The 72089-nt window shown below is 43.6% G+C and overlaps 2 long non-coding RNA genes across 3 annotated transcripts; both read left to right on the forward strand.

Moving 5' to 3' along the window:
- The first annotated feature begins 20797 nt into the window (after positions 1-20797).
- On the forward strand, positions 20798-42210 carry LOC106007422. 2 transcript variants are annotated; one of them, XR_001182158.2, is made up of 4 exons: positions 20798-22254; positions 33376-33558; positions 40901-40984; positions 41919-42210. It is a non-coding gene; the product is annotated as an uncharacterized LOC106007422 (long non-coding RNA). The 2 variants fall into 2 exon arrangements; XR_006601647.1 differs by lacking the exon at positions 33376-33558 and having other exon boundaries at positions 20844-22254.
- Positions 42211-59404: 17194 nt separating this feature from the next.
- LOC106007430 lies at positions 59405-66961 on the forward strand. Its single transcript, XR_001182172.2, has 3 exons — positions 59405-60388; positions 61356-61879; positions 62316-66961. It is a non-coding gene; the product is annotated as an uncharacterized LOC106007430 (long non-coding RNA).
- The last annotated feature ends 5128 nt before the right edge of the window (positions 66962-72089 follow it).

A 72089-nucleotide genomic window follows, 5' to 3' on the forward strand; every position in this document is an offset into this window, starting at 1 on the left:
TGGGTTAAGCCGCTGCCTTCGGCTCGGGTCATGATCTCAGGGTCCTGGGATCGAGCCCCGCATCGGGCTCTCTGCTCAGCGGGAAGCCTGCTTCTCACTCTCTCTCTCTGTCTGCCTCTCTGCCTGCTTGTGATCTCTCTGTCAAATAAATAAAATCTTTAAAAAAAAAAAAAAACAAACTTGGAGACTCGGTATTTTCACTAGCTCTACACTCAGGAAATAATAAAATCATAAAGCTTTCCTCCCAAAGTTGTTTGAGGCAGTGTTGTTTGTGATAGTGAAAACTGGCCTGTTCGTAGGTCTATCGGCATGTAAACTATCGAATATCTATTCAGCTATTAAAATGATGCTTATGCAGATTTTGTAATTAAGAATAATAATAACTAATGACAACTTACGCTTTTATAGCATTTACTAGGAAGTGGGCTCTGTCCTAGGGCTTTTCCTATATGTGTTAATTAAGCCTTCACACACCCTGTGAAGTCCCCGCTGTTACTGCGCCCAGTTTATGACCAGGATGAAGTAATACGCCCAAGGTTACAAAGATGGTCACTGTGGGTTTAAACTGAGGCGGTTACTTTCAAACACCACAGATTCTTCCATAATCACACTTGGTGTAAAAAGTGGAATATGAAGTTGAATATACGGAATACTCGTCCTCGTGGTTTCAGGGCTTTTTTTTCCAGTGTTAGTGACAGAAAAATCCAAATCAAATTCATTTAAAAAGGGGGGGGGCATTCAGTGCTTCAGTCATGGACAAGTCTAAGGGGGCATGTCTGCAGGAGCTGCTTTCCTCAGGTGCTCAATGTCAACCCCATCAAGGTTTTCTCTGACTTTGGCTTTGTCCCATTTTGTGGTGACTTTCTCTTGAGGTTTTTCAGTGACATGATGGCTGCCAGCAGGTCTGAGGCAAGATGGCTGCCAGCAAACTCTGGGTCTTTTAATTTAAAAAAAAACAAAGAAGAAGAAGAAGAAGGAGAAGCTTATTTAATGGCTTGAACAAAAACTCTGGGCCTGAGTCTCATTAGTTCAAACTGAGGGGCAAGGAATGCGTGTTCTGTTTGGCCAAGCCTGAGCGCAAGGCCACCGTCAGAACCACGGGTAGGATCAGCTCACCTGAAGCACGTCCATTAACAGCAGAGGAGGTGGTCTCCTCTGGTCAAATTGACAGTGGATCAGGAGGAAAGGGAAATGGGTGTTTTTGGTATACATTGAGTATCTGCAACAACAATTTTCTTACCTATAGGATAAACATTTAACACTGTAACTTACAAGTACCTTGAAGTTTTCTTTTCTTTGACCTTGGTGACACTATAGTGTCACACACTTTTGGCGTCCCCCTTCAGTCCTCCTCAGTCTTCTAGTCTTTCTAGGATGCTTCACAGTGGGCATCCAATTTACTACTACTTTTTAGCCCTCTCTTCTTTCCTGACTTTTTTTTTCTTTTTTAAGATTTAATTTATTTATTTGGCAGAGATCACAAGTAGGCAGAGAGGCAGACAGAGAGAGAGGAGGAAGCAGGTTTCCTGCTGAGCAGAGAGCCTGATGTGGTGCTCGATCCCAGGACCCTGGGATCATGACCCGAGCTGAAGGCAGAGGCTTTAACCCACTGAGCCACCCAGGCGCCCCTTCTTTCCTGACTTTTAATTCCACACTTTCTAACAAGTGCTTCCCCCTTGGGTATTTGTTGCAGATTGGTTTCCTTGGGGAGCAGGCTTTGGGATGGAGGGTGATTTTATTAGAGTGTGCTTTTGGAATCTCCTGAAGGGAGGAGGAATTTGGGCAGAAGGAGAAGCTGAGCTGTGATGCAGGCCCGAGATAGGCCTTAGCTGATTCTCTGGAAACATTCAGAGCTGGATCGGCCCTCCAGCTTGGGAAAGGGAGCTGTGTCTTTATTCTTTCCACCCCCTTGGCGGGTTATTGGATATGGGTTGCCCTTGGGAGGAAGAGTAATATTGGGGGCAAAGCAGTTTTTTGTTTTGTTTGTTTTTTTGTTCCAGTTGAGACCTATCTGAAGAGGGTTGACAGCTAAGGGCTATTTTCTGGCCGCAAATATGGGCTCTAATCCTAGAGGTAAGACTTTCTACCCTCAAGGGGTATTTGGGTAGCTCATCATAGTAGCTTCCTTTTGTTGTCCCTGGCTGTTTGTCTAATTCTTTCACTCTATTCCGGTAATTTTGTTGACATTTTTACTTAGATATTTTGAGGCTATAGGTGCATACTAGTTTAGAATTGTTACACCTGTCTGGTAAATTGAACATTCTCTTACTATATCTTGAGCCTCTACTAGTAATAACTTTTGCTTTGAAGTTTGCTTTGTTTAGAATTGCCATAGTCACACTGGCTTTCTTTTAGTTTGTACTTTGGTGACTTTTTTTCCCAAATTTTCTTTTTAATCTTTGGGTTTCCTTAAGTTCTAGGTGTGTCTTGTAAAAAGCACAGAGCTAGGTTTTTGTTTTGTTTTGAATTGTCTTCTAACTGGAGCGTTTAGTTCACTTATATCTATTGTGACTTCTAGCATATTTACTGATAATTATCATTTATTTTTATCACGCAACTCTGTACCTTCTGTTTGTCTTGCTCTAAGGAGTTTCTTTTTTCTTCTTTCTTGTTTTTTTTTTGTAGTTGTTACATTTTTTTCTTTTCCCATACCCCAATTTAGAAATTATATTCTTTAGTTCTCCTTTTTAGTCATTATCTAGAAATTATGACATGCATACTTATCATAATAAAGTCTAAAGGTAATATCTTTATCCTCCTAAAAAATACAAGGAACACATTTAAAACACGTTAACTCATATCACTGCCTTCCAAATTTTATTTTCTTACCTAGAATTCAAATCTCTCTTTAGCACCACTAATTGGACATTATTTATTATTATATATCAATACAAATGACCCTTGAACAACACAGTTTGGAAATATAAGTACATGGGTCCACTTATACATGACTTTTTTTGATAAATACAGTACTGCAAATATATATTCCTCAAGATTTGTCTTTCTTTTCAAAAAAGATTTTGTCTATCGATTTGAGAGAGAGTGTGAGTGGGAAGAGGAACAGAGGGAGAGAGACAAGCAGAATCCTTGCTGAGTGCAGAGTCCAATGTAGGGTTCAACCCCATGTCCCTAGGATCATGACCTGAACCAAAGCCAAGAGCTGGATGCTTAACCAACTGAGCCACCCAGGCCCCCTCTTCCTTAGGATTTTCTTAATAACATTTTCTTTTCTCTAGCTTTCTTTATTGCAAGAATACACCACATAATAGATATAACACACAAAACATTTGCCAATTGACTATTTACATTACCAGGACGGCTTCCAGTCAACAGTACTATTAGTAGTTAAGTTTTGGGGAGTCAAAAGTTATACACAGAACAACGCCTGTGTTTTTCAAGGGTCAACTGTATTCACTTAGTCTTGACCATCTATCATAACTCCTTCTTGTCTTTCAGAAATGATCTTTAGGGTTACTTTTCGATCTTCCTAAAATATGTTTGTTTTGAAAGTTCTTTTAGGATTGACACATTGTTTGAAAATTCTATCAGTTTTTATCTGCTTGAAAATGTCTTTTTTTCATCCTCCTTCTTAGAAGATCATTTTGGGTATGTACAGCTCTAAATTGTTGATTTTTATCTCAGAACTTTGAAAGTATTATCCCCCTGTCTTCTATGAAAGACTGATGAAAAACTAGTTGTCAGTCTAACTGTCCGTTCTTATAGGTATTATCTTTTCTTTCTATCTTTGAAGACTTTCTCTTTATTTTTAAATATTTTATTTATTTATTGGGGGGGGAACAAATGGACAGGGGGTGGGGCAGAAGGAAAGGGAGGGGGAGAAGCAGACTCCCCACAGCAGGGCTCAATCCCAGGACACTGAGATCATGACCTGAACCAAAGACAGATATTTAACTGACTGAGCCACCCAGGCGCCTCTAAAGCCTTTCTTTTTGTTGGTGCATTGCAGTTTACTTATAATTAATTGGTCTGTGGAAGTTCTTTCATTTATATCTGCGGACTGCTGTATTTCATTAGTTCTAGAAAATTGTTGGGTATTATTTCTGTTACCTCTATTGTACGTTCCCTGTTCTTTTTTCACTTTCTATACCTTTGATTAGATGAATAATAGACCTTTCTTCCTTTGTCCTTTGTGTCTCTTAGCTCTTTTTAACTTTCTATTTTTGTCTCTATGTGTTGGATTTTGTGTAATTTTTTCAGATCTATCTTCCAGTTTGTTATTAGTGTCTATCTGTATATGTTACTTTAATGTTAATTGACTTTATAATATCAATTATTATATTTATCATTTTCAATGTTCTATTTGGTTGCTCTTAAATATGGTTGGTCATTTTTGATAATCTCTTTTCTTTGGTGGTATCTTATTTCTTATAGTAAATAGTATAGTATAGTAAACATAATATTTTATATTGGCATCTAATAATTCTAATATCTATTTTGTGGGTCTCATCCTGATGTTTGTTTTTTTCTGCTTTGTTTTACTTCTACTAGTGCGTTTACTCATGTATCTTATGCTTTTTGATTTGAAGCTTATATTTTTTGGAACTTCATCTGTGAGAATTCAAAGATTGGTGTTTGTTTAGACACCAAGAGGCAATCCCAAGCCAGGATTACTTGGATAAACCAAATTTTTGGCCAAGAGTTTTTTGGACCCCCATGCAGATATTGTGGGTTCTGACATGTACAAGGATGGGCTAATGGTAAAGAAAAATTTCGCTTCCTTTCTACCATAGCCAAGACAGGCAAGTAAGTATCCTCTCCATCTCTCTCTTCAAACATTTTCCTAATCCAGCTACTGGAAGTGTCACCTTTTAAGGTCCCAATTTTTTTCTCATCTTTTCTATGGCATCCCACTCTATGCAGACATCTGGCTTTGTCTCCCAAATCCCACGGGCTCAACCCCTCAAAACTCAAGGCCAGGAGTCAACAAACTCTTTCTTCATCAATATTCCAGGTTTTGCAGGCCATCTGCTCTCTGTTGCAACTGCTCATGTCTACCATCGTAGCCTGAAATCAGCCATTGACAATACACAAAATGAACAGATGTGACTGTGTTCCAATAAAACCTTCTTTACCAAAGCAGGTGGCTAGCTAGATGTGGCCCATGAGCTGTAGTTTACTGACCTCCTGCCCTTGGCCATCAGGAGTTGGCGGATGACAATTCATCCTTTTCTTACCCATTTGGAGTCATGCTTTTTCCTATGTCAGAGAGCTGAGGATTTCACCTACCATTTTGCCAACCCAGTTATGTATTTATAAAGATGTTCTCAAATATTGTGCTTGCAGCTGAGTTGCTTCGCCACGAGAAGAGTTTCTCTGGAGAGCTAGTCTACCTTGTTCCCACAGGGAAAGTCAGATTCATCTTGTCGGTACAGATTTTCTCAGATTGTCAGACGAAAGACTGCTCAGAGACCTTTAAGAACCACACTTGCCTAACATATGAAGTCCAGATTTCTCAGATGGGTATTTAAGGCTTTTTGATCTCTGTCTTTAGCCTATCTTTCCCAGTTCTTAGCTCATCCTACTTCACGCTTTCAGCCAAATCAGAAAACTAATGCTTTCCCAAATAAGCCTTCTGTTTATCATCTCTCCTCCTTGGTCATGCTGTTCCGTACCTTATCCTTACATGTCTCGTTCCCGGTGTTCCCTGTGGCAAAAGAAACTGGTTAAAAGATGACTCCATTTCATCTCAGACACTGCTCTCTCTGTTGTCATCATAACCGGGCGTGCTCCTTCCCTCCTCCATTGTTCTGCTTTATATCACAGTCATTTGTAAACCTGTTTGGAGCACCCGTGTTAGACTGTAAGCTCACGGAGGACAGAGAGATCCCTTTATCAAACTCGGTAGACTCCTCTCCTTTCCTTGTAGAGCACCTAGCATAATATTTTGAATACGGTGGGTACTTAAATATTTGCAAAATGAATGAATACATAACATTTTTTAAATTTGGGAAAACTCAATATTTTATTGTAAAGTCCATGTCATTTTCCAGAGTTGGGTCTTTAAGCTTATCAATTGCTTACTGCCACCATTGCATCCCCTCAGAAATAGAATCACCCCCGGGCTTATGTCCTACAACCCACGCGGAATCTCTTTCCATGGTGTCTGAGGTTACTGCCAGCGCAGTGGTGACCCCGCCCAAAGAGAACTACTATTAACAGTGGATATATTGTTAACATTTCCCACTGTCAGTAAGCACTCTTTCACGATGTGATAGTATCACAGCTACTTAGTATCACGGCTCTTAGTAATCTATCATACGGATATAGCATGATTCACCCCTGACCGGTTCCAATTGTTAAGCTTTTTACATAATATTATTACAAATCATGTTATAATCAACTGCCTTGCATGTTAAGTTTTCTACCTCTCTGCTTATTTCCTCAGGATAAATGCTACCAAGTAAAGGAAATACTGAATCAAAGGGATTGAACATCTTTAGAAACTTTCATGATTCCCAAATTACAACCAGACTATAGGACGAGTTGGGACAGCCACCAGCAGTACCGTGCTCATTTAATGATACGCTGTCCAACTTTGGATTTTTTTATTAGTTTTAGGGTTTTTTTCTTTATTTATTTTTGAGGGTCAATTTATTAGGCAGAATTTTATCTTAGGAAAATGCACATTTCTCTTATTGATACTGAAGTTGAGAATATACGTGTGTGTCTCTGTGCACACATATACATGCACTTACATGCATGTTGATTGGCCCTTACACTTCTTTTGTGATTTATTTATTTCTTTATCTTTTCTACTGTGGTATTGCCTTATTCCTATGACTTATACATGGAGGAATTAATTCACTGTCTATCACATATGTTACAAATATTTTCCCTGTTTAGTATATGTCTCTTTTTGTTGTGGTGGTTTATGGCAATTCTTTGCCTTCGTGTTTTTTTTACTTTTTTTTTTTTTTTAAGATTTTATTTATTTATTTGACAGACGGAGATCACAAGTAGGCCAAGAGTCAGGCAGAGAGAGAGGAGGAAGCAGGCTCCCTGCTGAGCAGAGAGCCTGATGTGAGGCTTGATCCCAGGACCCCGGGATCATGACCCGAGCTGAAGGCAGAGGCTTTAACCCACTGAGCCACCCTGGCGCCCCATGTTTTTTTTTTTTTTTTACTTTGACATAGTTTCAGATTTACAGGAAAGTTTCAAGATGAGTATGAAGAATTCTCAGACACTTTCACAAGAGTCCTCGTAAGTGAACATTTTTTACATTTATCTTATTTTCTTCCTGTTTCTTTCTATATTATTTTTATTTGAGCCATTTACAAGTAAGCTGCAGACACAAAGCTGGCATTTTAAACAATAGCCATAAAGATTTTAAAAACTGACGTTATTTTTTAGGACAGTTTTAGATTTAGAGAAAAATTGAGAAAGCAGTCCATAGTTTGTCTGTACTCTGCATCCAGTTTCTCCCAGGTGGATATTACTTGTGATTAATGAGACCATATTGATACATTTTGATACATACTGATACATTATCATAATACAATCTGTATCATATTGATACATTATCAGCTAACGTCCATTGTTTATTTGGATTTCCTTAGTATTTTGCCTGATGTCCTTTTTCTGTTCCAGGAGACCAGCCACAGCAGCAGATAACAATAACTGTCATGTCTCCTTTTGGCTCCCCTTAACCGTGGCAATGTCAGACTTTTCTAGTTATTGATGACCTTGACAGTTTTGAGGAAGACTGACTGGTCAGGTGTTTGGTCAAATGTCCCTCTATTGGAATTTATCCAGTGTTTTTCTCATAATGTTATTGGTTTAAAAGAGGAAGACCATATAGAGATAAAGTGCCGTTTTTATCACATCATATCAAGGGTATGTGCTATTAACATGATTTGTCACTGTTGATGTTGACCTTGACCTGAGAAATACAAGAGTTATTTAAGGCCTCTGTAAACATAATCAGTGACATTTAGGTCAGGTCACCGATTCTGAAAAAAATTTGGGATGATCAATTATTTTTGAATCACTGTGAATATTGTACAATGGACAGAAAGTTCATTGCAATTTATAGAGCTGACTACGTTGATGGGAATTCCCTAACTTTAAGGTTAATTTTATATTTATGGTGTGTTTTGGCAGATACTATGAACTAGGAGTCACTGTTACAACAGAAAGTCTTAAGTTTAATTTTTTAAACGTTTAGCATATTTAAACAGCAAAGATTTTTGCATGTGTCCATATGAAGCTAAGAACATCTATCTGTATGTCTGTATCCCAGATGTAGCCTTTGATTTTCTAGAACTGTTTTAGCAAAGAAACATGTATTATCTAAAAAATGATTTAGCTCTCTTGTTTCCACTCTTCTTGGGTCCATTCACTGAATAAACCTTTTACTTGAGCAGTAAAATTCCCCACATCCTACATTTGATCATTTCCAGGAACCAATAAGAGAGTTTAGTAAAGTGAATTTGAATGATTTATTTGTACAGAAAGAATGAATTTCCTTTTAGTTGTACATCCAACACCCACACGATACCTCATCTATGATGCTGGGAAGGAACATTTTCAGAAGAAATTTGATGCCCAATTAGTGTGTTTTAATTTGGTCAGTGGAATTTCCATCTGGCTCTGATGTGTATTCTGGAGGGCAGAGAAGCATGGGGTTAGACAGTTTATTAGTTTGTGAGATGGGGCCAGGAGGTACAAAGAACATTTCACAGAAGCAGGATTTTATAGATTCTGGGTACCCCCCCCATCCCCTGGCACCCCCACCCCCGGCTTTTGGTAGCTACAGGATGCATGGGGACAAAGAAAGCACATGCTACTTATTTTGGATTGAATACACAAAAGTAGATTGTAGATAAATGTCTTCTCTTCTAAGGAAATCAGAAATTTACCTATCCAGTGATATCTAGTAGAGAGGTAAGCATTTCCTTGTTCTAGGATATAAGGCACGGATCTTTACTTTAGATAAACATGTTTTGCGAGAACAACAGGATGCTTTTACAGTTTTACTGTTCCATTTATGTACGGGCAGGAGGAGAGCGAGCGAGGGAGAGGACAAACTTGCTCACCTTTCACGACTTCCCCATGTTGGATACATTCAGATACGAACACTGACCTTCACAGCTAAATTCAACCACCCCAGAAAAGTCCAAGATAAAACAAGCCTGTTTTAAAAGTAAAGTTTTCTCTGAAGGCTTTGATTCCTATTACACTGGAAAACAGAGGAAATTCCAGACCTAAGGGATCCTGGCCAAAATGCTCTATTTTCTATTTTTTGGAATGTATCTTTTTTGTCCATGTCAAGCAGGCACACAGTTGTTTTCTGTCCTTTGTGGTTCCATCTTATACACGTGAGAACGCTCTTAGCTGACAGTGGTCATGTTCTTTGCTGCTGTAAGAATTGTGCCCACGTCCTGGGCCTGGTCTCTACAGTGTGGTCACACTGGGGAGCAAGGTCCACACTCATCTCTCAACATGGTCTCCATTCTTTGTTTCGGGAGCAAGTTAGCACTACTTCACAAAGGTGTAATAATACAATCTCAGACTTTTGTGGGATGTTAGTTTGAATGGGAAGGTCTAAATGTGTTTCGAATAATAGTTCGTGACTTCAGGTGATTAGAAATTCCTTACCCTTTGGAGAGAGGGCCGACTGTAGGTCCCTAAGACTTAAATCTTGAGTTTTACTAATGCCCAATTCTGACTGTATTTAATCATGACTACTAAGATACGATCAAACAAGCCCCAGGCAGAGAGGTTTACTGAAAACATTCAGTCCTTCCAGGAACAGGACCAGAAATTTCTCCATATGTCTGTAGACTCTGGACCTCAGGATGTCTGTGAACTTTTACTGTGTTCCATTCTCCCCTCAAGTTTGTTTCCCAGCCATGGAAAATGCCCATGAGAAAGAATTGTGCAACGCTAACTGTTAGTCACTTTATATTTCCTGAATATTCCCTATTTAATTTTCCTGGTAGCTGGCAATAACATCTAGGATTTAAATTGCTGAAGGGAATTCGGGAAAACCCACATAAATGTCTAAGATGAGGTTTGGCAAGCTCTGTGTCTTGGTGACATAACAATGTCATAACTAGAGATTTCATCCAACACAAGAGGCAGGAAATCCCTGCTGCTGCCAGACACCCACTTCTTGAGTCTGAGGATCCTCGTTTGTTAAAAATGGATTCTACACAGTTTTTAATCTGATTATCAGGCTACTGGATGAAAAATTTGGACCTGGAGTTTAGAGGCAATGAGATTTCTTTAAAAATGGGCATCTTGAAGGGACTTGTGAGAAAGACAAAAGAAAACGTAGTAGATATTTTGTAAGCAGAGGCAACAGCTTCTCCGCAAAAAACCCAGCCTGCTCCCTCCAGGTGGGGCGTGAGCTCCCAGGGTGAGGGGTGGGTAGGGGATTCTGCCAAGACGACCCCGCCGATCAGACTCAGATGGGTGACGTCCTTCGCACACAGTCTTTTCTCACACCCCAGAGCCCAAAGGACATGATTTTTAATTTAAGATGTTATCTTACCAAGTGAGGTATCATACTTATTTCGATCACTGTGAGAAGAACGGTCTGCCATGTTCTGAATTTTATTGCATCCCCCATGATGTTTCAAGCTCTGTGAAGTTTGGATGATTTCGAGGTACCTTTTCCTTCTGTTCATTTTTTTCTTCTTATTGTGGTTTGGATCCACACATGTGACCAACATCTGCTCTAAAATTTGATGACATTTTTTGGGAGAGACCCGTCTACTCACAAAGGAAGTTTATTGTTCTGCTCTTTCCTGTTCCCCATTTCTATCTGTTAATTCTGTCCTACTGACTATATCGTTCTGGGCTACTTCCTTGTCTGTTCTTCGATACTTAATTCTGTCACTTTGGTAATTGTTGAGGTCACTGATTACCACTACATATGTGCATTGGCTGCATTTCACCATTTAAGAAATTTTTATTATATTTATTGGATCATGAATTCTGTGTTATGGTTTTATTGTTTAATGGTCTACCATTACAGAGGATTTTATCTGCTATGGCTGTGGCATTGATTTAATCTACCAAGATGGTGATCTGCTTGGCTTTCTTAAATTTCTACAGGCGTCTTAGAATGTAGGCCACCTTGTTCTTCCAAAGGCTGGCATCTGCTCATTCCTGTGGATAGCAGATTGTTGGATTTGGCTGTAGAGTGAAGTCTAGCCTCTTTGCTCATCATGTTCTAATTATATCCCCCAATTTATGTTTTTGGCCTCAAATTCTCCCCTCAACTCCAGAACTTGGATGTCTAAAAGGCATCTATATTTGTTTCCCAGATCTGCCATCAAAGGTATGACAAACCGTGAGGCTTGGAACAACAGAAATCTATTGTCACCCAGCTTTGGAGGCCAGAAGTCCAAAATGAAAGTGTCAGCAGGGCCACACCCCTTCTAAGACCCTAAAGAGAATCCTTCCTTGACTCCTCATGCTGGTGGTGGTGACCACCCACCCTTGGCATTCCTGGACACGAAGTTGCATCTCTCCAATCTCTGCTCCATCTGCAAATGACCTTCTTGTAGGGACATGGGTCATATTGGATTCAGTACATATATGTATACAGTAAGACCCTGCAAGACCCTTTCCGCAAGTAAGATCACATTGTAAGGTCCTGGGGCTTGGGACTTCAGCATATCTTTTGAGGAGCACACAAAATTTTAATACAGCTTTCACATCATTTTTTTAAAAAGATTTTATTTATTTATTTGACAGAGAGAAAGATCACAAGTAGGCAGAGAGGCAGGCAGAGAGAGAGAGGAGGAAGCAGGCTTCCTGCTGAGCAGAGAGCCTGATGCAGGGCTCAATCCCAGGACCCTGAGATCATGACTTGAGCTGAAGGCAGAAGCTTAACCCACTGAGCCACCCAGGCGCTCCTCACATCATTTTTTGACAGCATTGTTGACAGCATTGTCTCTTCTTGTGGTTTTTAGAGATAGTTTCTGCCTTGGGACCTTTGCCTTTGTTGTATCTTTGCCCCAGTCTTCTCTTATGTAGATCATTCTTATGATTCTTCTCTTACGTAGATCATTCAGGCCTCTGTACAGTCAAAACTTCTTCAAAGGGGTTTCTTCTTTATTTTATTTTATTTTATTTATTTGAGAGAGAATGAATGAGAGAGAGCACGAGAGAGGAGAAGGTCAGAGGGAGAAGCGGACTCCCCAAGGAGCTGGGAGCCCGATGCAGGACTTAATCCTGGAAGTCCAGGATCAATGACCTGAGCCGAAGGCAGTGGCTCAACCAACTGAGCCACCCAGGCGCCCAAAGAGGCCTCTTCTGATCACTCTTTCTCAAATAGAAACTCCCACAAGGTTCACCGTCTGACAAGACACTGTCTGTTTGTCCATTTCCCCAAGTCCAATGGAGGACCTAGAAGAGCAAGAGATTCGCTTTGCATCTAACCAGATATCCGCAGGGCCTAGAACAGTACCTGGCACACGGACAGCAGTTCAACCAATGTGTGTGGAATTAACGTGAGAATAAATCTAGTTCTAGCCTCATTCATTGCCTTATTCCTATATTGGGTAGAGATCTGAATCAGAGTAAGTAAGGAGATACATGGGAATGTTTAAGTGGAGCACAGGAAGATAGCACGTGCAAAGGGCCTGAAGCAAGAGCATGCTTGGCACATTCAAGTAACAGCAGGACTGGCCAGTGTGTGAAATAGAGCAATAGGAGAGATGATCAGAGAAAGGAACCATATCAAGCAGCTCTCCCCTTTCCCACCATGTTCTGGTCACCTCGCGTTTTTTCCTGGCTATTCTAATAGTAGTCTTCTCATTCTTGGGTTGTGGCTTAAATATCACTTCCCTCTCATTATTCTATTGCCACAGAATCTCATAGCGTTTATCACCAGCAGTAAATCTATTTATTTCTTTATTGTCTTGCCCCACTGCCCCAACTAGCACAGAAGGGCTGTGCAGGTCAAGACCATGTCCATTTGGTAACTGTTATTCTCCAAGAGAACATCTTGGGATCCAAGATGGTGCATGTTCCCACAAGCAGTGGTTTGTTCAGTTGAGTGAGTGAATGGAGAAGAACTTCTGTTGGAAGTTGAAGAACTTCTGAGCTCTCCTGAGTTGTTTGATTCCGTTTATAAGAAACACATTTCTCTTTTCCTGGGAGGAGAGGAAAAGGAGAAGAAGGAGAAAGGTAGCCATATCTAAATATGTCCCCACCTCCCGTATCTATCACCAAATAATACCGTTATATTCCTGGCATTCTCCTGTGTGACATTTTTCTATTCCCATGACCTTAAAGCATATCCCTAATGAATTCAAAGGCTCTGTTTTCTCTCTTGCCACACGTATCAAGTTTTTACCCAACATATTTTCCCAGTGTTTCTTGGTTTTCTTTTCACATATTCTTCATAACATTAACCTTATAAGGCATAAAAATATTTCTAGTCTGAGTTTAAACAAGAAAAAAATGAAGCTAATTATCTAGAGTTCCTAAGTCCATCAACGAGCTTTTATTAAGTAGTTTGTTTACCAATTCCACATATTTTTATTGTGCTTGCTGGCTAGGAGACATTGTGTTAGGCTGTGGTGGGGGGGGGGTGTCCCTGAGATAAACTGGGGAGGAGAGACATGAGTCTTGCCCTCTGGATCTTATGTTCTGGTATGAAGCAGATACCAAACCTTATTTTCTTTCTTTCTTTTTTTTTTAAAGGTTTTATTTATTTATTTGACAGAGAGAGAGATCACAAGCAGGCAGAGAGGCAGGCAGAGAGAGAGCCAGGAGGAAGCAGGCTCCCCGCTGAGCAGAGAGCCCGATGTGGGACTCGATCCCAGGACCCTGGGATCATGACCTGAGCCGAAGGCAGCAGCTTAACCCACTGAGCCACCCAGGCACCCCCAAACCTTATTTTCATAAGAAATTATTGAATTACAGTTTACATGTAAGTGACACAAAGAAGGAGTATATGACGCTATGAAAGCATCTTATAGTGGGACCTGAGCTAGTCTTAGGAGTCATTCTTCTCCTTTTTGTTAAACAGAGCCCTGATTTTGTCTGGGTTGGTGAAGAAGCCATTTCTGTACTTCTCTTGCAATTAGGGATGGCCGCCTGACACGGCGTTGATTACTCACAGGGTGGGAGTGGACTGGCTGGTGCCTGCCGAGTATAGCTTTCCTCCCGCCCCCACCCCTTCATACTCAGTCTTTCCTTCCGCTTCCTCCTTGATAGGAGCCTGGGGTCCTGATGATATCCGGGACCTGCTGCACCTGCCCCAGGGTGTCAATCCTGACTCCTCAGGAGGTGCTAACAACGAGCCCCTATTTGATTAAAGCCACAGGCGATGGGTTTCTGCTACGAGCAGCTCCTAGTTCATACAGCTTACTTGGGGATGTGGCCTTTGAACTGGGCTTTGAAGGGCATGAGGGGCAACCAACTGAGAAAGGGGCCCAGAAAGGAGCACTTCCCACGGGTTCTGCTTAGACCCAGGCTTTTTGACTATCAGCGCCTCACCACCTGCGCTAAAGGATCTCAGACCACAATATCCCATATCCTAAATACCTCTACGTTGGACTTGAGGATGAACATGAACCTACTTACTGGAGGAGAAAAGTCTAATAACAGCAGCTGGCCCTAGCAGCGTGAGAGGCACTGTTCTTTTTTATTTGTTTATTTTTTTGAAGATTGATTTATTTATTTGAGAGAGAGAGAGCATGAGCAGGTGGGAGAGAAAGAGAGGGACAGAGAACCTCAAGCAGACTCCACGCTGAGTGCAGAGCCTGATGCTGGGCTCCACCCATGACCCTGAGATCCCAACCTGAGCTGACATCAAGAGTCGGATGCTTAACCCACCGAGCCACCCCAGGTGGCCCATCGAGGCACTGTTCTAAGGGGTTTACACGAGTGACCTCATTCGGTTCTCCGGACAACCCTTTGAGGGAGGTGTGATTGCTGTCCCCACTTAGACGAGGGAGCCGAAACAAAGTCAGATCAAGCCAGTGGCTTAAGATTGCACAGCTAGTGAATGGAGGAGCCAGGATTTGAAGGCTGGTCGTGTGGCTTGGGAGCCTGAGCCCATTAGCTCCTGACAGGGCAGGGCTTGACCCAAGCTTTGGACGCACTCCCGTCTCCTTCCCTTTGATGCCTAAGAGGACTCCTGAGAAGTGTGCCCAAGCAGGAGATGTTGACTGTTCTTACCAAAAAGTGCACTTCTGAATTCTGTTCCTCAATAGCTGATAAGCCAATTAGGCGATGGTTTTAGAATACCTTCAGGAAGGTTCTCTCCTTTACATTGCTTTTGGGACCCCCTGAATGAACTGTTCCCTCGCATCATGAGATATAGAAGTTCTTGATCCTCTTTTTTTAGACCCCAAGTCTACGGATTTGTTCCAAGTCGTGATAAAAGTACTCAATCCAAGCACCTGAGGGCTTATTCTAGCTTCCGGGCGCTCCCTTTGTCTGTCCTCCGCTGCTCCTTCTGGGATGCCCCTGGAAAAATGGAAACCCTACCCCATTAGGTCCGGCTCAGGATGACTCCGAAAGTGGTCTACAGATTTACTAGTTTAAAGCTGCTTCAAAAACTGTTACGGGTCTGCAGCAAGTCGAGTAGGGAAATGAAGAGACTTTGGGCAATTTGGCATCACCACAATGTCTACGGATGCGGTCCGTGAGTTAGTCTTGGTGACAAGGCATAGTCCCCTCCGGGTGCCGTCAGACTCAGAGGGTGAGCTGGAGGCAGCATGAGCTGTGTTGCAGGCATAGGCAATAGGACCCCTTGTTGGTTCACGATGGGTTGGAAACGAAATCAAGAATGGTTCTTTTCCACAGAGAGTTTGAGAATCCCACTAGTGTGACTCACTGTGGCAAGTCAGCGTGTGTCATGGAATCTGGCACTGGAGCTTTTTTTTTAAACTTGATTCTGGCTGTTTCATTTGTGGAGGTCTTACCTCCTTGCTCGCGTTGCCAGACCTAGGATGGCACAGCCTGTCCCTTCCTTTCTGTCGAATCCGCCACGGCACTTAGCAAGATGCCGGCCACACACAGTAAAAGAACGCAAGTGTTTTGTTTTGTTTTTTGCCACGATTCAAATCAGGAGATGAGGCGGGCTGGGTAGGCAGGAGGAGAAGGGCTGACTTTGCCTCACTTGGTGCAAAAGGGGAAAACAATGTCTCATAACTTATGTTTTAGAAATACAAAGTCATGGAAGAAGCTTCAGGCATGCTACTGTGATAACCATTCATGGGAACCTCTCACATACCAGGCACTGTGCTAGAGGCTGTGTTTATTTACACGTATTATCTAATTTAATCTCTATGCCGACTCATGAAAGTAGATATCTTTACCACCATTTTGCAGACGAAGGAAATGAGGTACCAGAGAGGTTGAGTAACTTGCCTGAGGTCGCACAGCTACGAAGCGGTGGTGGTCTGTCTGACTTCAGAGCCTGCATACTTTTCTTATTCCCATTATTACTTAGTGACAGCATTTATTGCTAAGAGGGAATGTTACTGGGTTTAGAAAACACTTCAAATGTACTTTAAGTATCATTTGTCCATAAGAGTTTGTTTGGTCATTGTTGCAATGTTCTCATATTTCCATTAAGCTTTTCCTTTACATACTTTGCTTTTACTTGGGAGGGTGGTGCAGAGGCTATGCTCAGTCCAGGCTGCCCAGCAAATGACAATTCCAGCTTTATCTTTGCACCTCCTGGGAGAAGAAAGACAAAGCCTTCTTTTTGGGGTCGAATTCAGCTGTCATTTAGCATCCTAGCCACGGAGGTCGGGGCAAGCAGCTTTCACAGAGATCTGCGTCCTGTCTTTGGGGACAGCAGAGTGGTTTCATGCCTCTGTGGTGTGTCATTCGAACTGTGTCCCATATGGGCTTTTCAGATGCCACTTTCTGGTTCTTTGCACGAGAATTGTTTTCTAGTGTGTTTTTAGTAGTTTTCAAAGTCTTTTATTATTTAATTTAAATGGATAATTCTCAGCTCATAATCTAATCGGTCTCTGAAAATAGTTTCAACCACTTGCTCTCCTGAGTTAGACTGAACTGCGGTGTAGACAAGACAAGGGCACGATTGCCGTGGGCTGGGATACTCAGCCTGGTTATCTAATTATCATCTAGGACCTAGGTTTATAACTGTATTCCTTTAGAAGTATTTTGGAAAACAGAACCGACTACTTTCGGGGAAAAGTTTGAACGAGGTGAAGTGGAGATTTTTATTGTATTTATTTTTATGGTATTTGAATTTCTAAAGCAGAATCCAGGTCTATACTTTACTAACGTTTTTTTTTTTTTTTTTTAAAGATTTTATTTATTTATTTATTTGACAGAGAGAGAGAGAGACAGTTGAGAGCGGGAACACAAGCAGGGGGAGTGGGAGAGGGAGAAGCAGGCTTCCCGCTGAGCAGGGACCTCCGACGTGGGGATCGATTCCCGGGACCGCGGGATCATGACCTGAGCCGAAGGCAGACGCTTAATGACTGAGCCACCCAGGCATCACGTCATCTTGTCTTTGTCTTCTTTGTTTCTGTGTTCTGCCTTGTCTTTTTCTCCTCCTCCCTCAGCCCCCCACCTCCTTCCTGTGAGAAATGAAGGATTCTCCATTGTCGAGTGATATGATCAGGTACATATTTTCGAAAGAGCCACCACCATGACAGCAGGGCAAAAGTCAGATCGGAGAACGGAAGATCCTGGGGTCAAGGAAGACCAAGCGGAGAAGAAGAGGTAAAGTAGCTGTAGGACAGCTGGATTGGAGGGGAAGGCGCAGATTAAGAGTTTCATTTAGCAGATGGAATTCAGGCTTTGATCACCAATTAGATGGGAGGGATTAAAGGAACAGCGATGTGACAGAGATAATTGGGTAAGGAAAAATTACTTAAACCCATACACCTACATTTTAGAGGAACCATGCTGGGTAGATGACTTTTCCGCAGACTGCGTGAGTTCTGAAAGGGCAATGGACTTTCTTCCCTCTATCTTCCGTCTTCATACCGACATCCCGAGTCGCCATCATCTCATCTTCCCTTTGAGGGAGCGGATCCCCTCGAAAGAAACAAAATATCAACAGAGCTAGTTTCTCAGCCATCTTTCCATAATCAAATTCCCTTTGAATTCTTTAGGGACAGATGAACTCACACGGAATGAAGACACTACCTAGTACCCCTGTTCTTTAAAACATAAAAATCGTTTTTAAACTATAGACCTGGGGTTGCCTGGGGGGCTCCGTCGTTAAGCGTCTGCCTTCAGCTCAGGTCATGATCCCGGGGTGTCTCTGTCAAATAAATAAATAAAATCTTGAAAACAAAAACAAATACTTGTCAAGTTGATGTATAAATAACTGAATAAATAATTTAAAAGAAAGAAAGACAAGATGAAGCACAGAGACCTTCTTCATAATCCTCGCTCACCTCGCTTTCCTCACCCTTGGTATTCTAGCTTCAGGACAAGCCAGCGACTCTTAGGTCTGCCCTTTGATCCAGAAAATTCTTCAACGGCCTGCCTCCTGTCCTCAGGTTCTGTGACAGTTTTGGCATCATCATCTTCTCCACAAGCCTTCTGACAATCTCTTCCTGCTCTCCTCTGCTTCTATTTAATAAAAATCCCAGTGCGTTTCCAATACTGATGTGGGTTCCATACATTTTAATCTAATTATTGTATTTTAATACCAGGGTACATGGTGGTTGAGACCTTGGGCTCTGAATCGTGACCACCTAGATCTGGATTCTAATTCTAACCCTCGTTGGGTTATGTGGGCGAATTACTTAAGCTCTCTCTACTTCGGTTTACTCATCTGTGAAACAGGGATAGTGACAGCCCCTACTTCTGGGGACTGTAGTGGAGATTCAGTGAATTAACGCATGTCAAGTGCTTGGAGCACAGGCTGGGACAAGCAGAGTGTTTCACTCATTCCATGAAGAAGCTCTTCTGTGAATTGCATAGACTTTATTTCAGAAAATACTTTAAAAACATTTTATTCTTCTTGTTGTGTTTATTTGTAAGATAACTAAGCGGATCATGTTAAAAATCCATTGCAACGTATCGCTTTTTGTTGTTAGAGTTCTTAGAAAAAGGAAAATCTTTTGAAATAAAAGAGTGTCTTATTCCTGGGCTGAGAAGTTTAGGGCAGTTCTTGGGTTTTAGTAATCTTAGTCAGAGCCTCGGCTGTTTGGTAACTTATCTCCGATTTCCTCAGCTCATTTACTCGGATTCTGAGGAATCGAGTGGGTAGATTAAGTGCCTCATTTGGAGTTTCTTTAACCATGCAGCAGAACCGTGAGTAGAAAGTTAAGACGCCTGGTGTTTGTTCCTCGACCACGTGACTCAGGGAACGGCCGTGTGCTTTCTCAGTCCACCATGGGTGACTCCATCTTTCACCATTACAAATGATGCCGAAATGAACATCCTTTACCTACCCCAAAACTCTTGCGTGCCTTTAATTATTTCCTTAGAACAAGTTGATCAAAGTAAAATGATTGAGTCAAAGGAAATAATGAAGTCTTTGGGTATGAGTGGCCAGCTTACCTTCCAAACAGTGTTTATTCAGTTGTGCTCCTAACTGCAGTGCTTGGAGATGTCCATTTCCTCCACACTTTTGCTACCACTGAGTAGTTATCTTCTCGTTTTAATTTTTCCTACCTTCATTAGCCAAAGGAAAGAAAAGACAAATGAAGAAGGTTCCTTGCTCGTTTAAGGGAGGAAAACTTCACCCTCATTTGTTCTTTTTTTTTTTTTTTAAGATTTATTTATTTTAGAGCGAGAGCGAGAGCGACCATATGTGTGCTCAAGCAGGGGTGCGGTGGGGAGAGACTCTCGAGCAGACTCCGAGCTGAGCACAGAACGCCACGCCTCAAGTTCCACCTCTCCCTGAGATCATGACCTGAGCCGAAATCAAGATTTGGGGGCTTAACCAACTGAGCCATCCAGGTGTCCCTCTTCATTCCTTTAATAATAAAAGATTGATGCTTCAGATTCCATTATTTTTCTAGTCACAGGATTTTTAATAATCCAAACTTTTCATATTCACTAAATTCCTTTTAAATCTTCATAAATTAAATGCAAGAGATCCAAAAACCTGCTAATATTGCCATTGAGTATATTAAGCATGATTAAGAAGAATCCCAAAGACTTTTAAATTTCAGAATCCAAACACTGACTTTTCAAAAGGACAACAGGAGGGGTGCCTGAGTGGCTCAGTCATTGAGGATCTGCCTTCAGCTCAGGTCATGATCCCAGGGTCCTGGGATTGAGCCCTGCATCAGGCTTCTCGTTCAGCGGGAAGCCTGCTTCTCCCTTTCCCACTCGCCCTGCCTATGTTCCCTCTGTCACTGTGTCTCTATTAAATAAATAAAGAAAAGAACTTTAAAAAAAATAAAAATAGAATAAAAAGGACAATAGGAATACCAACAATTGGGATCAAAGGAACTCAGCCTGGAATGAGACTGTGTAAAGTTTAATTAAGAATAGTGAGACTTTACACAATTTAAGAGACATCTGGCACATATGGTTTGTGGACCAATTCAAGATCTCTTGATGACATTGTTTAAAAAATGATCAGAACTGATACTTTCATTCTCTTTTTTATCCAAAAATGTATATGAATTAGAAAGATTGATACACACCTTTGTGATGATTGGTGGTACTATTTATTACCTCGCACAGTTTTCTTGTTAGGTGCTGTTTGGAATCATTATGTGTATATAAAGGAATGTTGATGCAAATTTATAGCCAAAAATTAGTTAACACGAAGAATATATCTATATATCTATATACAGATCTCAAATAACTTTCATGATATTTGAAAGTAAAATTCTGGGGATCTGTGGGAGGGAAGGAAGGAGTTAAACACGGTAGGAGGGTGCTGGGACGGGCCTCTGGGCTGACTTCTCATTAGGAAATCTGGTATTTCAGGTTGGACTGGGCCTTGGGAATGGCTGCTCCTTTGTTCAAGAGAAAAAGTACATTAGATCTGGCTGCAGTCTCAGACTTGTGAAAATGAATTCCAGAATTTTCTAGCATAGGAAAGTGAGGTGGCTCTCCAGTACCCTGAACAGAATTTACCCAATGAAGCCGAGAGCAGGAGAGGGCAAGATGGCGTCCCTGATGCCCTGAGGTTATGCACGGTGACAGCCGTGGTCACAGACCCTGCAGAGCCTGGCACCACGGGACACCCATGGTGGTGATTAACTCTACAGATCCTTGCTCAGAGCCTTGATTCCCTTACCACGTATTTCGAGATTAGCTCTATTAAAAGCGACCTTGACCCTGCATTTCTTTATTTCCGGTGGTTTTGTTTTCCTGTTTTTCATCGTTCGGAGTACATTCATTTCTGCTTCTCTGATGACCAGTGTCTGCGCGAGGATTCCTTCTTGCGCCATTTTTCCAAAAGTCGCTTCATCGAACCTGTGACTAATTGGCTAAATAAAACCAACACATACTCCTGGAATTCAGGAGTCTGTTTCGTTCCAGGCCTGATGAAAGGGAGTAAATCGCACGGTTCCTTCTTGTCCTCCGTTATCTCTCCCTTTCCTGCAAAATCATCATCAAAAGAGATGCTGCAAAGTTCTTCATGAATCTAGAGCGGGGACTTTCATTCATTGCCCATTATTCTGGAAATGTCCCCCCAGCCCGCTCCTGGGCCCCCTGCATCTTCCTTATCCACGGACGGCTCGTGTAGGGAAGCCACAGGTCGGAGATGACACCTGGCAGGAAGAAGAGAAAGGGCAGAGAGGTTGGAATGTAAACTAAACGCGAGATTTGTGATTTGGTGGAAAGAGCTGCGGACCGGACGTCTAACCCTGGATGGGGTGGCAGTCAGGAGAGATCCTGCACATTCCTTAGATGCTCAAGCTCTCTGAGAGCACCAAGCATTAATATTTTGGAAGGAAAACATGAACCAGACAGGAAAGGGTAACATTGTCATTGTCCGTTCGCAAGACTGCGAGCTTGAGGAAGCCATGGGTTAGGGACCTGGCCTTATCCATCGCTGTGTCCACGGAACCTGGCATTGTGTACCCAGAGTAGACAAGTGTGGAAGTGTTACTCGTGAGCTAAGTCCTGAATGAGACAGTCAATCACACGGGGTCCCGTGTCAGAGGATTCTGCTGGACACTTGTGCTGGATGGGAACATCAGTGGATTGAAACCAGGTTTGGGGTCTAAAAGGCGAGATTTAAGTTCCGGTGCCACGACTGCTGAGCTATGTTATCACTACGATATCACTGCGACTTCACTAAGTGTGCGATCACTTCTCAGCTGGGGGAGCGACGGACCCTCTCCCGGTGTCAAGGTACTCTCTTGTAAAATTGTGTTAAAACACCTTCAGGCAGTTTCTTCTTCAGCGGTGTCCTTAAAGCAACCTTTTTTTGTTGTTGTTCTTTGTTAAGGGCACCTTTAATCTGGCGAATGCTCTGAAATGTTTTGTTTTGATAATTCTTGAAAAATGATAACATTCCACTGCTTGGCAATGCTTCTAAAATAATTGGTGAAATTGTAATAATAGAATTTTTTAAATCTTGGCTCATCTACAACTCCAGACTTTCTGTTGGTTCAGGTTGTTGGACGATTTTGAATCACAGAGGTTTGAGGGAAGCAGCCCACCTGCATAAGGCTAATGGTTTTATAGGAACCCATCCTTCACTCGTAGGACACACTTCTCATGTAGCCTCATGCAAGCTCCTGTGCACTCTGGCCTCCGGCCGTACCTCCTTGCGCCCCCTCCTGCCTGCCTCCAACTCACCTCTCGGGGCACAGCCCGCACGTCCGGTGGATGCGGACCTGATCACACCCCTACTGACGCCCAGTATCCTCCCCCTCTCTCCCTCTCTCTCTCTGCCGCTGTCCTCTCTTTGAGTTCCTCCAGCCAGCTGGACTCAGTTCTCTCAAACTCAGATCTAGTTCTACCCTTCCCTCGGCCTGGAATATTCTCTTCTCCTGTTGCCTGGCCAGCAACTGTCGCTCGGGTCTCACTGTTACTGTCTCTTCTTGGGGCTGGGCCTTTCCCAAGCCCCAAGACTGGAACAAGCATCCTTGGGACATTCTTCCTGGTCATCTCTGTGCCCAGTTCTTCCTCCGTCCCTGTGCCTCACGTAGGAACGTGCTTGTCATATGTTCATTTTACTAGAAAGGGTAGTGCCACCTGGCCAAAGATACACTGTTGGCTTTCCTATGATTATACTCGTTTGTTCAGATGTTGATCCCCTACTCTGTGCTCGGCACGGTTCTGGGGGCAGGGGACACAGCAGCGAACCCATTGCCATAGGTCCTTGCCATCGTGGGATTTACAGCCTGGGAGGGAGAAACTGATAATAAAGGAAGTAAAATCCATAGCATGTTAGATGCTGGAGAACAAGAAAGCAGAAGAGGAGGGTAGGGCATGCTGGATGAGGTGGTGGGCATGTTGCGGTTGTTAGTAGGTTACTAGGGAAGCTTCACGGAGGTGGCATTTGAGCCAAAGTCTGCAGGAAGTGAGGGAGTGAGCTGGAGGGATATTTGGGGAGAACATCTCAGGCAGAGGGAAAGCCTGAGCGGGTGTTTCCAAGAACAGCTCGGAGGCCTGGAGGCCAGGAGCGCAGCAAGCTGGGGTGTAGCAGGAGCAGGGTGGGAAGGGAGAGAGGACTTTGAACTTGACTCCGCAGGCAAAGGGGGTCTCAGCAGAGGAGGTGGGGGAAATCTGACTTAATTTTTAAAAGGATCCCTCTAACCTCTGTATAGATAATTGACTCGAGGGAGGCAAGGCGGGAAGCCAGGAGGCTAGTTAAGCTTTGCAAAAACCCAGGCGGAAGGAGAGTGGTGACTTGACTTAGTAGCTATTAGTGGGGGTGGTGAGAAATGGCTAGAGTCTAGATCTGTTTTGAAGGAAGGGCCAAGAGGGTTTTCTGATGGGCTGAGTGTGGGATGTGAGGGGAAGCAGGGAGCCCAGGAGGCTGCCTGGGGCTCCGGCCTGCGTAACCAGAGGATAGAGCCGCCAGGAAGAGGACAGGCAGGTGGCTGGTAGAGGTTTCAGGGGACAGAGGAGGACCTCTGCCTCATACTTGAGACAAGTATATCTCAAGTATGTCTCATACTTGAGACATGTATTAGTTCGCCAGCATGTGTTTGAGTTCTCACGAAATGAATCTAAGAGGGCAATTTTCTTTAATCTGTACATGGGAGTAAAGAAATCTCATGCAATGTCCCCAAAGGAAGGGGACTAACATCGCCCTCTTGTACAGGATTCTACACCCGGCCCTTTCCTGGGGTGGGGGCGGGCACACCAGGATTCCATTTCTCTTGGAATGGATGTCAACCCAGATTCTGTTTTATTTATTTTTAAAGATTTTATTTATTTATATTAGAGGGAGAGAGTGAGAGAGAGAGCATGCAAGGGAGAAGCAGACTCCTGGCAGAGCTGGGAGCCCGATGCAGGACTCGATTCCAGGACTCCCGGGATCACGACCTGAGCCAAAGGCAGTCGCCCAACCAACTGATCCACCCAGGCGCCCCCGGATTCTGTTTTAGAACCATCAGAACTGCTGTCCACAGCTGAGGTTTGCTTCATTATATAAATAAACTTATTTTTATAGTCAGCTTGTTGGTAAAAAAAAAAATGTAAAACTTCCCTCTACGTCTCGCCAGGCCTGAGCCAAACCACACGAAGTACGATTTCTCTAAGGACCGAGGTCCTTGGGTCATCACAGAACAAGCAGCTATCCATCATGCACGCTGAAGGCCTACTGTGTGCTGGTGGCTCTTCAAGTGCATAACCGACAGGTGTGCAAGGACTCTCTAGCGCGCTGGGGTTTTTGCCGCGGCCCTGGCTCACCTACCTTTCCCGCTTGCTTTCCTTGCGTCCGCTCCTCCCCGAGATGCTCCAGTGCCCCTGCTTTGTCCCTTCTGTTCTTACTGTCGGAAGACCTTTTCTTTTCCCTCTCCCTTCTCCTGTCTTTCCTAGCAGAGTCCCAGCTAGCTGAGCTTGCCCAGGAAGTGATTCTGGGGCAAGTGTGCTCTTACTCATTTTGCATTTTCCCTTCGGCAACTTTAAACTATCTTTTGCATGAACTCCTGGGGGTCCTTTTAACATACTCCAGGCCAAGAAGCCTGAAGGGCCAGGCTGCGGCTGAGAAGCTACTCGTGGATCAGATCTGACCGGATGCAGAGTCCAAAGTGTATTCGTTACTGTGTTTATACATAACTAGTTTGTGACCTTCTCCTCAGCTAGAGAGGTTTATATACTCTCCCCAAGAATAGTACTCTTTACACAGGATGCCCCGATTCTTGGTGTTGATAGCCAACACCTGGCAGGAAGAGGCAGGTCGGAGGAAATATTCTTGAAACAAAAGACTGGGAAAGTGCCTGGGTGGCTCAGTCGGTGAGGCATCCGCCTTCAGCTCAGGTCATGATCCTGGGGTCCTGGGATCGAGTCCTGCGTCAGACTCGTGCTCTGCAGGGAGTCTGCTTTTCTCTCTGCCCCTCCCCCATCCATTCTCTCAACCTCTCACTCTCTCAAATAATAAATAAATAAAATCTTTAAAAAAAGATACTAAAAGACTGTGTATGCCATGAAAATGAATGCTAGTAAAGTAGAATATATTGTGGGGCATGTGGGTGTCTCATCAGTGAAGCATCTGACTCTTGGTTTCAGCTCAGGTTATGATCTCGGGGTCATGGGATCAAGCCCTGAGTTGGGCTCTGTGCTCAGTGCATAGTCTGTTTAACATTTTCTCTCTCTCTCTCTCTCTCAAATAAATAAAATCTTTTTTTAAAATTAAGCTATGTTGGGGCACCTGGGTGGCTCAGTCGTTAAGTGTCTGCCTTTGGCTCAGGTCATGATCCCAGGGTCCTGGGATTGAACCCCACATCGGGCTCTCTGCTCAGTGGGAAGCCTGTTTCTCCCTCTCCCACTCCTCTGCTGTGTTCCTTCTCTTGCCGTGTCCCTCTCTGTCAAATAAATAAAATCTTAAAAATATTAAAAATTAAGCTGTGTTGCTAGATATTTGTATCCAGAAAAATGGATTTATCACTGAGTGAACTTAAAGAAAATATAGCCTGGTCAAAAAATTACTTTTAATTCTAAGCATTGAGTGAGAAACCATAGTTCCTAAGATGGATACATTCTTCCAGCAGCGGGTTTAGTCTGATTGTTTGGGTCTTCGCTGGAATCTGAGTTGTTTTTCAAGAGAACTGATTTCTGATGAAGCTGTTCACATGCTTTTGAAGCCAAGAGAGGGGGTGATTAATTTACATTCTCTTAGGGGCGCCGGGGTGGTTCAAGTCGATTAAGTGGGTTAAGCATCAGCTTTTGGCTCAGGTCATGATCTCAGGGTCCTGAGATAGAGAGACACCTCTCCCCCCCCCCCCCGCCTTCCTCAGCGGGGATTCTGCTCTTTCCTCTGGCCCTCTCCCTCCTGCGCTCACTCTCTGTCTCTTTTGCAAATAAATAAGGTAACTAAATCTTTTTAAAAATTGCATTGTACAAAAAAAATCGCATTGTACAGACAAGACTGCATGAAGTTATGGAATTGTCTTGGTAGGATGAGGTAAAATGGTGCCCCCAAGTAAGCAAACAAACCCTCACATAGCCCATATCCAGAATCTCAAAGTCGCTGAATACGCAGTGTTTGAAAGGAGAAAAGAAATAAAAGTTTTTTTTTTTTTTTTTTTTGGAGCTGCTTCTCCAATGATACAGGTTTGCCATCCTTCGTGTTATAAAACAGAGTTGAAGCTTAGTATCATTTTAAACATGGGACAGAGAGGGATACGTGAGGCTGGGGGAAAGGCAAAAGAAATGAACTTGACGGACCAAAAAAATCACATATCCTTCGAAGACCTCCCCTGTCTCGAGGACAGAAAATGCCTTGGCAGGAGCGATTTCTTCTGCAGTCAGAAGGGAATTGGTTTCCCAGCTGTTCTGGTGTATTTTCCTGATTAGTCTTTGCTCCCACGGTCTAAAAGCAAAGACCGGATCTGAGCACCTACAGTACTGGTCCAGAACTGCAACTTCCCTCACGGGTGACTCACAGGCGGGAGCAAACCACCTACTGTAACAGCTGGACACAGACCCGTGGCGGATGCAGCTCGGCAGCTGCTTGGCCTGACCCCCGAAACCGTGCCATTGGCCGAAGCTCTCACCTTAGTGAAATAGCGAAGCTGGGGTTTAGATGCATGGCTACTGTTACTCATTTCTCCTAAATTGTATTTCTCCATTGCTACTCTAAGATCTTGGAGGTCATCTTGAAGTCTCAACTCAACTTAGGATGGCTAGGACACCCGTCATCATTCAACATCCCACCGCATGAGGAGTGCCTGGGTGGCTCAGTCGGTTGGGTGTCTGGCTTTGGCTCAGGCTGTGACCCCAGAATCCTGGGATCAAGCCCCACTTCAGGCTCCCTGCTTAGCAAGGAGTCTGCTTCTCCCTCTCCCTCTGCCCTGCCACTTGCTTGTGTACTTTCTCTCTTTCTTTAAAATCTTAAAAAAAAAAATTCCACACATGTGCTCTGGAGCATAAGTGACCACTGTCTTGAAGAATAAAGTTATGCTTAGTTTTAAATTTGGTTAGTCTTTGCTATAATTACGATCAGTGTGAAGTGAGTCAGCTTTATAGGAACTCGTTTCTTAAACAGGATGATCTCTTGCTGCATCTCCTCTGCTGTCTGGTATATTGCTCCCCTACCTGGAGGCCAGTTCTCGAGGCTTCACTAGCGACAGGGAGAGTAGGCACCTGCCCTCAGAAAGCCTCCAAGTCAGCTAGGGCTACAGATTAAAGCGTGAGAATCCTAGATTCGCCAGGGAGTGCAAATAAGATGCCATTACAGAGAAGGTGAGAGTATTTTTGGGGTCAGTCTATACCCCAAAGCCTGTGTCTTCCAGCCTCCCATTTTATTTTCCATTACCATTGTTTTGCAGAAATTGTTCTGCCGAGTATCTCCTCCCTTATTCTAGTACATTCTGGCCCTCACGTGGTACACAGCACTTTATGCACAACACCTGCCAAGTCAGTGTTTGCTGACATAATTGAATGGGGGAAGGCTTTGTGGAAAGGCAGAGCTTGGGCACAGCTTGAGATGAGGGGGGTTAGGGGGGTGCGGTGACATATTGCCCATATATGAGTCATTTGTTCTGGGCCTTGAGGAAGGGCTTGCAAAGTCAAAACAGAGCGGAGACAGATGCCAGGTTGAGGAATGAGCTACAGCGGAGCTGAGTGTTGGGTTGATGAAATACGGGGTCAGGGAGGAGGCCAGCCAAGACGTTGCTCTGGATGGGGTGTTAGTGCGGCTGGCTCTAAGAGCAGGGCCCTCCAGAGGTGGGTGGATGTGCCCACGCACGAGCCTGTCTTTCTCTCCCCATTTCGTGCTGGGGACATGCTCTTCATTTGTGTTAGTGCGCGTGTTATATTCTTGGTGGTGTTGGGGGCGCAGGTGGGGTGTGTTTGGAGGAGTTCGTAATTCCTTTCTTTATGTTTTATTTTTCATTAGTTTCCTCTGGAATTGGGTGGTTTTCAGGAAAGAGGTTGAATGCATTTAGCAAAACTATTGGAAAACTGGAATGGGAAAATGAAAGTTTCTCTCTCTTTTTTGGTTCTCTTTTCAGTTTTTCCTGGTCCCCTGGATGACTTTAGAGAGAGAGGCCACAGATGAAGAAAGGGAATTCTGTAAAACCAGAAAGATATCTAGCTGGGGGCAACTGCTGGAGACAGGGAAAGCAAGAAGAAACAGCAGGTTTGGGAAAATAAGTGAGTTTCTGTGTTGTCCCTCAAGGAAGAGCTGGAAATTGCCATTTGGAATCAGGGCTTGAGCTCAAAAGTCAGAGCTGGAAAGAGATTTAGCTGCAAAGATGGTAGTTAGAAGTGAGGGGACAGTGCCCGGGGAGAGCAGGTAGAATGGGGTCCATCCTTTTTTTTTTTTTTTAAGATTTTATTTTATGTATTTGTCAGAGAGAGAGAGAGTGAGAGAGAGAGCACAAGCAGAGGGGAGGCAGAGGCAGAGGGAGAAGCAGGTTCCCTGCTGAGCAAGAAGCCCCATGTGGGTCTCGATCCCAGGATCCTGGGATCATGACCTGAGCTGAAGGCGACACCTAACAACTGAGGCATCCCTGGAAGGGGGTTCTTAGCTGGGGTCCATGGTGAGTCCAGTGATTGAAGTTTAAGGCTCTATAGCCACCAGAAACTGTGAGCAATATTTTCTGTGAGTTTCCGCCCGGCATGCTGGGATGGAGTGTGTCTGTAACTTTGGTCAGGTTCTTAGAGGTATCCAAAGGTTAAGAAATCGCTGCCGCAGAAGGGGAAGATGAGTCCAAGAAGGTCAGAGCCCTGAGGAGAAATCAGCATTGAAAGAGTTAGCAGAGAGGAGCCACGGAAAGAGGCCAAAGAGATTAGGAAGGCAGAAATCTATCCCGGAAGTCAGGAGGATGTGGAAGGCAATGGAACGCGTGGGAGTGTGGGCCGCAAGGTTCAATGGTATCTTAAAGTCAGATAGGATTAAAAGAACAGGTTCAATAGCCTGCTGGGAAGTCACTCGTGACTTTCCCGAGAGCCGTGTGAATGGAAAGCACATTGTGATAAGCGGAGAACGGGATTCAGGAAGAGGGAGTAAGACTGGCTTTCTCTTTCTGGAAGGTTAACATTTGACAAGAGTGAATATTTACTGTGTTCCTGAGAAGGGCTGGAACTCGTGACATTCACTGTAGACGTGAGCAAGGTGACATGGGCTTTGGTTCTCATGGATCTTAGGGTGTCTTGGGAGAGATAGGCACTAATCAAATAACGACACAAATTAAGTGTATCATCACAAACTGGGTCAGGGCTTTGATGGGAAAAAACATGGTGCCCAGCACTGAAACCCAATCTGGGGTCCAAGAAGGACCCCCGAGGACATGATCATTGAGCTCAGACCTGATCAGCTCCCAAGGGAGCCCAGGAGTGAAATGGCTGGGCAAGGAAGCAGAGGGCAGAACATTCTAGGCAATGAGGGAAGTCAAAGCGAAGTGTAGAAAGAGAAAGGCCAGTGATAGCAGGCCATGCTGGGTCTTTTCAATGACAATAAAGATCTGAGTTTAAGAACATTGAGGAAGCTGCCAACTTGTGGAGAGTCAAACACAGTTTTGTATTTTGAAATAACGTAGAGGAATCCAGGGGAGAAACGATGCTAGCTTGGACCAGCTTCCTGGCAAAGAAGGCAAAGAGAAGAGGAGGGATTGAGGAATCATGCAGGAGCTCACACAGCCCCAGAAGGCAGGAGACAGAACACCGAGACTTAGGAAGGACCAGCAAAAGGTTAAGTTTTTCTTTAGGGGCTGAACACTGAAGCTCATTTGTAGGCAAAGAGAAAGAGCAGAGGAGAGAGAGAACTTGAAGAAATACTAACCAGTGGAGGAGATACATGTCTTCAAATCAGAAATACTGCTCTCTAGATTGAGAAGACAGGGCTGGTGAATTTGCAGGTGTGGTTACAGGTAGAAAGGGGGCAAAGTGAGGCTTGAAGACTTGATCCATAAAAGGGGGCTTGTATGTGTTTTGGAGTGAGGCTGCAGCCTCCCAAATAATAAGGTAGTCCTGGGCTGTGGAGGATGAACAGCAAGAAGTTCCGAGATGGTTCACAGAGGGGACCTGGTTGCCATCTGTATATTTGTACAAACACTGCCCGATCCTTCTATCACCAAATCAGTCCTTGGGTTTTATAATTGGAAACAGAGTCAGGGAATTTTAATATGTCCAAAGTGGCTCTCTTGAGCTGTACTAAGAAATTCTTTTTTCCTCCAAATCCATGAGGTGGTTTGTTCAACAGCTGGGATTGGGATTGGGGTTGGGTGGGTGGGTGTGGTACAGCGAGGAAGAGCTCATATCCCAGACAGTCGAGTTATTCCTCAGGAGAACTGGATCATTGTGTTACAGACGAGACAGCCGCACAAGTCTGAATTTCCAAAGGCACGTTCATTTGTGTTTCCTACTACCAATTAAGTCCAGCTGTAGGGACACCAGTGGACTCAATCCATCTTTAAAAATCAACGCTGATTTTCAGTGTACTAAAACAGATGCAGTGAGAAGTCATGTGTCTCATGTCTCCAAACAAAAGTGCTTAGTTAATGTCCTAGCTCAGAAAGAGAATTAGAATTTTCAGTTGACTTCTAAAAAAATTATGAAGGATTAATGTGCATCCCCCCCCCCACCTTTTTTTTATACAGTTGTGGGAAAGTTGGACTCTTTTCAACACAACGGATCTTTGTTGCAGAATCTCTGAGTGGATCTATGCATTTGTGGGGACTCATAGTCTTTTCCTGGGTCCATGAGCACAGCTTTGTCACAAAAATGGCTTTTCACTCTAAGATGTATCTTCTCTGAAGGTCAGAGGGAGGTGCGTGGTATGAAGGCGCCATGTTGGATTAGAAATGAGCAGTGCAGAACCGGCTACAGCAGTGGGCCTGCTTGGCAATCTTGAAATAAATGCAGCTGGGATAATTTCAATTTTTGATTCAACCCTTGGCAAGCCTTTAGTGTACACAGCCCTTCCCTCCCACCCCCAAACCTGTGGAGGAGGCTCAAAGGCTGGTTGTACTCAATGGTCATTATTCTGTCTCTTGGAATTGCCAGTAAACACTAGGTCAGCTCTGCGTCCTGCCCAGGTTCAGTTAGCACTCTGGGAAGAACTTCCTCTTCCTATGAGAGTTAATACATCTAATTGTTGAGCATAGCACTTTGTTGTGTTTGATGAATATTAGCTATTATTTCAAAACATGATAATTATTTGGGGTTATTCCCTTCCTAGGACTCGATGTGTACCCCCAAAGGGTCATGATTATGGAGCACATTTCCTTCTCTATGCATATGGTCTCTTGGTTCTAGGCTGACATACCCAGGTTTTATACCACATGAGTTCCAAGGACACCATTCACCGCTGGGAAAGTGCTTTTCAGTTGCACAGCGGCTCTGAAACGGGCTTCTGTGTTACAAGGTTTCAAGTGCTCACAGCTCACAATTCGCTGGTAGAACCAGATAAGTTTAGCAGCCGACAGTCTCTCCCCCCTTCTCAGTCGATTCCTTTCTGAGTTCCCAGGAGAACTAGGTTTTGGAATTTTCCCTAAATGTCTATCCTCCTAGGGCTGAATCGAACCTTTGGCGTTTCCTGTTCCATACTGGGAACCAGAAGCTTTCTGAATTATCTCATAGGACATTTCCTGATCTATGAATCTTGAGAGCATGAAGATCATGTTTTCCCCTCATCATCTCCTGATCTCAGTCTCCAAGGAGCATGTGTGTGTTTCATTACAATTCCACCGGTTCCCGCGTTCAGTGATAAATATGTGGGTTACAGTGTATACATTCATATACAACACCAAAGGTTACCAGTGTGGATTTATTGCTTGTTACATCATTTTACTGTGGGGATGATTCACTCGATCAGTTTATTTAGCAATGAGGGAATATTAAATAAGGCAACTGTACCAACTTACACCAGCCCTAGCTTCGCTGGGTCCACCACCTCTGCCCTCTCCTAATCAGTGGCTTGATAAGGTCAATCATGCTCACAGAGATGGGCCTGTCACGGAGACAGCTGTCTCTACTCAGGGACTTCCAGAACAAGAGGACACCATGTGTCTGAAAACAAAGGTGGTCTTCTCATTGATGACTTCATTTTCACTTTTAAGGTCTGAGTATTCTTCTCTTGCTATTGTTTACTTGATCCTTTGTTGTTTGGATGACATTGTTCTGAATGCTAACTCCAGAACAAGGTTCTCCCGTCCTGTGTCATCCTGATCAGAGTTATTTTATTCCACTCCACTGACCTCAAATCACTGGTCACAAAACCCTTGATGTTCAATTAGGAATAAGTAAGTTATTACTTATCAAAGGATCAAAGTTAAGCCATGTTTATTAAAAATTGGGTGTTTCTGGGTGGGGGGGATGAGGGACATAGGGGATGGGGATTAAAGACTGCACTTGTGATGATGAGCACTGAGTAATGTATAGAATTGTGGAAGCACTATATCGTACATCTGAAACTGATAGAACACTGTACATTACACTGGAATTAAAATTTTGAAAACTTTATAAAAAAAGGGATGTGTCCATCGTTTTATTTTTAAAAGCTTCCCACATGCAGAAATGTTGAAAGAACTGTAGAGTGAACACCCTTGTACCCGTCGGTCAGTGTCTACAGTTGTCATTTTCATATATGCATTTACTATACAACCATATATCCATCCATTCATCCATCGTATCTTTTTAGTTTTTGAAATGTTGAAATAATTTTAGATTTCCAGAAAAGTTCCATGAATAATACATACAGTTCCCAAATACCCTTCATCACCTTCCCCTAAGATTATCATGTTACAAAACCATAATACAATGACCAAATCAATATTAGAATTAATCAACACAAAATTAACATTATGACACTATTTTTTAAACCTTTTAATAGTGATTTTTTTATTTTTTAAGGATTTTATTTATTTATTTGAGAGAGAGAAAGAGAAGAAGAAGAAAGAGAGGAGGTAGAGGGTCAAGAAGACTCCATACCGACCTTGACGCTGGAAGTGGGGCTCAATCCCACGGTCTTGAGATCATGACCTGAGCTGAAACCAAGAGTTGGATACTTAACTGACTGCACCACAGAGGTGCCCCGTGAGTTTTTTTTTTTTTTAATTTAAAAAATTGTTTTTCCGACTGGAATTTACATAAAAACTTGGGGAAAAAATACTACAACACTATTAAACGAATCTACAGATCTTATTCAAAGTGCCTCAGTTTTCCCATGAAGGTCCTTTCTCTGGTGCAGAATGCAATCCTGGACCCCACCCTCCATGTAGTTGCTGTGTGTCCTTAGCCTATGATCAGTGAAAGCCCCTCTGTCTTTGTTTATCTTACCCTTGACCCTTTTGATGTGTACTAGCCACTTACTTTGTTGAAGGTCCTTCCGATTTGGGTTTCTCTGACGTTTCCTTGTGATTAAATTGAGACTATGCATTTTTTTGCAAGAAGACCACAGAAATGAGATTATACCCTTCTCTGTTTATCACATGGTGGGGGTAGGCATTTTGGCACTCTATATAATTGTCACAGATATATCTTTCATCCCTTGGTTAAGGGGTTGTATGCCAGTCTTTTCCACTATAAATTTATGATTTTTCACTTTGTAAATAATAAGTGTTTTGGAGGAGATACTTCAAGACTACACAAATATTCTGCTTCTCCTTAAATTTCACCTACTGATTTTAACAGGCATTGGAGGGGTTTTGCCTATGCTCTCTAATGGTGATTTCCCATGTCCCTCATTCTTTCTACATTGATTGGCTGGGATTATACCTTAAGGAAAAGGTGTCCCCTCTTATTTATATATTTATTTATTTAATTAATTCATCTTTCTATCTGTTCCATTATTTATTTATATCAAGATGGAGTCAAGGATCATTCTTTCACTTTTGGGTATAATCCAGTATATCTCAATTTATTTTGTTGCTCCAATTGTCCGTTGGGTCATTGGAAAGCTCCCTTCAGTTGAACTTCAGCATTCTTTGGACCTGTTCTGACATTTTTGGAGCACTTTCTTACTTTCTGGCAACATAAGATGTTGAAGGTTTATTTTGTATTTTCCCTATTTTTTTTGAGGAGCCCTGGGTTGTTTTATGAGAGAATGGTGCTTAGAAACCAAGATCTGGGCACTAAGTGTGCTTAAGGCTATGGGAGTCCCATTGCCCTCCCCATGATGCAGATAAGAAGTGTGTGTGTTATTAATGTGTACCACCTGTATTTCTGTGTTTATCCATCTGTGTGTGTGAGTAGATGTGTGTACATGTATATTTACAGATTCATATTCACATATAATAGACCAACTTGTAGCTCTGCAGGGGAAAACATGGTTCTCATTATCCACAGTGTATTAACTTATTTGTCCAATCCCCAAACACACATCAAGTAGTTTCAGAATTGCTAATTCATAGTCCCTGCCAGAGAGACAAATTTGCTAACCAGAGCCCAATATTTGTACACTAGCCTTTTTGTCTTTAGCTCTATGGTTTGTAGCCAAAAGTTGTTTAGCTTAGTTCCTTTCTTCCCTACCCTCTTCACAGTTGTGTTATTCATTTGTAATACAGTCAAGTTCACATTATTGCTTGTGTTCTGCTTTGGATTTCTTCCGCACCTTGGTTGCTTCAAAATATTTATACTTACTTTTTTGATGTGTGGGGGACCAACATTGCTGTGACTCTGAAGTTGGAGTAATACAGAATGTCCAGCCAGGGAAGTGTTGTCTTTCCCCTATTCTTCCCTCCACATTCCCATCTACTCCTTGCAGGGGATCGATCTCGTTTGTGTCTGGATTATCCTTCCTACACTTCTTTTGCACACAGTAGTAGATTCACAAACTGCTCCTTTTCTCTCTTTTGTGAATCCATCTTATTTATGATGCATTTCACAGTAAGTGGCAGCTGTCAGTATGTGTTCACCCTAAACACTTCGGCATACTTGTCATTAGCTAAACTCCAATTTATAGGCATTTCCCCCCTTTTTATTTCTTTTAAGATAAAAGTCACATGCTGTAAAATTCATGAATCTCAAGTGTACCACCGGATACATTTTCACAAATGTATACACTTGAGTGAGGCAAATCCCTAAGAAAACGTGAGGGGGTTACCATGACCTCGTAAGGTTCCATTGTCCTTCCCAGCTACTTCCTGCTCTAGCTCTGAGACAGCCCGTATCCTATTTCTTTTTTCTGCCATTCATTGCTTTGGCCTGTTCTACACTCTGTATACATGAAATTATACAATGTGTACTCTTGTGTGAAGCTTCTTTCACTTGGCCTGTCTTTGGAATACATCCATGTCGTGGTGTGGATCCCTAGTTCACTCCTTCTACTGCATTAACACACAACTGTAAACATACCAGTGTACACAGGATGAACGGGGAAGGCGTTCCCTTTCTAGGGAGTGAGACTTTCTCCATCTGATGGTTCAGAATCTCTTGTTGTTGTGTTGCAGTGCCGTGCTTCATATATTTTAAATTATTTTAAATAATTTAACTTTAAACACATTGCCTTGTGCATATATGCATAGTGCTTTTCTTTTCCTTTCTTTTTAAAGATTTTATTTATTTATTTGAGAAAGAGAGCAAGGGGAAAGGCAGAGGGAGAGGGAGAAGCAGGCTCCCTGCTGGGCAAAATACTTTTTTGTATTTTGTAAATGCTGTATTTGTAAATGCTGACTGCAGGTGTCCCCTCCACCCGTCTCACTGTGGGGTGGAGGGATGGAGGCCTGTGTCGTGCTCGGTGGCCCAGGTCAGCGAGGTGCCCTGCTCCCACCTGTGGGAGCCCAGGGAGCCAGTGCAGGGCTCGATCCCAGGATCCTGGAATCATGACCTGAGCCGAAATCAGATGCTCAACCGATCAAGCCACCCAGGTGCCTCACATAGTGCTTTTCATTCAAAAGCTCAGTGTTAAAACACAAGTAGAGGCTTTCCGTATAGACAGAGAAATGTCCTTTAAGACTTTGAACATTTAAAAAAAAGACATTTAATATTGAAAAATTCATCCCACAAAAGCCTTAATTCAGTACCTATTTATTGAATATTACATGCAAGTTATTGCATTAGATGCTTGAGAACACAGGCATGAAGAAGACAGAGGCCTGGCTGTGGGTGTTTTCGGGCATTCAAGGAACACTGGGACACTATCAGAGAGGGGATTTCCTATGAAGAATCCCAATCATCATCCCATTTGTTTGTCCAAATCATATGAGAAATGCAGCAATCTTCAAAACCAGTAGTCCTTGGAGAGAAGCTGACCGTGGTTTTTGCAGCTGTCATGTGGGCTCAGGGTCACGGAGAGGATCAGGGAATATGTGAGAAGACAGTGGGAGCTCCTGCAGGCCCGGAGCTCTGCTGCCAAAGGGGGGCTGGCATCAGGAAGTGCGTCTCACCTCTGGCAGCAGCCCCTGAAACACAGGTGGGAGCAGGGCACCTCGCCGACCCGGGCCACCGAGCGCGACCCAGGCCTCCATCCCTCCACCCCACAGTGAGACGGGCGGAGGGGGCACCTGCAGTCAGCATTTACAAAAGGCCACAGGAACCCTTCACCCCTTCTCATGCACAAAATAAGGCAAAGTGTGGCTCAATCATTTGCTTCAGGACACACCTTGGAAGGCGCTCGACGAACGCTAATTTAGTTGAAAAGATGCGTTTATTTAAAGTCTCTCTAGGAGTGCTTGGGTGGCTCAGTGGGTTGGGCGTCTGCCTTCCGCTCAGGTCATGATCCCAGGGTCCTGGGATCAAGTCCTACATCGGGTTTCCTGCTCAGCGGGGAGCCTGCTTCTCCCTCTTCTGTCTGCTTCTCTGCCTACTTGTGCTCTCTCTCTCTCTCTTTCTCTGTCAAATAAATAAAATCTTTGGGGAAAAAAAAAATCTCTCTCATGCACTCCCACAAATAAAAAATAAATAAATAGTAAAAACCAAAATCTCTCTCTCTCGCTCTCTTTTTAAAGTCTTACTGAGTAACCTGTAAAAAAACTTTTTGGTATAAATTCAGTAACTTCTAGGCTTAGACATGATAAATGCTTTTTTATTTTTAAAACAAAAATATGACCTGGAATGGAAACGACTTTCTTCCAAAACACTTTAAAGAAACAAATTATCATGTGGAATCTCATTTTGAATGAATCAGAGTACAGTAAATCTCAAAATATCCCCCGAACTGCCCACTGTGGTTTGCTAAACAGGAAAATGACTTCAGCAGGATGGTCTTTTTCTCCTAGATTCACAGCAGGCAGCCCTTTGTGCTGCTCCGAAAACATCTTAATTCTTCCCCAAGTACCATGTTTCTTGGAATTGTTCACCGGAAATTAATAGTATTCTGAGTTTTAAAGTAATTCAAACCACCAGTGACTTTGTCGTAGCGTTTCACAGTAGCATACGCAGGCAAGCCAGCCAATTAGGACAGCCTTAGTCACCAACGCACACAATATCCCTCACACAAAGACATGTGTTTCCGTCCCAACTGTGTCCACCAGGCTGCCCTACTGGTTAACGACAACAAACAAGACCCATGAGTAAAATATGTTGGATAATGTCAAGGATGAAGGGGGAAAAAGTTGGGCAAAGGCAGATCTTGAACCTGCTGAGGTAGAGGAAGAAGAGAGGCTGCAATGATAGATTGGGTAGCCAGAGAAGGCGTTGCTGGGGAGGTGATATTTGTGTAAAGCCCTCAATGGTATCTGAGTCATCTGGGGAAGCGTGTTCCAGGCAAAGGGAAGAGCATGTGCAAAGGCCCTGAAGCAGGAGTGTGTCTGAGGAACAGGAGTGCATAGTTGGAGTGTAGTGAATGAGGCGGAGAGGAGTGAAGAATGAGGATAGAGAGGGAACAGGGGCCACGTCATGAAAGACCTCATAGCAAGGACTTCGGCTTTTACTCTGAAGGATGGGGAAATCATTGGAAGGTTTTGAACTGAGAAGAAAACTGACCTCAATGGCGTCCCCACACCGAAAGCAGAAAGGGCGGTTGAGAGGCTCTGTTAAACCAGGGACTGTAGCACAGAAACTCCCGTGAAGAAGGGAAAGCCCATTTTCAGTGTTTAAAGACAGGCTAGGTCTCCCCAGACAAGGGAAAATAAGAGAGCAGAGCATTCGTTCGCATAACTGAGCAGTTGGGGACTAAAAGTGTGATGTTATTTTTAGAAGATAGCATTTTTTTTTTTTTTTGATGCCCTGCTCCTGGTTTCTTGTATCTTTTAGAGAACACATGGGGTAAAGATAAGGAAGCACAACCTTCCAAGTATAGCAACGAATTAGGAGGCCTTGTTTCTAGTTCGGGTCCTGACTTTGACCTTGTAATATCCTAGGGTTGGTTACGTAAATCTTGAGCTTTAGTTTCCTCTGTGGGGAGCGTAATTGTTAATTACTTTATGGAATTATTTTGTCAATTAATAACATGTTAATAGTGTGACAGTCATAAAATACTCGGAGTGTCTTTGAAATAGGCATGACACAGAACCACGGTGGTGACCTATTAGTGTCGCTATTATAGGAAACACATGGCATTTTAGCCCCGAAAAGGCTCATGGACAGGAAAAACTGTGGGCGATGGGGAGTGACTGGTGTGAAGCTGGAAGGAGATGAGTGGTGTGGAGAATGACATTTAACTTCAGGACCTTTTGATGTTTTGGGGCCGGGATTTTGCAATGCTGCTTTTTAAAAAGGGACGGTTCCTGAGCAGGATGTGGGACCGAGAGGGTGCGTGTTAAGGTGAATCGCCTCCCAGGCCCGGGATCTGGCACCAGGGCTCCTGTCACCTCTCTACCTTATTCATACTCTGCTGGTGCCTTTGACTTGAATAATGTGTGGTTTTGAGCCATGTATGCAAAAGGCTGGCAGGGTTGACCTGTAGCAGAGATGCCATGGCTCATCGTACGTATATAGAGGTACGAGATACTTATTTTCTTCATTACATATTAATTTTCAAACAAAACTCTGCAATCCCCAGTAAGTTGGCACAACGCTTGATGAAAACAAGGCAGACTCCGGTGGATCTTCCGTAAAGCTACAGGAGGGTTAGTTCAGATGTCACCTGGAAGACGGGACTAGAGGACCTCTGTCCATTAGGGTCAAGGTGTCTGCTGCTCTGATAAGATCCTTTAAATGCTTTCTTAATTCATTCAACAGATATCTTTTGATAATATACTGTGTCGGGTGCTCCAGAGTCTTAAAGGATGAGTAAGACACAGTGCCTGTCACCAACGAGCTTATAACCGAACAGAGAAAGAACTATAAAACCAGGCAGTATGTGTCATGGGTCATGAGCAGTCATGAGGGGGCTGTAGAGGTGACAGTGGGGAGAATCCTCTGGCTCAGAGACCAGGAATGCTTTGTGGAGGAGCGGATGACTGGGGGTGGGTGAGTGTGAGGAGGGCCGTGGTGCATCCACATAGAGGAGATAAAAAGCCAAGCGATGGCTGGATAAGGCTTCTCAGAGGGGATACACCTGCCAGCGAGGGCTTCACGGGCACAAGGGAGACAAGAGGAGGACATTACGGGGCCAAGTGCCCCACCTGAAACCCACTGGGTATGTTAGAGAAGGGTGGCCACCAGTTAGGACAGGGGTGGGGGGGTGCGCTCTGGGAGAAAACTCTGGGGACGTAGACTTGGGCCAGATTTTATACTTGAAAGGTTAGATGTTTGCAGCTAGTGGAGGGAAGATCTCTGTCCCAGCTGAGCTGGGACCTTTGCAAAGGGCATTCTAGGGACACAGATCTGCAGTGAGGGAGAGGATGAACTGAAGGGCGGGGGGAGTTAGAGGGGAGGGGAGAGGATCAGCGGGAACAGGAAGCAACAAGAGAGACGGGCAAGAATGAGACCTTACGGGAAAAAGACTAAGACGACTTGAGGACCAGGGACCGGGGATCATGAAAAGGAATCCCAAGATCCGGGACTATGGAAGGGAAGGGAGGCAAAGATTCCTCCAAAGGGCTGGCTTTACGGAAACCTGGAAGACGGTGGCACGGAATAGGGAAGTCCAAGGTGCCGTGTCAGTCTGGAGGACGATTATCAACCCAAGCCCGCAGAGTCGCGGAGACCAGCCGTCGTCAGTTGGGCACCTTGACCTCTGAAGGTGTGTGATTAATGGACGCGTGGTATTTCTCAATGCCTCATCCGCTCAGCACCATCTAATCTCCTGGAACGTGATCAGATGTCGGGCTCCTGCTGTTTGAATTTATTTCCATTGGTTGTCTGTGTCAGCATGGAAGCGGACGTTTGTGCAGCTTTGGTGGAGAATAAAGGTCATGTACATACGTGCTTATTTCTAAATGAGCTGTAATTATATGCACAACTCAGGACTCCATGACTCACCTCTGCCCTCATTAACTCCACCCCATGAACTGCCTCTTTATTTCAAACATGAAGTCACTTCAACGACTTCACTTTTTAAGTCTTGGCAGAGATTTAATGACTTTCTTTTTTTTTCTCTCTCTCTCTCTTAAAGGAACCCAAGAGTTTGGATGCCACACTCTCGTGAGAGCCACCAAGGACTTGGAGAGAGACACATTGGTTCCCCAAGAGTGGGCGGGTCTGTATTCCTCACTGAGATGGGACCTCGCTTCCTGCACCATCTGCTGGAGGGGAGAGCAGGGCACGGTGTCTGTAGCTAGTGAGAATCTTTTCCCCCATTCCCCTTGCACCAAAGATCAAAAAGCATGGTGGACATTTTGGTTTCTTAATCCAAGTTGACTTAAACGCCCAGTGAGGGGAGAGAAGTAAAACAAATAGGAGTGTAATATCCTGCTTTTAGCTTTGAGAGAAGCAGTTCACAGGAAAAGGCTATAAATCAGGAGAAGTTGGTGGCTGGTCCTGTGGCCCAGCACCAGGGATGCTTTCCACAGGGCAGTGAACTGGAGGGTAGAAGAAAACACTGGAATCCCTTCAAATCCCTGCATACACTCATCTCAACACGTGTTTGTTGAGTCGTGGCTATGGTTAGAAGATTGTTTTCAGCACAAAAGAGAGTTTCTGCTCTTTGCTATTATAAATATATGTATTGATATAGAGTAATTTCTAAGGTCGTGAGAGGGATTTGCAGGACAGAACTTAGAATCCTCTGTAGGTGTGCGATGCAGCCTTCACAAACGCAGTCTTGGAAACCAGTATCTTTACTTGATAATGACACTGAAAGTATCCCTCCTACCCCTAGCTCCCAAAACTGTGGTACTTAAAATACTTTTAACCAGGAAATACTACAAACATAAAAGAAGGACTCCCATGAGCTTTAAGATTTATTCAGGCTGAACCTTCATGGGGTGCCCACAACATGCGGTTGAATATCTTACAGAATTCAGGGACCACAGCAACTATATGAGGCCGTTTTATCAGCCCCATTTTAGAGATGAGGACACAGGCTCCAACAGGTTGAGTAACTTCCCCAGCTTCATACTAGTGAGTGGTAGATTGGGGACTGAAGCCTAGGTGCTCAGGTTATAAATTCTCCTCTCTTCTACCCTACCAAGGCTGCTCCACGAGAAAAGACACCAGAAACGGACTCATCTGGGCCTATGGAAACAAAGTACCTATACCCTGAAGTGAACAGAATTAAAAATCCTCTTGATAAACAGACCTCAGAGCGCTGGGCTGTTTGGTTTCAGAATCTCTTGTCACCTACCCACCCTCTCCATTTTGGGGTTTAATGTTCAACGAGGTTATCACATGGAAATCCAGCAAGCAAATCTTAGGAGATTTTCAGGCCAAATTGTAAAACCCATAATGTTTACATGGTCTAGATAAAATTTTATTGTCTATTTATATTTCAATTTCCTAAATGCCGATAGCAAAACTGCCCTTATATAAACACAAGAAGAAATTCCCAGCACTCAAATACTACTTTTATCTACCTTCCCTATCTCGGAGCTTCTAGAAAGATGCATCTAGAAAGCATCTAGAAAGAAGCATCTAGAAAGATGACATCTTTTCCAACCACCATCCTCCTGCACCTGCTCCTGTCACTGGACGTAAGTCTAAGGTTCCTCTAAAGTTAATGATTAAAATATTCGAGTGGACATTATTCATCATTTCTTGGGAGCATTCTTGGGTCATCCATTAATGTGCAGTTCTGAAACAGCATAAGGTAGATTCTTAAATGGCGCAGTATGGATTCTGATCTGGAGAGAATTTCACCTATTATGAATGGTTTTTATATGAAGAGCCACCCGTAGATCTCCACTTTTGAACATTTCCCCTCTTCACTGGTAGTCAAGACTGTCAAGGCCACTTCCTCTTTGATCAGGTTGTTATTCAACCAGAGTCTTTTTTCAAGGGAACAGCCCTTCTGGAGAAGGGTTCAGAAACCCACAGATTCCTACCAAAAGAAATTCCTATATTCTTATCCAGCGCCTGTTTCAAATACGTGTCTCTAAACATAATTCCTTTTATCATCCAGACTCTTCTGATTCATTCGAAAGAAATTCAGAGCCAAATCAAGGTTTTTAAGCAAATATTTCTAAGGAGCGCGTTGTTCAAGTTTGACCTATTTTAGCTTCCCCAGGAGGTTATTTCAGGTCGATGAATAAGGATATGTTCATGAAGAGCAGAGAATACATTTGTTGATTCTTAAAAGAAAACTCAGATTTGGTGAGACTTGAAGTTTTTCTTTGGTGATTCATAATCAGTTTTGCAACTTGAAAGCAGTTGATGAATCATTCAGTTTACGAATCTGCTGTCACTTCCTTAGAGAGAAGGGCTCCCTTTTCCTTATGGTTTTCTGAAGTTTGATTCAGTTATCTGAAAGCTATCAAGGTAGCCTCATGTCTACTACCTCGCAGAGAAAGAGGATGTTATATGCCAACATCAACTTTATTGCCAGGTAAGAGGCTGGGGACTAGCGGTGTAAATTGTGTGAGATGTCACTGCTCTGGGTTTCTGGGTCCCTGCAGAATGGAAGTTGCATCGGAAAAAAAACCAAAGAAACAAACAGACGCTATAGAAATACCAGTCCTGGTTTTCTAAGTTCTACACAGGAAGTCTCTTTTCAGCCATCTTGTTTCTTCTTTCCAGTGCAGTAAACTTGAGCCACCTGGACCACTGCTGGGCCACATGACCTTTCACTAGGATGGAATGGCAGCTTTAACTGTAAAAACAAGACACAATACCTTCAGCTAGTTACGACATAAATGTGGCATATTTATACTGAGGAGGCCTTTGGGAAGAGAAAAGTGGCTGCTTTCGGGCCTAGAGAGATCCTATACTGCGTTTCTGGATTCCTCCTTTTGATCAGGAAATCCGATCAATATCCTTATAGGGAAAGGTTCAAGTGGGTCACAGGTGGGGCGCTGTACTTAAAGTGTCTGCTTCTTAGTCCATATTAGGCAACAGGAACTGCCTGAAAGTCATTTATTTTTCATTCTGTGTCATTCAACCATAAATGACTCAGTTCTGATATTATTTACCAAGTTCCACTGGACTCCTAGGAGAGGCAACCGAGGACACATGTAATGCTAATCTCATACACTCAGCAGGGAAGGCAAATGAGTGAGTAGTAAAAGGGATGCTTTTTCCTTAAGATCATAATTAGTTTAATAGCTGACTCACATCCCAGGGACTTGACCGAGTCCTCAAAATGCTTCATTTCTAAAAGAATACAACTAAATCTAAGTTATTTTTCTGTCAAATGGTCAAGCTTATTAAAGCTTAAGGGGGATCCTTAAAAGTCATACTTGAAACCTTACGGGATTCGAGAATCTAATCTAGTAACGGTCACAAAGGTGAAAATAATTATGAAACATTAATCAAATATTCAGCCTGTCAGAAGACCTTATGACAACTTTATTTATTTATTCATCTATTTATTTATTTAATTTTGGTTTTTTTTCAGTGTTCCAAGATTCATTGTTTATGCACCACACCCAGTGCTCCATGCAATACGTGCCCTTATGATACTACTTTAAAAAATAGAATTTATTTTTACTTTAGAACAGTTTTAGGTTCGCAGTAACACTGAGTAGAAAGTACAGAGTTCCCCTGCCCCCTGTCCCCCAACACATGCACACAGCCTCCTCCACTATCAAAGTCCCTCACCAGAGTGGTAACTTTGTCACAATCAATGAACCCACACTGACACATCATAATGACCCAAAGTCCATAGTTTAAACTAGGGTTCACTCCTGACATTGTACATTCTATGGGTTTTGATGAATGGATAAGGACATGTATCTGCCAGTGTAGTAGCTTACAGGTTGGTTTCACTGCCCTAAAAACCTCTGTGCTCTGCTTATTCAGACATTTTATTTTTTAGTTTCCAATTAAGTGATCCAAATATAGGTGAAATTTCAGAAGTTTAAAAAAGTACAAGAACTCAGTGTTTAGCTTTAAATTAATGGTTGCTTAAAATCATGAATGTTTTTTGCTTAAAGTATACAATATCAAATACTAAATGTCAACATTAAGATTTCATTATTTCAGAACATGTGTCTGAAATTTACCTCTTCAGGTGCCTTGGGAAAAAAAACTGTTGGCTAAGTAAATTAAACAGTTTAAGGGTCTGAGAAGCTTCAGCCAAGCAACACCACCAACTATCGCCAATCCCCTGCCACCTGGGACTTGGCTAAAATTAAAGACTTAAACAACAAAGGACAGAAAAAGCTCTATAAAGTCTCCAAATAATTAGGAAAATAAACAACCCCTTTCTAAATAACCCATGAGTCTAAGAAGAAATTACAGTGGAAATTAGAAAATATTTTGAACTGAAGGAAGGTGGAGACACATTATATAAAAATTTGTGACGGGCGCCTGGGTGGCTCAGTGGGTTAAGCCTCTGCCTTCAGCTCAGGTCATGATCTCAGGGTCCTGGGATCGAGTCCCGCATCGGGCTCTCCGCTCAGCAGGGAGCCTGCTTCCTCCTTTCTCTCTCTGCCTGCCTCTCTGCCTACTCGTGATCTCTGTCTGTCAAATAAATAAATAAAATCTTTAAAAAAAATTGTGACATTTAGCTAAAACAGAGCTCAAGGGGGAAGTTTATAGAATTAAGTACATATATTGGGGGAAAAGGCATCTAAAATGAATAATCTAAGTTTTTAACTTATGAAGCTAAATAGAAAAAAAAAAGCAAATTAAACCAAACATTTGCATAAGTAAAAATAAAAGCGGAAACTAATGAAATAGAAATCACAGAGAAGTATCAATGGAAGCAAGAGTCAAGGCTTCAAAAAGAGCAATAAAAGTGATACAACTCTAGCCAGAACATCAAGGAGAACAGAGAGAAAGCACAAATTATCAATATCAGGAATGGAAGAATGACATCACCATAAACCCTACAGATATTAAAAAGGATTATGAAGGAACATTTTGAATAATTAATGCCAACAAATTCGACAACTTGAATGAGACAAATTCTTTGAAAGATTCAAATACTGAAAGTGACTCCAGAAGAAATAGAAACTCTTAATAGGCTTATGTCTATTAAAGATATTAAATTTGTAATTTAAAAACAGCTGACAAAGATGACACCAGGCCCAGATGACTCCATTGAAGAATTCTACCATGTATTTCATAAAGAATTAATAGTATTCCTCACAAACTTTCAGAAAATAGGAGAGATAACACTTTTCCCACTCATTTCATGAGACTCACTTACTCTGATACCTGAACCAGACAAAAGTATTATAAATTAGGCAAATTGTAGGCCGATATCCCTTATTAATAAGAGGCAAATTCCTTAACAACACATTAGCAAATCAAATCTAATTTTATATCCAGGAATTCAAGATTGGCTAAATTTTAAAATTCAATTAATGTAATTGACAGAACCAAGAAGAAAAACTATGTATTTGTATAGGTGATCCCCAACCCACCTTCAGATTCAGTGATTTTTGAGGACTTACAGTATTCAGCATATAGTTTTACTCATGGATGAGATTTATCACAGGGACAGGATGTAAAGCAAAATCAGCAATGAGATGAAGTCTGGGAAATAATAGGTTTAAGCCTTCCAGGTGTCCTCTCTGTGCTTAATTCTTCCAGCAACACGTTATGACAGCACCTGTGAGTTGCTGTCCTCCAAGGAAGAACATTAGAGACTCTGCCCAGGTTTTTCTTGGTGGCTGGTCACATAGGCACTGTGTGGCATATACCAAGATTCCAGATCCAAGGAAGAATGCAGGTGGTTAGCATAAACCACATTGCTTGTACAACTAGTTCAGGCACAGCAAGCCAACCTTACCAGCTCTGGGAATGGTGAGAACCTGCCTGAAATCTAAGTCCCTAGAAGGCAGCTAAAGCAAGCAGGACTTCCAAAGTGTAGCAGGCTCAGACCTGCTATGTTAACTCTTTTCTGTGCAATATCTCCACTGATGTACTCCCTTCCCACATAAGCAAAACAAAACAACAACAACAACAACAACAACAACAACAACAAAACTGTTGGAAAAATGCCTATTTATAAACTGCTGACAAGTTAGGAATAGAAAAGACCTATCTCACCCCGATAAAGGATGTCAACAATCTTAGCACCGACAATGTCCTTAATGGCAAAACACTGAATATTTTTCCCCTAAGACTAGGAACCAAAGAAGGATGTCCATTTTCATTTTTCCTATTCAACATTGTGCTGGAGGACCTAATCTGTGCAATAAGTCAAGAAAAAGGAAATAAAATATATACAAATCAGAAAGATGTAGAACAACATTTATCCATGGGCAACATGATCTATATGTAGAAAACTGTAAGGTTCATAATTTTTGTGAACAAAAATTGTTATTAGGTATAGTTGAGTCTAATAATGTTCTAGGATATAGGGTCAATATATAAAAATCAATTGAATTTCCATATATTAACAATGAACAACTGAAAATTCAAATAAAAATACCATTTACGATGGTTTCTAAAATCATAAAGTACTCAGGGATAAACTTAACAAAGCATATATAAAACCTGTACACAGAAAATTCCAAAATATTGCTGAGAGAAATTTTAAAAGATACAAAGTAATAGGCCATGTTCATGGATGGGAAGACTCAATTATTTTTTAAAAAAATATTAATTATTTTCAAATTGATCTGAAGATTCAATACGATCCCAATAAACTTCCAGTAGTGTTTTTGCAGAAATTGGCAAAATGATCCTAAAGTTTATATGGAAAGGCAAAGAACCTACAAAAAGTAAAAGTGATTTGAAAATGAAGAACAAAATTGGAAGACTCACATTATCTGATTTCAGCATTTACTATTCAGCTACAGTAATCAAGACAGTGTGTGGGGTTATTCCTAGAAAGTATATTGTAAGCCCTAAGGGGTGACTGTGGAAGCAGCTGAAGCAGCAGCAACATTCCTCTTCTCTGGCTGTTAAAAGCAATGGCCCGGAAAGAACAGGACCCATCACCTCCTGGGGAGGGACATAGATAAGGAGCTATGAAAGAAACCCTCAATTCTCCTTCCTGCCTTAGGCAATTGCTAGCATGAACATCCTGTTCCTACCTTATTCCGTAACTCACTCCCTGCGCACCTGAGCATAGTGGAGGATACAGGCCTGCTTTCTGGGTCTTTAACTTTTATCTCTTTGTATTCCTTCCCCATGCTTTGGCACATCTGTCCTTGCTTTGCTGATAAAATACAAAGTAAAACCTATGTGCAGAATTCAGCTGCTGCTGCTCTCCCTTCCGGAAGTAGCCCTGCACGGCTGCTCAGATTGGTGTCTGAGGACTTTATTTCAGTGCATGACAACATAGTCTAGTATTGGTATAAAGATAGACTTAGAGATCAGTGAAACAGTTTAGAAGGTACTAGAAATAGATCTATGTATAGATAGTCAGTTGATTTTTGACAAAGTGTCCAGGGGGAAAGGAAAGGTTCTTCAACAAATTTGTAGTAAAAACTGGATAGCCACGTGAAAAATAGGAAACTTGATGTTTACCTTATATCCCATACAAAATTAACTTGAAATTGATCATACCTTATAATATAAACTAAAGACACAAAAATTATGAACCATAAGAAATTGAAAAATGGACTTCATCAAAGTGAAAAACTTTTGCTCTTGGCAAGACGCTGTTAAGAAAAGAAAAGGCAAGTCACAGACTGGAAGACAGTATTTACAATACAATAAGCACATGAGCATCAACATCAGCAAATGCAAACTAAATCCACACTTACCCACTTGAATGGCTAAAATTTAAAAACATGACAATACCAAGTGTTGATAAGAACTTGGAACAACTGGAATTCTCATACATTTCTGGTAGAAATATAACATGGTATAATTACTTTGAAAAACAGTTTGGTGGTGTCTTATAAAGCTATATACATGATTCAATTCCACTGCTAGGAATTTACCCAAGATAAATGAAAATATATGTCTACATAATAACTTGAGCACAAATGTTCATAGTATCTTTATTCATAATTGCCAAAGAACTAGAAACAACCAAAATGTCCATCCACAGGGAATGGATAAATAAATCATGATACATCCATGCAATGAAACATTATTTTGCCATACAAAGGACCAACTGATGATTCACAGGGATAAATTCTAAAAACATGTTGACTGACAGAAGCCAGATACAAAAGAGTATGTACTGTAAGAATTCAAATCTCCAGAGCTCTTTTCATCTGGCCAAACTGAAACTCATCTTCCCATTCTCCCCTTCCCTTGGCCCCGGAAATTGCCATTCTAACTCTTTTTTTTTTTTTTTAAGATTTTATTTATTTCTTTGACAGAGAGAGACCACAAGTAGGCAGAGAGGCAGGCAGAGAGAGAGGGAAGCAGGCTCCCTGCTGAGCAGAGAGCCCGATGCAGGGCTCGATCCCAGGACCCTGAGATCATGGCCTGAGCCAAACGCAGAGGCCTAACCCACTGAGCCACCCAGGCGCCCCGAAATTGCCATTCTACTTTCTGTCTCTTTGAACTTGGCTCTTCTAGGTACTTGATGGAAGTGGAATCATACAGTATTTCTCTTTTTGTGACAGGCTCATTTTGCTTCGCATAATGTCCTCAAGGTTCATCCTCTCAAATATAATTTTTGAGGAGCCATTACAGTGATCTCCTGTAGTGTGTAGTAGCCTTCCTCTTTGCCCCATCGCCCTCTCACCTGACATGGCCCAGTTTCTGCACTGACATCACTCTTTGTGGTACCTGCTATCACTCTTGTTATTTCTGCTTTTCACCATCAAAACTCTACCATCTTGCAGTGGGCATGTTTTCTCAACACCCCCCACCCCACGGGTTTTAAAACTGATCGCAGGGGGCGCCTGGATGGCTCAGTGGGTTAAAGCCTCTGCCTTCGGCTCAGGTCATGATCCCAGGGTCCTGGGATGGAGCCCTGCATCAGGCTCTCCACTCAGCAGGGAGCCTGCTTCCTCCTCTCTCTCTGCCTGCCTCTCTGCCTGCTTGTGATCTCTGTCTGTCGAATAAATAAATAAAATCTTAAAAAAAAAAAAAAAACCTGATCGCAGAATAATGAAGTGTAAGAGCAGGAAGGAAGGAAGAGATTAGGTAAAGAGAATTTCTATTAGACCGAAAGGAGAAGTGAAAGTCCTTTCATTAGCGGAAGAGAGTAAGTCAAAGGGAAGGAGACTATGATCAGGATCAGGACACTGCCTGAGGCCCCAGGGACACTGACTTCCTGTGCCAGACGATTTGCCTTTACAGACAAAACCTTGATAAGCCTGAATTCACAGTTTGACTTGCAGCTAAGACACATGTTCCAAATCATCCAATTTCATACTGTCATTGGCACATAGATATCATAGCAGCAAGTAATTACAGTTTGTATTAGAATATATTGAGGTACAAAGACCAATGCCTAGTTAACTTTGTGAAGTCAGTGATTATCAAGGATGGAATCTGTTATTATTTCAATGTTTATTGAGGACCCTAATGTGATAAACACTTATTATGATTACCAAATAAAGGAACAGCACAAAGACACCATGTGGCCACAGCTACTTAAAATTTCAAGGTAATGGAGAGGAGATGAGTTGCATGGGCAAGCGTGAGAGATTGGACAAACAGTAGATGAGCACCATGTGGATAAGTATGTAGTACATATGTTTAAGGAAATATAACCTAAACTATATTTAGGAGGAAGATGCAGTTCAAGGTGTTGATTATAGCCCAGGAAGGAGATCTATAAATCATAGTCATTGAGTCAAACAGAATGCTGGGGGTCATTTGTAGGGATGTTGGAGACAAACAAATTATATTATCATGCCATTAAACGAAGACATAATGAATGGATGGATGAATTAATTAATGAATGAACAAATTTAATGAATTACTTGTCTTCCTGGTTCTCAGGACAAACCCCAAAAGAACTTTTCTACTTAAAATGTATACCTTCTCTTATTCCTTGAACCAAGATTCTTGGGCATGTTGAGTCTGTCTTTTAAATTTTGGTTTCCAGTGTGAAGCCTTTTGATTGGAAGGCCATAATTGACTAATAATTGGATTATTTAGCCCAGCAGTGAAAACCCATTTTTGTGTGAGGTCAGGGAAGGGAAGACGAAAATGTTCTGGGGGGATTTTCTCCAATTTAAAATGAAAATAGATTTGAGAGCCATAGAATATATGTAGACTTTATAATTTAGATTATCTTCTTAAGATTAAGTAGTACTTAGTATTACTTACTAATACTTAGTGTTTAGTAATACATTTATTCAGTCATTGTAAAAAAAAAAATGGAATTGTATCATTAAGATCCAGAGTTGGTATGTAGTAAAATGAAAGATTTTTCTAGTCTTTTATCCAGAAATTAGATCTGAGCCCATGAGGTGACAAGAATTGGTCACTGATACGGTCCTTTGTGGCTTAGGTTATTGGCTTTGACCATCACCAGGGAGATGTGCCAACCCTACCTCCCTCCTACCTTCTGCCCAAACAGCAGTGTACCTTAATGACTTGTACAAGATATAATAATACATTAGCCATATTGTATATAACATAGCTAATCATAATATATATAACAGGCTATAATAGGAGAATTATTCATTATTTGTTCCAAGCACTGTACATGCCCTGTGCCAAGCACACAACCCAATAAAATTGATGAAGGCAAATAAACAGTACCAAGAATGGATACGGACGGACACATAAATACAGATGGGGCAAAGGATATTATAAACATCTTTAAGGACTACAAGCTGATCAATTCCTAGGAAGATATAACTTATCAACAGTGACTCAGGAAGAAATAGAAAGCCTGACTGGTTGTAAACCCATTAAAGAAATTGAAACACAACTGGGACGCCTGGGTGGCTCAGTTGGTTAAGCATCTGCCTTAGGCTCAGGTCATGATCGCAGGGTCCTGGGGTCAAGACCCCCATTGGGTTCCTTGCTCAGCAGGGGGCCCACTTCCTCCTCTGCCTGCTGCTCCCCCTGCTTGTACTCTCTCTCTCTCTCTGACAAATAAATAAATAAAATCTTATAAGAGAAAGAAAGAAAGAAAGAAAGAGAGGGAAACATAAGTTAAAACCTTCTTTTGAGGAACTGTCAAGCCCAGGTGATTCTGCAGATAAGTTTTATCAAACATTCAAGGAAGAAATAATTCCAACATTGCACAAACAATTTCAATAGGGATGAAGAGAACACATCTTAACTAACTGGTTGAAACTCAAATCCATTTGTATAACCATGACACCAAAACCAGCAAGAATCGTACAAGGAAGGAGAATTCCTAACGAACTTCTCTCATGACCATAGCTGTAAGTATTCTAAACCAAATATTAACAAACAAAATCAAGGAAGGTAGGAGGAAGATCAAGTCGAGTCTGGGAAAATCTATTGTAATTTGTCCTCTCAGTTTGATTAAAGAATGAAAATTATGGATTGCCTCAATCAATGCAGAGAAGCAAATTATAATATTTAACATTCATCTATAACAAAAACAAAACAAAACAAAAAAAGGTTAGCAGACTACAAGTAGGTGAGAATATCCTTAACATAAGAAAGACGGTTTAAACAAACAAAACTATAACAAACCTCAAACTTAATGTTGGAACACTAAAAACATTCTCTTTAAAATTCAGAACAACTCAAAGACACCGAGTCCTAGCGCTGCTCGTCCACGTTCCCCATGGTGATGGAGGTGTTAGTCAGCGCGGGAAGACGAAGAGGAAAAGGAACGTTAGAATTGAAAAGGAAAAAGTAAAACAGAAACTGTTGGAGATGTATTTGGCTTCTTAGAAAAATCCTATAGAAAAATCCCGAGGTATATTTGGCTTCTTAGAAAAATCCTATAGGGTGTACACATACATTAATAGAGGGTTTGGAAAGCTTGCTGGAGGGGTGTCTGGGTGGCTCAGTAGGTTAAGCCTCCAATTCTTGGCTTCTGCTTAGGTCGTGATCTCATGGTTCATGAGATAGAGCCCTGCATTGGTCCCCCTGCTCAGTGGGGACTGTCCTTGAAGATCCTCTCCTCTACCCCTCCCCCCGCAACTCATGCTCTCTCTGTCTCTTTCTCTCTCTAAAATCAATCACTTAATCTTTAGTGGGAAGAAAAAAGAAAGGTTGCTGCAAAATCAAAATACAAAAATCCATTACATTTCTACAGTGTTGCTAAACCAACAACAATCAGTGAAAAATAGATAATAAAAATGATACCATTTGCAATAGTGCTTTGGGATAAGTGTAATGATAGTGCGTGAGACTTTTAGAGAGGAGATTATAAAATTTTCCAGACAGATATTTAAGACCTAAGTAAATGAGAGAGTTACCTCATTGAAGACATAACCTCTTTTACACTCCCCAACTTTGTGGAGATAGAAGTGACCTCTGATATTATGTAACTTTAAACTGAACAGTGTTGATTTGCTACACTTACATCTTGTAATATGATTACCACCTTAGTGTTAGCAAACACTTCCATCACATCACACAATTACCATTTATTCTTTGTGGCAAGAACATTTAAGATCTCCTCTCTTAGCAACTTACCGGCCTGTCTTGCCCAGTGTTGTTATCTGTAATCACAATGCTGTTGTTAGAGCCCCAGACCTGGTTCACTTTTTTAACTGGAAGTTCGTACTCTTTGACCAATACCTTCCCATCTCCCCCATCCCTCGGCAACCCCCATTATCTGTCTCTATGAGTTTGGCTTTTGTAGGTTCCACTGTATAAGTGATACCGTACAGTTTTTGTCTTTGTCTGACGTATTTCCATAACCTCCTAAACCTGTCAATTGTCTTCTATCTGACTTATTGGTTCATTGTTATTCCAATGAAAATGTCAACAAATTGTGTTTTTTTGGAACCTGGCAAGCTGAATCTTTAATTCGCTGGTTATAAAGTACTATATACAATAAGATTTCATTTTGTAAAAAAGAAAATATGCCCATCCACCGCATGCATTAATGCTCTGAGAAAAAAATGTGGATGGAGGAATTGTTTTCTATTGCTGTGTAACAAATTAGCACAAACGTAGCAGTTTCAAACAACACCTGTTTATTAGCTCACAGTTTTGTAGGTCAGAAGTTGGGTATGGGGTAGCTGAGTTTTCTGTTCAGAACATCACAAGGCTGAAATCAACGTATGGACTGAGTTTCGTTGTCATTTGGAGGTTCAGCAGGAAAATCTGCTTCTAAGTTCATTGCTGTTGGTGAAATTCAGCCCTGGGGTTGGAGGACTGAAGTCCTGTCTCCTTGCTGGCTGTCAGCCGGGGACTGGTCTCAACACATAGAAGCTGCCCATGTTCCTTCCAATGTGGTCTGCTTTATCTTCAAGCCAGCACTCACGAGATGAAACCCCCAAATCCTGGACTCACTCTTTTTCTGTGACCAGAGAAAACTGCTTTCAGAGGCTTACATGGGTTGGGGGGCACCTGGCTGTCTCAGTGGGTAGAGCACTTGACTCTTGAGCTCCATATTGAGTAAAGAGAGAATACTTAAAAGGGTGGGGAGGGGCTTTGTGATGAGATCAGGTCTGACTTAATCTTTTCCATAATTTAGGCTGATTTGCTACCTTAATTAATCTGCAAATCCTCTGCAGGGTAGTACCTAGATTAGTGCTTAATTGAATAAAGGGAAGAAGGTGCTACTGCACCAGGGGTCTGGAGCTTTTGTGGACTGCTTCTTAGAATTCTGCCAACCACAGTGAGATTATGGGTGTGTGTGTGTGTGTGTGTATGTGTATGTACTTGTCTGTATTTCACAATTGTTCTTTTATAACTGTCTTCACAGTTGTTCTTACAATTGACCTTTTTTGTATCTAAAATTCTTTATCTTAAGCATAATATTTGTTTTTTATTCTTGGTGGAGAGCTGCACTAAATAAATGCTGACCTTTATCTGAAGTTTTCTCTGTGTCTATTAAAATAATATTATTTTTCTCTATTAAATCATCAATGTGGTGAATCACATTTGTGGATTTTCTGATGTTAATCCACTGTACATTTATGGAACACAGTGTTTTAATGCATAACTATTATTGAAATTATTTAAAATTAAATAAAATTTGAATATTCTCTCAGTTTATCGGACTGGGAGTGAATCTCCTTCTATAATTCGCATATCCAGCGTCACTGCCAAATTTTTCATCTCTGTTTATAAGTGAAATTGGCCTGGTTTTTGTTTTTTCTTTTAATGTTTTTGTCCAGTCTGCCGTTTGGGAATCAGCGTTATATTTTTCTCATTAAACCAGTTGGGCAATTTTTTCCTCAATTTTTCTTGTTCCCTTCTTTCCTTCTTTCTTCCTCTTTCTCTCTTTCCCTCCCTTCCTTCCTTCCTTTCTTCCTTCCTTCCTTCCTTCCTTCCTTCCTCCTCTCTCTCTCTCTCTTTCTTTCTACTGAAACAATCTGCATAAGAGGGACTTTCTGTTGTTAGATGTTTGTTAAAAACTCATCCATGGTGCTGTCTGGAATAGAAGCTTGGGCTGGAGGTGGGAGGAGGCACCCTGACTTTAGGGGAGAGAGAGTTAAAAAATATTAAGAAGAAGTTGTCAAAGAGAGATGTGCAGATGACTCTTGAGGACATGACCTTGTCAGAGGGAGAAGGTCATGAAGGAGGGTGTAGGGCCCAGGACATCTTGTTGGGCTGTTGCTCCTCATCTTCTTGTTGGAGGATGCAGAAGGCTGGGGTGCTGGCAACTAGGATCCCGCGGAGAGGAAGAGTTTGAAGAAAAGGCAGAAGAGAGATGGAATAATTAAAAACCAGGGGAAGAGCACATGTAGGCAGACACGTGGGAGGAGGGGCATGGCAGGGAGGAAAGAGAACCTTGATGGGAGAGGCTTTGTGGATCTGGTGGTGCCCGGGAGGAAATCCCTTCACCACCCCTACTCCTGAAATGGGAGAGAGCTCAGATGGCATGGTCCATAAAGACGATGCGTCAGAGGGATGTCATGAAATTCTCTGCAATGATTGAAGTTTTGAAGGAAGGCAGTCTGTCCCCTATATTAGAATATGGGGGGGGGGGGAACAGAGAAAATAGATATGTGTATATTTTATAAGTCCAAAACATATAGTTTAAAAGTGCACAGAAAGAATGCAAAATGGTACCACTACTTTGGATGATGCTTTGGCAGTTTTTTTCCCCAAACCAAACATAGTCTTCACTCATGATCCAGCACCCATACTCCTTGGCATCTACCCAAATGAGTTGAAAACTTACGTCCACACAAAATTCCACCATGGATGCTCACAGTAGCTCCATCGTAATTGCCAGAATTCGGAAGCAACCAAGACGTTCCTCAGTGGGCAAATGAGTAAACAAACTGGTATACTTATACAATGGAATTTTCTTAAAAAAAGAAATGAGCCATCAAACCAGCAAAAGACAAGGAGGAATTTCAAATGCATGTTGTTAAGTGAAGGAGACCAATCTGAAGAGTGTATGTACCAGATGACTTCTAACTCTATGACATTCTGGAGAAGGAAAAACGATGGAGACTGTACAGAGTTCAATGATTGCCAGGATCCTGGGGGCGAAAGAGAGGAGTACAAGCGTTTTTAGGGCACTGAAAGTATTCTGTGTGATGCCCGAATGGAGGTGCTTGCATTATGTGCCCACGGTATGTACAACACCAGAAGTGACCCATGTAAATGGGTTTTAGCTAAAAACAATGTGTCTGCATTGACCCATGTAAATGGGTTTTAGCTAAAAACAATGTGTCTGCATTGACTCACCAACTACAATAAATACACACTAACAGAGACATTAATAAGAGGGTAAATTGGAAGAGCCGGGGGCGGGGGGCATGGGAACTCCAGACCTTTCACATGATTTCTTCTGTAAACCTAAAACTGCTCAAAAAAAATAAGGTCTACTCATTTAAAAAATAAATAAATACAAAATTAAAAATAAAAACCCCACAGAAACTGTAAATAGTGGTATACATTTTAGACCCCTGCCGGGCCCTGAGGTAATTCAGGGAGGCGATCTTCATTCCTCGGCATGTGTAACATATCCCAGAGCCTGACTGAAGGCTGCGTGGCCTGGGCGGGTGAGCTAAGGCTGGGAAAGAGAAGGAAGGCAAGAGGTGCAGACAGGGACCCGGGACAGCTGTGTCTTCATGTTTTTCATGTAACCCAAATGTGGGCAGTTTGTTGTCCTGTGACATCATCCTTTCTTTAATGATGGAATTACAGCCAGCCTCGTTCATGACCTACCTGATTGTAGGGGATTCTTGGTTATGGGGTCCTCCTCCTCAGGCTACATACTCCTTGCTTCTCCTCAGGCTGCTTACTCAACTACAAATTCACTTGAGTGAGCCATTGTCCCGATTCCAGACTCCACAGAAAAGACGGACTAGTCAAAAACCAGGGGAAGACCACGTCTAGGTAGACACCCATGCCATGGTTGGATGTCTACATCAGCTGCCTTTTTAACTTTCTAGGGTGAGCAAAGATGATTACTTAAAAACAAAAACAAAAACCAGAACCAAACACCCACGCACACACACACCCCTTGCTGAAGCTTTGGTGTAACAGAAAGGGACCCCAAGAGCTTCAAACCGGATGTCAGATGCACTGACTTACAAAGCCCAAAGCTGGAGCTTGAGATTTGGGTGCTTTCAGGTGTTTTCCAAGACGGACCACCAACTCTCTGATTCTCTGACACCAACTGGCAGTTCAATTAAATTCAGACACTAACTTGCCTTGAATTAGTGCAGATCCCGCTGGTAAATGCTCAGTCCAAGCCTGTCCCCACCTGCGGGTCGCAAGTCCTGGGCCACCTGCACTTCTCATGGACTGGCTCTAGAGTGGGTGTTCCCAAGACCCCTTGCTAAGGGTCCATCATTTGCTAACATGGCTCATAGGACTCCTAGGGAGGCACATACATTTACCAGTTAAACATAAAGGACACAAGTTAGGAATAGGGGGATGGAAGAAAGGCATAGGGCACGGTCTGGGGGAGTGGTGGGTTGCTGGGAGCTTCCATGCCCTCTCTAGATACACTATTGGCAACTCTAAGTGCTCATGCATTGGGAAGCACATCAACTCTTGTTCAAGGGTTTTATGGTGCTTACTCCACAGCTCCTCCTTCTTCCCAGAGGTCGGTGGATAGGGCTGAAAGTTCCAACCCTCTAATCTCTTGGTCGTTCTGGGGACCAGCACAATAGAAGCCATGTAGGGGCCCCAGCCTGCCACCTCATTAGCATAAACTCAGGTGTGATCAAAGGGGACTCATTATGAATAACGAGACACTCCCATCACTCAAGAAATACCATGGATTTGAGGAGCTATGCGTTCCAGGAACAGGGGAGAAGACCAAAGAGTTCACATTAGTCCACAGGTGCCTTCTGGTGTCTTTGCTTCCTCCATGGCCAGCCCCATGGGGATAAGGCAGCTGACTCCCAGGCCGGGTACCAAAGCATTCTTGGAAGATACTTTGTATTTGAGATTTCAGGAAAAGTAACTAAGGAGTCCTCATGAGAAGAGCAGAACTCTGTTGGTCAACACACTCTTTCTGTGTTGGCTCCCTGGCCTTTTAAATTTGAATTAATTGGCAATATTGAAAACCTGGAGATTTCTGATTTCTCTTTAAAAATCAGAAGGCGGGGCGCCTGGGTGGCTCAGTGGATTGAGCCGCTGCCTTCGGCTCAGGTCATGATCTCAGCGTCCTGGGATCGAGCCCCGCATCGGGCTCTCTGCTCCACAGGGAGCCTGCTTCCCTTTCTCTCTCTCTCTGCCTGCCTCTCTGCCTACTTGTGATCTCTGTCTGTCAAATAAATAAATAAAATCTTTAAAAAAATAAAAAATAAAAAAATAAAAATAAAAATCAGAAGGGACTGCCAAAATGATGCATTGCCAGCAAGTGTCTGGAGGTGAGCAGGACTGTCTTTTGGGGCAGACATGTCCTCTCCAACTCACAGAGGTCCCCTCCAAACCCAGAGCCTTACAGACACCATGAGGCTGACGCCATTGACACATGGTCTGCACACCTCGAATGTTCCCTAGACTGAGGAGGGTGGACGGCAAAAGCAAGTTCAAGTTCAACCTTTTGCCACACATGGAACTACTTCTACCCCAGATGCCTCAGGCTTCCCTTATCCCATGATGATCCATTTAAGGACCCCTTCCCAAGCATGTGGAGGGCTTGGGGACCAGCAGAAGGGTTAGGAATCTCATTTTGAGCACGAGCCACAGATTATCCCCAGGGTATATGTGCAAGTGACAAATTGGGCTGTTTACATATTTTTAGTACATGACCTTCTGCCTTCTTGCCATCTTGGTGTGTCATTAATCAGTTCCATTTTCAGGGTATCGGGTGTTTCCAATGTAGCAGGCCACGCCAGTGGCCAGAAACGTTTCTCAGGCGCACGGAGTGTGTCTGAGTTCTTCCCGTGTGTATGGGAACATATGGATAAAAGCAACTCCTCCCTTCTGATCATCTAGACTCTTCTGTGCCCTTGTGCCTGAGGGTCTTAGAGTGTGAAACTCTTCTGTGAACGGCCATAAAAATACAGCGTTGAAACTTTTCACCATCAATAACATGCACATAGTGATTTTAAAAAAAAGGTGTCTTTACTGCAGATGTTTCAGAGTTAACAACAAAAAAATTCTCATTCCTTAGAGAATTGGTTGCGTTGAAATATTTACAGATGGTCAAGGAGTCGCCCCTCCCGCCTGGAGTAGAGAAGCAGAGCTGTGGAGAGTGGTTAAGCAAGGCCAGCCTTTCAAGCCTTGTTTATTCTGGAAATAACTCTGGAAAATGCCTCATATGGTTCCCCAGAGACCTGGAGGTGAGCCTGTGTCAGTATATGACGAATGAAAACAAACCGTTCCTTTGCAGCCCTGAGCAAAAATCTTTTAAAAAGGTCTTTCTTAGAACTTCCAGACGGACCTGAGGGACCAGAAATGAACTTGAAAGTGTGAGGAAGTCAAAGTGCAGGGCGTGATGAAAAAAAAAAATATTTCACCCAACTTTATAACCGTTTTAGATAGTGGAAATCACATAAACATGAAGTCCACGGAACTCGGGCAGTTCGAGGCGCATCTGAAACACGGCTGGCTTTCATCAATTCCCAATTTAGTCATGAAGTCATTCCCCGAGGACCGGGTTAGTGGCTCCCTGGCTCTTGAGACGCACCCCTGGGGAGAGCAGGGCTTGGTCGGTGTTTCTTCTGCCCAGTGCTCGTCTGGGGCCCCGTGGGCATGAACAAAAGGTTATATCCTGTGAGCCTCTCCGTGAATGATGAATGAATGGATGGTCATGAAAAGTGTCCCTGGGACAGCCGAATTGGCAGTGTAGACCACGTGATTTCCAGCTGGAAAGTCCATTTAATCCACAGGCACTCTGATCCATAAAGCACTTACGAAAGGGGGCCTGGTGTCCTCGGAGAATCAGGAGAATCCGACGGTTGTGTTCGCCTCCCTCTCTGCCATTATTTTGATCCTTCTATCTCCCTCCTCGGTCTACCCCCCTCTCCCCCAGGGACCAGCTCTGGGATCCGGTGTAGGTTCTCGATGACCCAAAGGACACCAGTCAGAGTTCTTCCTCGAGAGTCTTCCAGCTGGATCCGAGAGAAAGGAGACCCATGCTCTCCATGTTCCCGGAGTCATCAGGGTACGGCCCTGGGAGCTGCCTCTGGTCAGGGCTCCTGCATGTGGTGGTGGTGGGGCGGGGGCGGGAGGGACTGTCTCCAGACGGATGACATTTAAGGGGCATCAGACCCAGGCAGTCCGAGTAACACCAGCTGCGGTCCTTAGCAGAGGAGAGCGAGGGGACCTTCGGGGGACATGGGTCTCATCTACCTCCTGATTCTAACTCTGTCCTTGTCTTTCCTGCAGTGTATTTCTTCGGGCCCGCCCACACTCTAACTCTTCTTGCTAGTTTGAGTTCATTTTCAATGGAAAGAGACTTAAAAATACAAGGCAGACACCATCAGGAAGGCAAAAGTAAATTCTCCACTATCTGAAAAATCAGAGCTTTCATGTTCGTAAGAAGCTATTTGAGATTTGAAAGTGCGAGTCTTTGCTGGGCGTGCAGATCTGTTCATTTTAGTTTCAGTCTGTTTTACGTAAACACATTCTTTCTCAAACAGAAAATTCTCAAAAACGCCAGAGCAATACAATAAGGATGAGTATCAGCATTTCTTGGGTGTTTGCTACGTGCTGGTTACTACCTAACATGTACTTACGTTTTTCATCCTCACAAAACCGGATGAAACTCTTCTACTCATTCCTCCTTCCCCATTTTATAGATGTGGAAACGGAGGCACAGGGAAGTTAAGTGATTTCTCCCGGGTTGCACAACCAGGAAGTGAGAGAGACAGGATCTGGACTCCAACCTTCCAAGCTCAGAGACTGAGATTTGAATCTAGAAATAGACCAAAGTATTGAAAACCACAGGTTTCTAGTTATGACAATCTCGTTTGAGACAGAATTATGAATTTTTAATTTTTTTGAAATAACTTTCGCTGTCTCTCAAGGCAATGAAAAAGTTGTGCGTGCCCTCAAAGGTATTCTGCAGTATGACTTGAACCTGAGTGCGAGCAATGGTCAGCCCAGAGATGTTTCGCTCTGCCTTTCAGGGGCGGAGCCGGTGCCAACATCCCCATCTCCGATGCCCATTCTGGCTGCACCATTGTGGAAATGCATCTTGAAGGAAACACTGACGCTCCCAGAAGCCACGCGGGGAGGCAGCCTGGCCTGGAAGGCGGTAGAGGGCTGAGCGCTGTGAAACCCTCAGAGCACGAGCTCTGCCCAACCTTTGATCTTAACCATGGATGGCGTCCAATAGACCAAACAGAAAGATGGTTAAAATGCTCAGTCCCGCCCTCTCAAGGTCCCTGAGGCACATGCAAAGTAGGAGAACATGGACCAAGGCTCGTTTAGATGTCATTCCTGGGAAGCGTTTCATGCAGTAGCGGGAGAATCGGGTTGAAACCCGAAGTCATGACCTAGAGTCTTCGGCCAAGTGCTAACTTCCTACCTGTTAACGTTTTCTTTTGGGGCAACCAGAGAAACAACCCGCCTCCTTTGTTCTGGACCAGAGGGGACTAGGAGAATCAGAATGACTGGGCCCCTCACTTCCTGTGAGGTTGTGAAACAAAAGGTAAACATTTCACTGGCTGTGGCAGCTCCGAACAATTGCCCCTATTGTGGGGAGAGCACCGGCTTCTCTTCCTCTTCACCCCTAGGCTCTCGGGTGGAGAGGCTGAGCAGAAGAGAACTAGCCAGCCCTGTCTCCGAGGGCCGGCCAGGCTCCCCGACCTGCAGGGAGAAAACACAGGGAGATTTGCCCTGTGGGCAGCTTGTTGCCATTTTCAAGGTTTAGGCAGAAATGTCTGTCCTTGGGTTATTCGGCGGAGTTTTTCTTTAAAGAGACTCATTCTGCATGTTTCCGAAGGCCCGCCACGATTTGGTGGTTTGGGTGAGGAGAGAGGGCTGGCAGCCTTGATAACCGTATTTATTAAGAGTCCGGAACTTGGGCTGAAGCCCTTGACTCCGCTCAGGAGCTTTGGCGATGCTCTGATTTTCTTCCTTTTTAGGTTTCCCCACGGTGAGCCCTCCAGAGAGCAAGGTCACGTTGATCTACGGCAGTGACTCACACCAGGCTTTGCCCGGTCTCCTCTGCAAAGACTCAAGAGCCGAGAGTAAAATCTCATAATGGTTCCGCGAGGGAAGACAAAGGGCCCCTCGGCGCTGAGGAACGTGCTGATCATTCAGCTGGATCCCTTGGTCTTTGCCTTTTAATTCTCAAATGAAAAATATTCTAAAACGACAGGAAAGACTTCTTGGGGGTCCGTGGGGACTCTTCTTCCCTTCGTTCAGCAAGGAAAAAATACCTGTGGGACGTACTAAGAAACAGACTTGTGTATCTCTGCCCTGGGTTCTAATATTTGGTCTTTGACCCTAGTTCCTGACACAGAGTTCTTAAAACCCATGTAATTTCCTGGGTGATTGGAGTGTCTTCTGTTCTGATGAGGACACTCCTGGATGGCTCCTGGATGGCGGCTGGTCACCAAAAAGGCCGAGCCATGTTTAGAAGCTGGGAACTTTCAGCATTGCCCCCTGCCTGCCCTGCCCGTTCTTGAGAGTAGGGGCTAGAAATGGAGTTAAATGGATGATCATGCCAATGGGATGAAGCCTCCCTAAAATTCCTGAAAGTACAGGGTTTGGAGAGTGTCTAGATTGGTGAACACTTCCATAGGCCCCTGGGACACAAGCCGCGGCACTGGAGACCCTTCCCACACTCTGCTCTATACACCCCCTCATTTGACTTTTCATCTGTTTCTTCTATTAGATAATATTATTATTAGATAATATTAGATGATAAACATGATAAACTTCCAACTGAGTGTTGTCCTGAGTTCTGTGGGCTGTCTAGGGTGTGATGGAACCTGAGGAGGCTTTACGGCCTGTCTCTCAGAAGTACAGGGGAGAACCTGGATAGGCAGTTGGCCTGTGACGTGGGCTCAGTCTTGTGGGACTGAACTCTTCCCCTATGATATCTGACGCTCCCTCCGGGTTGATAGGGTCAGAAATGGTAGGAGGCCCAGTTAGTGTCTGCAGGAGGGTTGAAGAATTATCTGGTGTGGGAAGCCCCTTCCCCACATCTGGGGTGAGAAGTGACGTATTGAGAAGAGAAAGAATGTGGTTTTCCTAGACAACCTACAAATTGTGCTGATCTTAAGGAATACAGTGGTGAGCAAGTCAATGTCTCTAATCTCGTGGAATTTATAGGCAAACGGGCAGTTACAATTACAGTATGATAAATACTGTGATGGGCAAAGTCGAGGGTCAGGCAAAAACTGCTGAGGGTTTCTGCCTGGACTTTGAGTCAGGAAAGGGGAAATGGAAGGAATGATTCATCCAGACCCGGGGAGGTCTCCCTCTGACTGTCTGGCTCCTTCAAGGCTGACTTCTGTGAGGTTGTGAATGATTCTCTTCAAGACATGCGTCTAAAAAACAAAACAAAACAAAACATGATGACTTATTTATTTAATTCTTTGTTATATTTTTACTAACCACCCCCAACCTACAGAAAAGCTGCAATTACACTACAAAAAACTTTTTTTTTCTCCCCCAGAACCAAGGTGATGGCCCATCAGATCAAGACTTCAGTGTGCATTCTCTGCAAACGAGGACATTCTCCTGCGTCACGGACACCTGACTATCAGCTTCGGGAGACTGGCTGTGACCCACTCATACCCCTGAATCCTTGGATCCCACTCAAGTTTTGCCAGTCGTCCCAAGAATGGCCTTCATGGAGAAAAGATCCAGTTCATGGTCAACATGGCCTTTTCCTTGACCCTGGTGAACACGCAATTTGTGGAGAGAATTGGACAGTTGCTTTGGAGAGCGTCCCTCCGTTGTCATTTGTCGGAGGCTCCCTCGCGATCGCGATCGGATTTCAGCGCGCACTAGTAGCAGGAGCAGCTCGGAGGTGGTGGGGCGCTCTCCCGGCCTCCTCCCATGGGGGCAGGGTTTCAACCTCTCCCATGACCAATCGTCTCACGAGGTTGCATCCGCTAGTCTTCCTCACCGTGAAGTTACTCTTTTGTCCTCTGTAATTAACGTGTATTTTGAGGGAGGTGCTGGGAAACATCCCACTTCTCTTTGGACTCTTGATTCGGTATGATCTCATGATTTCCTACTTTATCCACTGGGTTGTAATCTGTCACCCTCTTTTCTTTGATACCCCAAACATCCTATGTGTGGTAGCCCTGATAGGTGGCCAACCCCCACAGGCTGACTTCTGTGTCCTTTCTGCATGTTCCAGTCACCCTCCCGGCATTCACATTTTATTTCTCCCACAGATGGGTGTTCCAGACTCGCCATCGACATTCTCCGTACCGGCCCTGGCGTCGGCGACTTCTCCAAGGAGCTTCTTGTGGCAAGTGGTATTTGGGAACCAAGATCTGGGCATCAGATGTGCTCACTGCTATTGAGCTCTTGTTGTTCCAAGGGCCCCCTCACAGAGTGAGCTAGAAATATAACGACACACACACACATCTGTTTCCATATTTTTACTGAAATCCTTGACCTTATACCAGTATCTTAAGCTCTGACCCCAAACCACAGGGTTCGTTCTGGTTTTCTCCCTTTCCACACTTGTAACTTCTTTCTCCAACAGTGAGAGGCCCAGCTCCTGTTCTTCTAAGCATACACACTTCTTTGATCAAGCCCCTGCGTGGAACCAGTCTCTGCCCGCCCCCCCTCCCCCATGCGGACCCCTCCTCATACCTGCCCTGCTCTGCCCGCCCAGCCTGCCCCTTCTGGGCTCTGAGTCCTCAGAGACAAAAACCTTGCTCTACCACCCTTGAGGACTTTAGGGCAGAATTGCGGAGGAAAGAAACAAGAAAAGGAAAGCAGAAGGAGAGAAGGGGGCGGGGGGGGGGAGGGAAGGAAGTGGAGAGGAGAACAGGAAGGGCCAATTACTTTTTTTTTTTTTTTAAGCTTCCGTCTTCTTGCCTTCAGAGCACTAAATGATACGTGGTTGTCTCAGAACTTGTGCTTAGGTGGCACAGATGTCCTGATTTAGCCATCTCGGTGCTCCTCCCTCGACCTCTCTTTTTGTATCTGAAGACCCATCAGTCCTGGGCTCAGCCATCTTGGAATCCGCTCCCGGTGTGTAGTTCCGGAAGATCCGGTTTGTCAGCTTTGCTGAGGAGCCTTTCATGTCAGAAAAGCATGAAGAATTTTAACATCCCTCCAGAAGAACACAAAGGACAGAGGCACGGGACATCTGATATCTCCGAGGCAATTTCATGCAATTATGAGATCATATCTCTGAGAGGAAAAAAAAGTACAGATAAGTGTATCTTTTTAAAGGTTCTGTCCGTTTCTAAAAATGAGAATTAGCACCATTGTTTCTCTTTTAATTCAGATGGTTTCATCAGGTTTTCATCCCCTGAGTATTGGATCCATTTAACGTTCTTAAAACTGATTAAGAATGCCAGAAAAATGCTAAAGTTAATACTAAAAATTTTTAGAGACCTTATGGGTTAAGGGTATGCCCCTTCCTTTTAAGTGTAACATTGCAAAAGGAAGCTTGGGCCAGTATTGTCTGGTTCCATTAGAATTAATAAACCAACAAAACCAAAAAGCCCTTGGAATGATTGGATCCATAACATATTTCCGTTGAAATTTGAATTTTACATTACACGGACCTCCTTCCTAAAAATATCCGTTTGGGAAGTGGCACATTTTAGGAAATTTTTTTGAAATAGAAGCAAGACCAGGACAACCACAGAAAATTCTACTATAAACATCCAGATCCTTGTGTGGATTACGATGTCTCATTCCCCAGTTTTTATTCCAGGCCCAGTATATGAGCAGCTCAGAGATCAAAGGCACCTTATTCATGAGATGCATTTTTGCTGGGATTACACCAAACGACAACACTGACATCGTGGTGTTTTTCTCAAGTAAAATCAAAACGCCATTTTTAGTAACATCAGTATTCTATTTAAAACCATTCAAATTTATGTAATCGTGGCACTAGATCAAACCTAGCCTCCATAAAGGCATTACATCTCCCAGAGTCTGGCTTACCCTGGCTTTGCTGTCTCCTTCCCACCCAGAACCTTCCTCAGGGCACCTTCAGAGCCACATGAGCTCACAGAGTAGCCGCTGCCCTTGTGGGACAGGGCAAGGGGGTTTTGTGGGAGGTTCAGGAGGTAAGAGGTGATGACAGCTGGGAGGGTTTGGGGTGGGTGAGGATGTCAGGCTTGGGAGGGGGTTGGGAGGGACCAGGGGAAAGGGATAAGAGAGAGCCAGACGTCTAAGCAAATAGCCTATGAACATCTTAAACAATGGTTTAATACCCACAAACATATTGCTCTTTTGGTACCTAACAATGCTATGGTATCAAAAGGGCATGAGAAAACTTTTAGGCCCTGACAGATACATTTACTCTCTCTTTTCTTTTTTTTCTTTTTTAAGCAGGCTCCAGCATGGAGCCCAACAAGGGGTTTGAACTCACAACCCTGAGATCAAGGCCTGAGCTGAGATCAAGAGTCAGAGTCTTGACCCACTGAGCCACCCAAAGACTCCTATATGTTCCCTATCTTGATTGTGGTGATAGTTTCTGGGTGTACCCATATGTCGAAACTTCTCTAACTGTACACTTTTAAATGTGCAGTTTATTTTGTTTGTTTTATTGTATGCGTCAATAAAGCTGTTTTTTTAAAAAAAATTATGGTGCCAATATGCTCAAATGAGTACTATTGTTGTTGGCTGTTTCAAAATCCAAACAGGTCAACCTGGTATCAAATTTTCTTTTCTTTTTTTCTTTCTTTCTTCCCTTTTTAAAAAATATTTTATTAGTTTATTTGAAAGAAAGAGCACAGAGAGAGAGAGAGAGAGAAACAGACTCCCAGCCGAGCAGAAGCTCTGGCACAGGGCTTAATCCCAGGACCCTGAGATCATGATCTGAGTGGAAGGCAGATGCCTAACTGACTGAGCCACCTGGGCACCCAGAATCAAACTTTCTGTTTGGACTTGGAAAGGGCTTGGGCCGGTATTTCTACCTGCTGTCAGGAGAACATGGGTGGCCTCAAGGACCTTAATTACCTTAGATGAATTGTTTTCATGGGGACTGGTAATTAAGCCAGTGGTCTCCATTTTGTGTGTTTAACGAGTTTGCATACATTTGTCAAAGAAGAATATTTTTCCTCTACCCTCTTTGGTTCAGTCCTGAGGGCCTGCAAGTTAAATTAAAACAAAACAAAACAAAACAAAAAACAACAGTTTAACAGGAGAAAGGCACACAATTCTTATTAACATTTCTGTACATAGAGTTCACGGAGGGGGGAGGGCAGTGAAATTCTAAGAAGCTGTTGACTTGGGGACTTCTGTACCATTTTAACAAAGGGCTTTAGAAGATGATGAATCACGAGGAGGAAACTAGAAAACACGTATACGGGAGGACAAATGAAAGATCAGGTTCTTTTAGTCAAGTCTGTTTCTGCAAACTTGTTTGTCTCCGTCTCTGGTGATAAGAGTTCTCTCCTCTTCCTGCTACGGGTGGGAGGGAGTGGAGGGGCAGAGGACGGATGGAATTTGGCCAGTTTGGAGGGGGGAGACCAGGAGACACCTTTGCAAAGGGAAATTTGTGCCCTGCTTTTAGGCAGTTAATGGGGAGAGCAGAGAACTCGCTCTGCCCCTGTTGATTCTTAGCTGCTTTCAACTCAAAAGAATACTCTATGCGAAGGAGGCAAGTGTGGGGGTGGTGTCTTGTGATTCCCTTTCACAGGGAAAACCATCAGCAATTAAACCTTTTAGAAGACTTGGTATCCGGGCTCTGCACCGGACGGCCTGCCCTCGGGAAGTTAGAGCCCCGGAGGACTGACCGGCCCCGAGGACTGACCGGACGTCCTCTCAGGCCTGGCCTTTCGCAGCCTCAGTCTCTCTTCCTTCTGCTGCGAGGCCCCACGCACCTCCCTCTCTTTTGCCTTGGGGACCCCACCTGCCGTCCACTTTTCCCACCTCCTATCCTGAGATAGGGCCCTCAGAATAACTCTTTTAAAACTTCATGTGGTAGGTTTCCTCTTGACTTTGTTTCCACGGGGTTCCCGTTCTGTGTGAATTCACGGACCTTACCCAGGGGATGCGCACCCGTCATTTATTTTCCCAACACAGAACACTCCCTTCTGTTTCATCCTGTCCTTCTAACATTCCTCTAGGTGAATAATCCCCATGTAGAAAGCAGTTCCTTTTTTTTTTTTTTTAAGGTTTTATTTATTTATTTGACAGATAGAGATCACCCGTAGGCAGAGAAGAAGGTAGAGAGAGAGAGAGGAGGAAGCAGGCTCCCGCTGAGCAGAGAACCCGATGCGGGGCTCGATCCCAGGACCCTGAGATGGAAAGCAGCTCCCATTCTAATGCTCATTGTTCCCAAAGAAGGAGTTTGGCTCAGAAGCCAGAGGATGCCTTGGGATCCTCACCAGCTGAGATCTTAAACTGACCCAAAAGTGGAGCCTGGCGAGGGGGGGGGATGGGGGTGCGGGGATGGGGTGGGGGGCAGTTGTAGTATAAAAGAAATCCCTTTGCAAGAAGCTGAGCCTGTGCGAAGGGCGGGCCCCTCGCCATCTTCCCCGCTGCCCCGTCCTCTTCGGGCCTCCCCAAAACAGTGCCTGGGAGACTGAGGATTTCTGCATTATTTTCTGGAAGAAAAAAAAAAAAAGGCAAAAAAAGCCTCTGTCTCTCAATTAAATATGCAAAAAGCTCAATTTCGAAGGTACCTTTTAAAAGTGCATCTTTTGGTCTAAAACCCAGCCCTCCAAACATCATATTAGAAAAACTCAGTAGCCTGAGCTCGTGTCAGGATCCCAAGGTCCCAGATTCTTTCCCCTCCTGCGGAAGAACCACAAGACCAGCTCACACACGTTCAGATGTATCACCCCGGGTTGAAAGCAGCCGTGAGGCTTTGTTGGTTCTCTTTTCCCTTCTGGATGGGAGCGGGTTAATCTGCCTCCTGCCTCCCCTAGATTTCCCTCCCCACTTTTAACCCACGTGCTCAAGGAGCCTGGAAGGATTTCCCGGTCCCCCTCCTCTCCCTCCCAAGCCCCTCTTATCTCACACTTGGGCCAATCGTGCAAGTTTGCTACTTGGGGTAGGGGTTTCTTCAGGGGACGTTGAGGATCTTCTGCGTTTCTTCCACAGCCTCCTGCCTCCCCGTCTTCCCCGGCGAACACACAGAGACACAGCAGATGGGCGGAGCAGCGAGGGCAGCAGACCCCCGACCCTGCCAGCCCCCGAGCTGCCCCAGTCTTGCCCATCGCTCCGTGTGGGCTGTGCGTGGTGAAAACCCAACCTTTCTTCTGGTTTCCCAGCGCCATTTTCCAGTTGATTCTACATGGGACATAATCTTACCGCTAAGTACTTCAGTATGTGCCTGGAACAGATGAGGACTTTCTCTTTCTTCCAACGCGAGTGCAATGCCATTATCAACCTAAGCAATTCACAAGAATCCTTTCATACTGACTAGTTGGGCCCCAGTGGACCGCAGCCAAGCAGCTGGAGACTGGCTCCGGCCCCGGACGGTCAGCAGAGCTGGTGGTCAGGGACACGGGCTGGGTGGGGACACAGGAGAGGGAGGGCAAGCTGCAATTCACTGGCCCCTTTGGGTCTGTCTGTCCTGCATCAGATCATAACAGTCTTGGAGAGTAATGGCAGTTCTCCCCTCCCGCACCAAGTCCCACGGGACTTCCTCTTCTGGCCGCTGCCAGCTTAGAGTGACTAGGAAAGGGGCTCAGCACATCTAGGTCTAGCTTAGCCAAGATGACACAGTATACACCATGCGATCATCTAATTCCCTGCCAGTGTTCAAATGTCCCCCTGTGCCTCAATAATGGGTTTTTACAGTTGATTTGTTCACATGGGGGTCCCCAAAACACCCACAGGTTGCCTTTGACTGTTCCTTCTCTTACGTGTCTTTGATTTATGAGTCTCTGTCTCTCTGTCTCTCTCACACATACTTTTTAATAAATAAATAACATGTATAAATCAATTTTATAAAACATTTTATACCAAATAAAACTTATAAATCAATAATAAAAACAATCACATTATAATTTTTAAAAATTATTTTTTCCCACGACAAAGAAACCTGGCTGTGGGTCGGGTAGAAAATTCCCCACGTTCTGAATCTGGCCCATTCTGTCTTCCTGGTATGATGGAAGTGACCTCTAGAGGCTTGATAAGATTCAGGGTTTTGTTGTTGTTGTTGTTGTCGTTTGGCAAGAATGCCTGTAGTTCCTTCCCTCTCAGCTCCCTTGTGGCTGCTAACCTATCCACGGGTCTTAGGCTGATGGGGTTGGGAGAAGCCAGGAAACAGCCCTCAGGCTATGCTACCCCCATGACAGCTGTCCTCATCATGGAGCCTGAAGGTTCCAGGCAGGAAAACCAGATGAATCCACTGGTATAACTCCTTCCCGATCCTTGGCCTCACACCGAGGGCTGGCCCGTCTCTCTCGGCTTCGCTGCGTCTCTCCTCAGCTTCTTAACTACTGTGAGCACGGTGGTACCAGCGGTAGTAAGTCACGTGAATCAATGTCCCGTAGGAAGAGACCATTAATCCCTGTAGATTAAATTCCCTATTTATTTCAGCACGGATACTGAAGCTCCTAGAAGCACGAAGAAGCTTGCTCCCCGGGGACCAGCCCTGGAGGCCCCCCTGGTTTCCCCAATGGGGGCGAATCATCATTATCCATGAGTACTGCAATGCCCTTGAACTTCTATGCGCTGCATAGAAGGAGAATTTGCTCTAGCAATTGTTGGCTGTTGTTGAAGACAAGGTTGACCCAACATTGTGCTCTCCTGTTTCTCCAACCAAACTCAGCTTCAGCACGGGCAATTCCTTGGGGGGAAGGGACTTCGGAAATCTGGGCTTCTCCAAGCTCCGTCGCTGCCTCCAGATCCCTACTGTTCTGGAAAGTCAGTGTCCCAGCAGTTGTCCCTGCAACTCTGTGTCAGAACCGTTTAATGTGAATGTTTGAGCTGGAGTGCTGAGGAGCGACATCAACCCAGCAGAAGATGACTGTTTTGATCCTTTGAAGTTTTTCATAGAAAAGCAAAGCTGTAAAATATTTTTGTAAAGTTCTCACTGGGGGCACCTGGGTGGCTCAGTCTGTTAAGCATCTGCCTTTGGCCCAGGTCATGACCTTGGGGTCCTGGGATCGAGCCCGGCGTGGGTCTACCCGCCAGGCAGGGAGTCTGCTTCTCCCTTTCCCTCTGCCTCTTACTTCCCCACCTCCCCGCTTGTGCTTTCTGCTCTCTCTTGTGCTCTCTCTCTCTCAAATAAATAAAGATATAATCTTGAAAAAACTAAAAAAAACCTTGTGGATTCTTGAGAATGCATCGATGGGCCCGAGTTCCACCACGTCTGAGAAACTCTGGTCTGTGTCTAACACAGGCATTTTGACCGAAGAACACACATTTGAGATAGAACGAGGTTCTGCCCAGGAAGCTGGTTCAGAGCAAAGAGGGGTGAACTCCTAGGATAGACACCAGGATTCTAGAGTCTAGTTTAAGCAAAAGGGAATGTATTGGAAGGGTCTCAGGACCTCTAGGATGGGGCGTGAGGTGGAGGTGGGGGGCTTGGAAGTGGAAACAATCTGGTTCCGGAGAGCTGGGAGCACCGCCTCCTTCCACACCCTCAGTGGGAGCAGTGTGCTGGGATTTTCATTCCATCAGATTGCCCCAAAGGGAAGAAGCTATCCCATAAAAGGAAATCTAGGTGCTATCAGCACGGAAGACCGGTTATAGGATGGCTGAAACCCAACACTGATCTGCAGTCCCTTGACCTCAGGGAAGAG

The sequence above is a fragment of the Mustela putorius genome, unplaced genomic scaffold, assembly GCF_011764305.1.
Source record: "Mustela putorius furo isolate JIRA1106 unplaced genomic scaffold, ASM1176430v1.1 tig00003853_pilon_pilon_pilon, whole genome shotgun sequence".
Taxonomy (NCBI): Eukaryota; Metazoa; Chordata; class Mammalia; order Carnivora; family Mustelidae; genus Mustela; species Mustela putorius.